This window comes from Trichosurus vulpecula, chromosome 4, assembly GCF_011100635.1.
Source record: "Trichosurus vulpecula isolate mTriVul1 chromosome 4, mTriVul1.pri, whole genome shotgun sequence".
In the NCBI taxonomy this organism is placed as follows: Eukaryota; Metazoa; Chordata; class Mammalia; order Diprotodontia; family Phalangeridae; genus Trichosurus; species Trichosurus vulpecula.
The window spans coordinates 65,110,454-65,182,542 of NC_050576.1; the positions used below are offsets into that span (position 1 = coordinate 65,110,454).

Below are 72,089 nucleotides of genomic sequence, written 5' to 3' on the forward strand. Positions count from 1 at the left end.
TATCAGATTTATGGGAAAAGAAAGAATTCATGACACAAGAGATAGAGAGCATTGTGAAATGCAAAATGGATAATTTTGATGATTTGATTTAAATTGAAAAGTTTTGTATTAAAAAAGCCAATGCAATAACAATTAGGAGGGAAGCAGAAAATTGGGAGAAAATCTTTACAACCAGTGTCTCTGATAAAGGCCTCATCTCTAAAATATACAGGGAACTGAGCCAATTTATAGGAATCCAAGTCACTCACCAATTGAGAAATGCTCAAAGGATATGAACAGGCAGTTTTCAGAGAAAGAAATTAAAGATATCTATAAGCATATGAAAAATGCTCTAAATCACTACTGATTAGAGAAATGCAAATCAAAACAACTGTTAGGTACCACATCTCTCCTGTCAGATTGGCTAACATGTCAAAACAGGAAAATGATAAATGCTGGAGAGGATGTAGGAAAATTGGAACACTGTTACATTGTTGGTGGAGTTGTGAACTGATCCAGCCATTCTGGAGAGCAATTTGGAACTATGCCCAAAGGGCTATAAAAATGTGCATACCCTTTGATGCAGCAATACCATTTCTAGGCTGCATCCCAAAGAGATCACACAAATGGGAAAGGGACCCATATGTACAAAAATATTTATAGCAGCTCTTTTTGTGGTACCAAAAAATTGGAAATCAAGGGGATGCCTGTCAATTGGGGAATGGATGAACAAGTTGTGGTATATGAAGGTAATGCAATACTATTGTGCTATAAGAAATGGAGAAGATACAGACTTCATAATAACCTGCAAAGACCTACATGATATGATGCTCAGTGAGTGGAGCAGAACCAGGAGAACATTGTAAACGACCACAGCTATATTGATTCTGTGATGACTAACTTTGATAGACTTGACTCTTCTGAGCAATACAAGGTTCAAAGACAACTCCAAAGGACTTATGATGGAAAGAGCTTTCTACATCTAGAGAAAGAACTATGGAATCTGAATGCAGATTGAGGCAAACTATTTGCTCTCTTTTTTTCTTTGTTTTTCTCTTTTTTTTCTTTTGGTTTGGTTTCTCCTTTCTCATGATTCATTCCATTGGTCATAATTCTTCTCTACAACTTGACTATTGCGTAAATAAGTTTAATGCGAAGGTATACGTAGAAGATATATTGGATTCCATGCCATGTTGGAGGGAAGGGGCAGGGGAAAGGGAGGAAGAAAATCTAGAACTCAAAAACATGCAGAACTGGTGTTGTAAACTAAAAATAAAAAAATCTTAATTTAATTAAAAAAACAAGTACATCTAGGGTGGACTTTCCACTGTGCCACCCATGGCTGACCCTCAATATAATTGTCCCAGGCAAAAGAACTCCTAATTATAGCTCTGCATATAGTAGTCACTGGTCACGAAAAGTCATATTTTTAAAGGGCTGATCCTGTTCAGAACATCATAGTCTGTGTGCTAAATATGGTAATTTGCTCATTCTTACTACTTGTCTGTTGTTGTTTGTCCTTCATTCTCAGAGAGGACTATGACATCAGGAGGGTGATGCCATACCAAGAGACCTAGATTTCAGTGAGGTAGGGCTGTGCAAAGTCACTAGGCTCACTGTCTCCTCTGGAGTCATCTGGGTCCACCGACAAGGTATAGATCAGGATGACCAAAGATGGCTGTGGATACAGATTACTTGTCTAATTGGAAACAGAAAGACTAAATTTTATTTTCATCATAGAAGCATATGACCTCCACATAAGAAAAGCACTCAAAGGTTTTCTAGTCCAAAACCCCTCTACAATATCCGTAGCAGTTGGTAGTTAATGTAGGTAAGTTTGTTTTAGGTATGATTCCCATTTGAGGAAGAGAGGATGAGGGGAATGGTAGAGAGGAAGGAAGCATTTCTGAAGTGCTTTTATATTAATGTTCTATTCATCAACAAGCATTTATTAAGCACTTGCCATGTGCCAGACACTGTACTAAGTGCTAGGAACACAAGTACAAGCAAAAAAGAAAGACAGTCCCTGCCGTCCAGGAGTTTACATACACTTCTATTTTCTCCCCCTCCCTCTCCTCCCTCCTCCCCAAGACAGCATGCAATCTGATACAGGCTATACACGTATAATCATATTAAACACATTTCCACATTAGACATGTTGTAAAGAAAAATTAGAACCAAAGAGAAAAACTGCAAGAAAGAAGAAACGAAAACAAAATATAAAATATCATGCTTCGCTCTGCATTCAGACTCCATAGCTCTTTCTCTGGTTGTGGATACCATTTTCCATCATGAGTCTTTTGGAATTATCTTAGATCCCTGCATTATTGAGAAGACTCGTTCTATCAAACTTGGTCACTGAACAATGATACTATTGCTATGAACAATAGTCCCAGGTTCTGCTCCCTTCACTCAGCATCAATTCATGCAAGTCTTTCCAAGTTTTTCTGAAGTCCACTGCTCACCATTTCTTATGGAACAATAGTATTCCATTATATTCATTTACTACAACTTGTTCAGCCATTCCCCAGTTGATGTGGCATCCCCTCAATTCCAAATTCTTGGCCACCACAAAAAGAACTGCTATAAATACCTTTGTTCATGTGAGTCCTTTTCCAATTTTTATGATCTCTTTGGGATACAGACCTAGTAGCGGTAGTGCTGGGTTAAAGGGTATGCACCATTTTATAGCCCTTTGGGCATAGTTCCAAATTGCTTTCCAGAATGGTTGCATCAGTCCACAAGGAGTCTACATTCTGATAGAGGGAAATGATACATAAAAGGAACTGAAAAGTGAAGGGTTAGAAGGGAAGGTACCTGTGTGGAGACAAGGTGGTGGAGGTGTCTCCCAGGATGATAAGGCTGCTAGAGCATGATGGAAAAAGAAGTCTAGGGAGTCAAAAGTAAGTTTTTAAGGGATAAGCTTAAGTAGCAGGCCAATTGAGAATAGGCTGAGTTTCAGCTTCAGAGCAAAGGTTTGATTTTGCCTCGGACTGAGAATGTTTGTTTACTCCAAGTAAAAATGTAAACCTCAGTTCTTGAGTTCTGACCCTGTGTTTTCCAGGACAGATGTTAAAGTCCTGGGATTCAAAAGGGCAAACCTACCTCAGGCACTCAAACATTGGTTCTGGGGTTAATGAACTCCTTGCGTTATCCAGTTGGCATTGTTGAAGCTTTAACACAAAGAACAGAAAGGGGGAAGAATGGTTACTAACCTAGAAGGCATAAACAGAAATGGAAATTAGTTTACAAGAAAATGATGCTATCACATAGACATAATTGGCCTGCCAAGAAATTAATATCCTCTATCTTCCTTCCCTTACAAGTACTGACAGCTTTAAAGGCCAGTATTTCCATAGCTGCCAATATGAGAATCCAGAAGGGTTCAAGGGAAAGAGAATTCTGGTGATTGGGTCTGGAAATTCAGGCTCATTATTGCAACTGAGTTATGTAAGAAGGCTGATCAGGTGTGATGTTTTAGGTAACCTCATTTGTCTCAGTGAAAATCTGGAGACAAAGCCTAATTTGGGATTTGTCACTTGAGTGGTACAGACCAAATTGGCCTATGGTCAGCCCTACTTGGTACTGCTTTTCAGGTATTTATGAGCACCAGGCATGGCTCATGGGTCATGAGCTGAATTTCTTACCATGACTATCCTTAGGACATGGTGTTCTGCATCAGATTCATCATCATGCTCAGAAATACCCTCCCACCGAAGATTGTGAAATGGATGATGGAAACAGATGAATCAGTGGTTTGACCAAGAAAACTATGGCCTGGTACCCTAAAACAAGTAGAATTATTTTGCTTTTTTGTAGGACAGAGAGCCCCAAAATGAAATTTTCTTCCTATAACCCTATCCCAGCATGATAACTTCCAGAGGCTTCTGTTCCTTGCAGAGCCCAGGAATTATCAATAGGGCAAGGGCTGTGTGTATGTGTCCACTGCCCATGCTACATCTTCTTGGAGCCACAGGTGAAAGTTGGGTGGCAAATGAACAGCAAAGGTCAATGAGCAGCCCTGAAAAGGGCTCAACAAGCCCTCACACCAGAAGTTCTCATCCTCCCTGAACACCCCAGGAAGACATAGGTAGACAATAAAAGGAGTGAGAGTAACGTGGACAAATGAACCAAGAGCAAAGGACTCTCAGGGCTTTTTTCCCACAGTGTCTTGAGACACACTCATCTGATGCCTTCATAACCACCCCAGTGTAGGGGATCAAGAAAGTTAGTTGAAGAGAGAAAAATGTTCTCAGAAGAGTGAAACTGGCAAAGATGGAGCCTAAGCTCTACTACAGTGTCTACTACTCCATGTCTTCCTGCAGTAGTGTCCCAATTTGCCACTCTCACCCTCTGATGAAAACAAACCTTGTCCAATCCCTGCTGTCTGAGACAACAAATAACAGGCAATAAGGGAAAGGGGAGGAGAGCAAAAGCACTGCATCCTCAGAATGACATATATATGTGCACATATATATGTATACATATACATACACATATATATGTGTATGTATATATATACAGAGAGAGAGAGAGAGAAGGTAAGCACATTTTCAGCAAGGATGCCTTTGAAAAGTCAGCAGCAGGGTAACTGATTTTTAAAAAGCTCACTGAAGAGGAGAAAGAAGCAGACATTTTGGGAGAAAGAAGCCATTTTGATGGACAGATAGTTTGAAAGAAAAGAAACTGAATTAAAATCCCTTGATGAAAATGAAGATATTACAAGAAATTCTGCAGAGCCCCCTGAAATGACAATGGATCAATTATAAGAACTTCAGGATGATTCAAAAGAATAGTCAAAAAATTAACTGAAATATCAAAGAAATTAGGACAGTAATAATAGCTCTTAAGAAAACAATGCTGCCAAGATGGCAGAGTAAGCAAGGATTCACCAGAGTTGTCCTCCAAAGCCCTCCAAATACCTTCTAAAAATGACTCTAAACAAATTCTAGAGCAGCAGAACCCACAAAAAGACAGAATGAAACAAATTTCCAGTCCAAGACAACTGGGAAGGTCAGCAGGAAAGGTGTATTGCATCAGGATGAGAGAGGAGGGCAGTCTGGCACAAGCTGTGCCAGCAGACACTAGGCTCCAGAAAACCCAGAGCAGGCCTCGGAGGCCACTGAATCAGAAGCCGTAGCAGCTACTTTTGGAGTTCTCAACCCATAGACAATAAGGGAGTCAAACAACTGATCAGAAGGAGATTACAGGGGTCTTTTTGCTAGTGCTGAGGAAGGACTCTGTTGCTTTCCCCATACTTGGATCTGGATCTCAGTCCTGGATGGCAGAAGAGGAACACTAGAGCTTGTGGCCACAGTGGAGGGGGAACCCCCCTCATGGATCCAGGATAGAAAAGAGTGCATGTGGTCACTAACAGACCACAGCACAGGCCCAGAGAGATGTAAACACCTCTCCTTAGATCATAACACCTTGGAAGAACTGAAAACATAGAGGTCCTTAGAAGTATCTCTGAAAAGAGCTACACAAAAGCCCTGAAGGTTGGGACAGTGAGCCCTCCAACCTGGAATCAGAGCCCTACTTTAACAAAGAGTTAAAAGTCAAGTAATAGGGTGGGGAAATGAGCAAACAACAGGAAAAAAAATCACTGGCTATAGGAAGTTGCTATGATGACAAGGAAGATCAAAACATACTCAGAAGAAGAAAACAAAGTCAAAGTTCCTATAACCAAAGCCTCCAAAAAAATATTAATATGTCTCAGGACACAGAAAAGCTCAAAAAGGAGTTTGAAAATCAAGTAAGAGAGACAGAGGGAAAATTTGGAAGAGAAATGAGAGTGATACAAGAAAATCATGAAAAATAAGTCAATAGCTTGGTAAAGGAGGCAAAAAAATACTGAAGAAAATAACACCTTAAACAAAACAGACTAGGCCAAATGGTAAAAGAGGTCCAAAAAGCCAATGAGGAGAAGAATACCTTAAAAGGCAGAATTGGCCAAATTGAAAAGGAGGTCCAAAAGCTAACTGAAGAAAATAATACCTTAAAAATTAAAATGGGGCAAATGGAACCTAATGACTTTGTAAGAAATCAAGAAATAATAAAATAAAACCAAAAGAAGGAAAAAATAGAAGATGATGTCAACTATCTCATTGGAAAAACAATTGACCCAGAAAATAGACCCAAGAGAGATAAATCAAAAATTATTGGACTAACTGAAAGTCATGATTAAAAAAGAGCCTAGACATCATCTTTCAAGAAATCATCAGGGAAAACTCCCCTGAAATTCTAGAACCAGAAGGTAAAATAGAAATTGAAAGAATCCACTGATCACCTCCTGAAAGAGATCTCAAAATGAAAATTGCCAGGAATATGATAGACAAATTACAGAAATCTCAGTTCAAGGAGAAAATATTTCAAGCATCCAGAAAGAAATAATTCAAGTATCCTGGAGTCACAGTCAGGATCACACAAGATTTAGCAGCTTCTACTTAAAGGGTCAGAGGGTTTGGAACATGTATTCCAGAGGCAAAGTAGATAGGATTACAACCAAGAATCATCTACACAGCAAAACTAAGTATAATCCTTGGGGGGCAGGGAATGGACATTCAATGAGATAGAGATCTTTCAAGCATTCTTGATGAAAAGACCAGAGCTGTATAGAAAAATTTGACTTTCAAATACAAGACTCAAGAGAAGCATAAAAAGGTAAACAAGAAAGAGAAATCATAAGGGACTTAGAAATGTTAAATTTTTTACATTCCTACATGGGAAGATGATATTTGTAACTCCTAAAACCTTTCTCATTAGTAGTGTAGTTAGAAGGAGTATATATACACAGATTGCACAGGTGTGAATTGAATAGGAAGGGATGATACCTAAAAAATAAAATTAAGGTGTGAGAGAGGAATGTACTGTGAGAAAGAGAAAGAGAGAAGTAGAGTGGGGTAAATTATGACACACAAAAGAAGCAAGAAAAAAAACCTTTACAGTGGAGGAGAAGAAGGGGGAGGTGAGAGGAAGCAAATGAACTGTACTCTTCATCAGAATTGGCTCAAAGAGGGGATAACATGCCTATACAATTGGACATAGAAATCTACCTTCCCCTACAGGAAAATAGAAGGGGAAAGGGATAAGAGAAGGGGGAGAGTGATAGAACAGAGGGCAGATTGGGGGAGGGGGTAGTAAGAAGCAAAATACTTTTGAGGAGGGACAGGGTGAAAGGAGAGAGAGAATAGAATAAATGGGGTGGGGAATAGGATGGAGGGATATACAGTTAGCAATACTAACTGTGAAAAAAATTGAAGCAAGTTTCTCTGATACAGGCCTCATTTCTCAAATACATAGAGAACTGAGTCAATTTTATAAAAATAAGAGCCATTCCCCAATTGATAAATGATCAAAAGATATGACCAATTTTCATATCAAGTTACCAAAGCTATCTATAGCCATATGAAAAAAATATTCTAATTCACTACTGAGTGGAGAAATGCAAATTGAAACAATCGTGAGGTACTACCTCATACCTATTAGGTTGGCTAATAGGACAAATAAGGTAAATGGCAAGTGCTGGAGGGAACGTGGGAAAAAATGAGACATTAATGCATTGTTGGTGGAGTTGTGAACTGATTCAACCATTCTGTAGAGCAATTTGGAGCAATGCCAAAAGGGTTATAAAACCATGCATACCCTTTGACCTAGCAATACTACTAGGTCTTTATCCCAAAAGACATATAAAACAAAAAGGAAAAGGAAAGGTATCTGTATGTACAAAAATATTTATAACAGTTCTATTCTGGAGGCAAAGAATTAGAAACTGAGGGGATGCTCATCAATTGGAGAATGGCTAAACAAGTTGTGGTATGTGATTATGATGGAGTACTATTGTACTATAAGAAATGATGAGCAAGATGCTCTAAGAAAAACCTCAAAGACTTGCACGGACTGATGCAAAGTGAAATGTACTATGTAAAATGTAACAGCAATATTGTAAGATGATCAATTGTATACAACTTAGTTATTCCCAGCAATACAACGATCCAATACAACTCTGAAGGACATATGACAAAAAATGCTATCCATCCCCAGAGAAAGAACTGATTGTGTCTGAATACAGATTTAAGCAGACTTTTTTTCTTTATTTTTCTTGAGGGTTTTTTGTCTGTTTTCTTTCACAGCATGACCATTATGGATATGTTTTGCATGACTATACATGTATAACCTATGTCAAATTGCTTGCCTTCTCAATTAGGGGGAGGGGTGGATAGGGAGGAAGGGAGAGAATTTGAAGCTCAAAGTTTTAAAAATGAATATTAAAATTGTTTTTACATGTACCTGAGGGAAAATAAAATGTTTAATAAATACAATTTTTAAAAAAGAGCAAAAAGAAAACAATGAAGAAGTCTGACAAGAAACTAGTGAATTAAGAATAAAAGACAGGAACATGTTCCATAATAATATATCCTCTTTTAAAATGACAGATTTGGAATCAATTAATCAAATGGGCCATTTAATAAGCCTTCACTATGTGCCAGGTACTATGCTAAGCATTGAGAATACAAAGAAAGGTAAAAGACTGTCTCAGAGGGGTTTTCCTACAGATACAGAACAAAAGGAAAATAATTTTAGGAGGGAAGGCTTAAGTGGGTGAGAGACTTGGGAAGTCTCCCTAACAAAGGTAAAGTCTGGAAAGAAGCCAGGGATGCCCAGAGGCAAAGGGGAGGATGGAGAGAGAGCATTCCAGATTCAGCAGACAATCAGCATAAACAAGAATCAGAATGTGGGTGAAGGAGAAGGGAAAAAGGGCACCTCAAAAAAGAATGAGAACCCCTCACCATCACTGTGAGTCATTTAACAAAGACTGAATGGCCTTCTCATCAGGCATGTTATCTATAGGATTCTAGATCAGCTGTGAGTTGGATTAAATTATGTTTGAGGTCCCAGCCAACTCCAAGACTCTACAAGGATATGGTTCATTGTTCCTATAACTCCTTGTCCCTGTGCCTGTTTGCTATCTCTCTAAGTATCTAAATCTGGGTCCCCAAGCCCATTTCAGCTTTTCTTTTCCCTTTCATTCATTTCAAATCAGCTGCCTCTACATTCCTGAAGTCAAAAAGCCAAGTCAACAAGCACTTATTAAATACCTGCTATATGCCAGGTATTGCAAAATGCACTGGGAATTCCAAAAAAAGCCCCAAACAGTCCCTGTTGTCAAGGAGCTCACAGTCTAACGGCAAGGAGACAAGTGTATCTCTGGATAGTTCTTCAACATTCAACTAAATTCACACACATCTTAGCTAACCCTTAGACTCAGGATCCCCATACTGGCACAAGAAGAAGGAAAGGGAAGATTCAATTATATAGCATCTACTATATGCTGGGGACTGTACTAAGGGCTCTAAAAATGTTATCTCATTTGACCCTCACAACAACCCTGAAAGGTAAGTGCTGTCTTTATTCCAATTCTACAGTTGGAGAAACTGAGGCAAACAGAGAATAAGTGATTTCCTCACTAACATCTATTAAGGTATAGCATTCTATACACTATATCACCCATTTGCTTTTCCTCTGGACATCATCCAGCTTGTCAATATCCTAAAATGTGGGGTCCAAAATACCGTAGATTTGGTCTGAGCAAGACAGAGTCGAAAGGGGCCATTGTCTCTTGTCCTACACATTATATTTCTCTTCATTCATCTGAAGTCCACGTTAGCTTTTATCACATTCTTGATTCATACTGCCTTGCCCTTGCAGTTTACTGAAACAGCATAAAATATTTTTCATACAGCAATTTCTTTTTAATTTTTTACTTAATTTTTTTCAATTAGCAAGCATTTCTTTCCTCTCCCTTCTATCACCCTTCCATTGAGAAAGAACAACAAAGAAAAACAAAGCCTTTGAAACAAATCTGCATAGTCAAGCAAAACAAATTGCCACATGGACCATGTCCCCTAAAACGTACGTCTTGTTCTGTATATTAAGTTCATGACCTCTCTGTCAGGCAGTAAGCAGCATAATTGATCATTAGAGCTCTAGAATCATGGCTGGTTGTTGCTTGATCACATATCTTAAGTCTTTCAAAATTGTGAGCAGAAACAGGAGAATTAATTGTATAATAACATTGTAGACATGAACACCTTTGAAAGACCTACATCTTTTTTCAAATAAAGCACTTTCTGGTCACATCTCTACTATCCATTAGACATGTCTAATATTTGGGTCTGGGGTATTCATTTCCTGCTGAAAGCAGCCTGAGCTGTCAGCTATTCTAGCTGCTTTGCTTACCTAATCCCCCTGAAATACATAGTTGGTTTTTGAAAGCAGAGCCAAGCAGATAGGCACCATTGAAGCTTCCTTTTTTTGGCCAGGAGGTATTTAATTGCTTGAAAATTATATCTTCCCCCTCTTCACTACTCTACATCAAATCCAACAACTTTGCCAATGACATTCTCTGTTCCTCTTAGATTTTAGTAATTAGGAAATAAGTAGGAAGTAGCATATGCCGAAAGACCATGTCTGTACCATGGATTAAGGCTCAGTGTAAGAGGCCCAACAGTCAAGATTCTGACCCGAGCTAGATTGGTATGATTTGATTCTAGCGCAAACACCCTCCCACTTGTTCAGGAGTTGAATTTCTCCTCTTATTGGCTTTGCTTTAGCATCTAGTGCCTGTTATCAGGAATTTTTAGAAATCATTCTAATATATTTTATTGGGTGGTTCTTTAATTGCCTCGTTTGTTTAAATCTTGTCTCCCTGATAAGATTATAAACTCCATTCAGGAAACTACTGAGTAATGAGCATTTTCTGGCTATCTCACAGAACTTAACACCTGTACTGGGCATCTAGAACAATAAATAGGTTTAAAAACACTTGAAAAGCTGTAAGTAGATAGAGGGGCAGCCATGGAGCCAAGAAGACCTGCCTCTGGACACATGCCTGCCTCTCAGTATTCCTCCTAAGCTTATGACTCTCTAAGGACACCTCTCTAAAATTTTCAATTGTAGTTGCCTATAAGCTTCAGTAGAGGGAAATTTCCCTACTGGGAATGTTCCCACTGACAGTTCTCTACAGCGATGAAAACACAGAGCTAGAAAAAGAAAGGGAGGAAGGAAGGAAGGGAGGAAGGAAGGAAGGAAGGAAGGAAGGAAGGAAGGAAGGAAGGAAGGAAGGAAGGAAGGAAGGGAAGGAGGGAGGGAAGAAGGAAGGGAAAAAATTACTTATTAAATCAAACAAAATTGAATTGAGCTGTATAACTCTTTAAAGTTCCTTGTAATTCTAAGTACTTTGATCTTATGAATTCACCCTGGTGCAGGCATCCATCACTTCCCACCTGAATTGTTGCCATAGCCTTCTGATGGCCTCGTTGGCTCAAGTCTCTCCACACTTCAATCAATTTTTGACTCAGCTACCAAAGTGATCTTTCCAAGGTAGATGTCCAACTAGATCATCTCCCTCCCTCATTCAGTAAACTCCAGTGCCTCCATGTTACCTCCAAGATCAAATATAAAATCTTCTGTTTGGCTTTTAAAACTCTTTATAACCTGTCCTAGACCCTCCCTTTCTACTTTTTAAATCTTCTTATGCTTTACCCTCTTCCTCTCAATCTATCCAGCAACATTGGCCTTGTTTCTGTTCTTTACACATAACTCTCCATCTCCCAGTTCTACCATGTCTACCATACTGTCTCCCATGCCTGAAATGTTCTCCCTCTTCATCTCTATCTCCTAGTTTCCTTCAAGAATCAGCTAAAATCTCATTTTCTGCAAGAGGTCTTTCCCAGCTCCCCACACCCAGTGACTCCCCAAGGTCCCACAGGTATTGAATTAGCATGTCTTTTATACTAGTGCTTCATGAAGGAGTCCCTTTATCAGTTTTAGTCACTCTGGCAGTAGATTCTTCCTTACGAGATTTTTCCCATTTACGTTATATACATATAGATAGAGATATTATAGCTTATGTGTTGTGTCTGCCACTTGAATGTAAGCTGCTTGAAGATAGGGATCATGTTTTGCCTGTCTTTCTATAACCCAGAACTTAGTACAGTGCCTGGCACATAGAATACACTTAATACATGCTCATTAATTGATGGAAATAAAATTGGATCTTTTTCTGTACAGGCAATTTAACTCTGATAATGGGGTATAAACACTGTCTCTGAAGTCAGAGAACCCAATCTCAAACCGTAACTCTGATGGGTATTACCTGTGTGTGCTTGTGTGACCATGTGACAAATGAGAACATTTTCTAATGTATAAAATGAGAAGGTGCAACTAAATGGCCTAAAAATCCTTTCCAGCTCTCATGACCTCTATACTCAATGACATGATAAAATATGACCATTTACTATACTAGTGAGACTGAATAAAGCTAGCAAAACAACTCCCTCGAAGCAGTAATGTAAAGGCTGTGCCAACTCATTATCTGTATAACCATTAGCAATAATAACAGAAATAAAAATAGCTTACACTTATATACAGGTTTCCATTTATAAAGCATTTTCTATCTGATCACTTCTCTCAGCTTCAATTTCCTCTCTGTGTTGTCATTCAGTGGTTTCATTCATGTCTGACTCTTCATGACCCCATTTTGGGGATTTTCTTGGCAAAGATACAAAATAATCGTTTGCCATTTCCTCCTCCAGCTCTTTTTATAGATGAAGAACTGAGGCAAACAAGGTTAAGTGACTTGCCCAGGATCACATAGATAATAAGTGTCTGAGGCCAGATATGAATTCATCACCGAGACCAGAATTGAACTCAGGAAGATGAGTCTTCCCGATTCTAAACCCAGTGCACTATCCATTGCACCACCTAACTGCCTTCCTCTCTGTACTCATCTGTTATAAAAATCACTAGGTTAGAATAGATGGCCTCTAAGGTCCCTTTCAGCTTTAGTATTCTAGGATTCCTCTAAAACTTCTTTGAAAAATGACAAATCTTAAAGTCAAAATGATGGTGAGATCATACAACTACCCCCCAGTAACTGGCATGGCAAAAAAAGCTCCAGATTTGGTATAAGTGAACCACAGTACAAATCCCTGCTCTGATGCCTACTACCTATGTAGGGATATGATGAGATTTTTCACTGGTCCAAACACAGCACCAAAGAAATGAATATTTACTGATAACAAGTATGCAGAATGAAAACAAGTTTGGGGGTAAAAACATGGAGAACAAAGATTTTGCCTTTAGCTTATTGTTTATTCTAATTCAAATTCATTTTGATGATTAGCACAGTGCCTGGCACCTTTATAAATGCTAGTTGGTAGACTGATGCTAAAACAGACAAGATCTTGGATAAGTAAGACTATTAGCTAGGTATCTATAACAGAGATCTTTGATCTTTGTGCTGACACAGGGGTCTAAGAAAAGACTAAATATTAGCCTGCCTGGCTCTTATTAGCTGGGGGTGGTAGCTATGATTAAAGAGTTTTCACTCTGCCTTTATATGGTAGAGGTTCTAGCTATTAAATCACGGGAGATTAGAACTGAGATGCTCCGCAAGGAGCCATAATAAAATAGTCCAGAAGATAGTAGTATAGAATAAAGCCCCTGACTGTGATGTCCAACAGTCAACAGCAACCAGCAAAACAACACATCCAGCAGAGATACAACAAGGCCAGTGGAGCAATGTTCAGTTGAGACTATTTGCCCAGAAATACACCAGCACTTCAACAAAAGTCCCCAACAGAGATGCCACGTCCAATAGAGAATAGGCCCAGAATGAGCAATGGGGCATCTCTGGTTCTGTACCACCTGAGGTATGTGAATTGACAAGGATTTCCATTATATATGCTCATGTATTATTATCCCTTTTCATGGCCACTCTCTTCACATATATGTACATTTGCAGAAAAGGGTGCCCTGCATTAAGGGGAAGAATATTTTATTATAATTTCTTTTATTTTACTACTTCATTAATTAAGTTCATTTTATTACACTATTTCATTAAAATTCAGAAAAATTATTATAGCATTTCATTTGCTTTGCTTCAAACTAGTTGTGTCCTCTGACTAAAGAGAAAAACGTTAAACACTGGAGCAGGCTCATAAGTTATGGTTTTGAGTGAATGAAGACACCCAGATTTCTGTGAGGCTAGAGTGAGGATTTTGGGGACCAGGCCCAATGCTCTAAGTGCCTTAGTTTAAGTCACTTCATATCTCAGGACCTTTTTCTTACCTGTAAAATGAAAACAGGTTGTACTAACCAACTTCAAAGGACCCTTCCAGGTCTAAATCTATAATCCTATATTCAAGCCCTGTGGAAATGGGAACACATTGTAATCAGAGATTGTTCCTCTGAAATCTTACTCTTGGAACACATTAATCAGCAAGTTAATATTTAAACCAACAACTCCTCTGAGGGCAATGTCTCTCTCGTTGAGTCTAAAATGTTACATGTGCTTCCTCATGGCCTGAAACAAGGACATTCAAATAGTGAGATTTAGAGACCAAGGCCAAATCCTTCTAGGCTGACGTTTTGTTCTCTCTTGGCTCCATGTAAATAACTTGCCTCACAGTATCTGGACGATCCATTTCCCATATCGATAAGCAGGAAATAAAGCCTGTCCACCTGACTGGGGCAAAGCTATCTGGGGAATAAGAGCAGGAAGTATAAAAAGTAAGTACTCCCCTTGGTTCTCAGGAGCCTTCAGGTGGGCCCATTGGCAGTGGGAGGGAAGAGGAGCTGTCCCTATTTAGTAGCTGAGTTTCCCGCAGCAGAATTATGTTGAAAGAACTTTCTCCCTGCCTGGTAACCCAGGTGGAAAATAATAACACAAAACAATGCAAAAAACCTTTAAATGCTCTAATCTCAACTTCGTATAAGGGATTTTAAAGGGCCTATTTTGGAATGATAGTCAATTATCTTCTGGCTACAGTAATAATGACCCAGCTGGAGAGATCATTAAGTTATGGGATGAAAGTGCCACAATTTAGATTTCCTGTGCAGAGAAAATAGAGAATATTTTGTAAAAGTGGCTCAGGGCCTGTTTTGTTCTGTTCTGGTTTTTTTTTCGTTTCAGTTATGTTTTTGGTTTATTTTCCTGAGAGTCTCCAATCAGCACATGTAACATGGCCTGGGATAGTGGCTTGAGACTTTGTCCTCCACACTTTTGATACTTGGTTGAGCTACCAGGACACCCTTTGGCATCTAACAAAATTTTACAAATAGACAGTACTATTTTCATTTTATGCTAGCACTTGAGGTCTCAATCTTGTGTCCCACGGTCAAGATTTATTATCTTCATGGAAGCATCAAAAGTCTTCTCCTCCTCCTAAGCCTTCTGGTAGCCAAGATCACTCTCAGCCCCCTTTCCTTTTCTCTTATATTTTCTCTCTAGCATAGAAACTAGGATTTTGCTACAGGCTAGGTCACATTAGAAGCCACTTATTACTATTGCTATGTAGTGACTAGGACAAAGAATCATTACTCCTGACTCCTTTCATTTTGCTAGGAAAAATTTGGCTTTGAATCTTGGCTCTGCCACTTAGATTCTTCTAAATTTATCTAAGCCTCAGTTTCCTCATCTATGAAACGGGAATAATGATACTTGCAATGACAGACAACATGGTGTAGTGGATGGAAAGCCCAGTCTAAAAGTCAAGAAGACTTGAGTCCAAGTCTGCCTTTAAGATATACTGACTATGTAACTCTGGGTAAATCACTTAACTGCTCAATGACCTGCACGATGTTCCACAAGTAAAAATTGTGGAATAATTTGTATCTGCATTGATAGAGTTTCTCAAAGTGTGTTAACTATACCAACTAAATCATAGGGTCCAGACCAAAAAAACCTTTTTTTTTAATTCTTGCAATATCTACTTCAGTGGGTCACTGTAACAAAAGGGTTTTGCAAACCATTAAAACACTATATGAATGGAATATATTATTGTGAGCTGGGAAGAATGTCTGTATTTTTTATCATTTTTATTTAACATTTTAGTTTTCAACACTGATTCCCACAAGATTTTGAGTTACAAATTTTCTCCCCATTTCTACCCTCCCCCCCACTTCAAGATGGCATATATTCTGATTGCCTCATTCCCCAGGCAGCCCTGCCTTTTATCACCCCACTCCCGCCAGCTCCTTTCCCCTTACTTTCTTGTAGGGCAGGATAGATTTCTATGCCCCATTCCCTATATATCTTATTTCCCAGTTGTATGCAAAAATAACTTTTTTTTGAGCATCTGCTTTTAAAACTTTGAGTTCCAAATTCTCTCCCCTCTTCCCTCCCCACCCACCCTCCCTAGGAAGGTAAGCAATTCAACATAGGTCACACGTGTATCATTATGTAAAACACTTCCACAATACTCATGTTGTGAAAAGCTAACTGTATTTCCTTCCATCCTATCTCATCTCCCTTTGTTCAATTTTCTCCCTTCACCCTATCCCTTTTCAAAAGTGTTTGCTTTTGATTACCTCCTCCCCCTATCTGCCTTCCCTTCTAACATCCCCTTTTTTATCCCCTTCCCTGTACTTTCCTGAGGAGTAAGATACCCAATTGAGTGTGTATGTTATTCCCTCCTCAAGTCAAATCTGATGAGAGCAAGACTCACTCATTCCCCCTCACCTGCCCCCTCTTCCCTTCCAACAAGACTGCTTTTTCTTGCCACTTTTAAGTGAGATAATTTACCCCATTCTATCTCTTCCTTTCTCCCTCTCTCAATATATTCCTATCTCACCCCTTCATTTTATTTTATTTTTTAGATATCATTCCTTCATATTCAACTCATCCAGTGCCCTCTGTCTATACATACATATATTCCCTTCAACTAGTCTAATACTGAGAAAGGTCTCATGAATTACACATATCATCTTTCCATGTAGGAATGTAAACAAAACAGTTCAACTTTAGTAAATGCCTTATGAATTCTCTTTCTTGTTTACCTTTTCATGCTTTTCTTGATTCTTGTATTTGAAAGTCAAATTTTCTATTCAGCTCTGGTCTTTCCACTGAGAAATCTTGAAAGTCCTCTATTTTATTGAAAATCCATATTTTGTCATGGAGCATTATACTCAGTTTTGCTGGGTAGGTGATTCTTGGTTTTAATCCTAGCTTCTTTGACCTCCGGAATATCATATTCTAAGCCCTTCAATCCCTTAACGTAGAAGCTGCTAGATCTTGTGCTATCCTGATTGTGTTTCCTAATATTCAAATTGTTTCTTTCTAGCTGCTTGCAGTATTTTCTCCTTGATCTGGGAGCTCTGGAATTGGGCGACAATATTCCTAGGAGTTTTCTTTTTGGGATCTTTTTCAAGAAGTGATTCGTGGATTCTTTCAATTTCTATTTTACCTTCTATTTCTAGAGTATCTGGGCAGTTTTCCTTGATAGTTTCTTGAAAGATGATGTCTAGGCTCTTTTTTTATCATGGCCTTCAGGTAGTCCAAAAACTTTTAAATTATCTCTCCCGGATCTATTCTCCAGGTCAGTGGTTTTTCCAATGAGATATTTCACATTGTCTTCCATTTTTTCATTCCTTTGGTTCTATTTTATAATATCTTGATTTCTCAAAATGTTATCACCTTCTACTTGCTCCAATATAATTTTTAAGTTGGTATTTTCTTCAGTGGTCTTTTGGACCTCCTTTTCCATTTGGCTAATTCTGCCTTTCAAGGCATTCTTCTCCTCAATGGCTTTTTGGAGCTCTTTTGACATTGGGGTTAGCCTATTCTTTAAGGCGTTATTTTCTTCAGTATTTTGGGTCTCCTTTAGCAACTCATTGACTTGTTTTTCATGGTTTCCTTTCATCACTCTCATTTCTTGTCCCAATTTTTCCTCTACTTCTCTTACTTGCTTTTCCAAATCCTTTTTGAGCTCTTCCATGGCCTGAGACCAATTCATATTTTTCTTGGAGGCTTTTGATGTAGGTTCTTTGACTTTGTTGACATCTTTTGGCTGTATGTTTGATCTTCTTTGTCACCAGAAAAGGAATCTAGAGTTTGAGTTTGAGTTCATTTTTGCTGCCTGGCCATGTTCCCAGCCAACTACTCTACCCTTGAGCTTTTTGTCAGGGTATGACTGCTTGTCGAGTAGAGAGTGTTTTGTCCCAAGCTTTAGGGTCCAAGCACTGCTGTTTTCAGAGCTACTTCTACTCCACTGTCACCGCGGGCTGTGTCATAGCAGTGTTCCTCCTCCCCCAAGAACTGCCAACCAGGATCACAATCCAGATCCAAGCAGGGCACAGCAAGAGAAACTGCCTCTGTGCCCACAAACATTCCTTGCACTCCTGCTCTGATCCGCTGCTAGATTCCTCCCACCATGTCAGCCAGGGACTCGGGAAACAGCTGATGCTGGAGCTCTGGAACCAGCCTTAGGAGCTCCCTACTGCCGCTACCACTGCATCACCTCCACCACCCCCAGGGATGGGGCTGCACCACTCTAAACTTGATCCCACAGTTTCCCACTAACCTCCTCTTTGGCGTTTGTGGGTTGAGAAGTCTGGTAACTGCCAGAGCTCAATGATTCATGGCCCTAAGGCCTGTTCTGGCTGGCTGACTCCTCATCTGGTCTGTCCTGGTATGGCCCATGCTGGGCTGCACTCTGCTCCCAGCACCTTGTGATAGACCCTTCCCAGAGACCATCCAGGCTCTCCTGGGTTGGAGACCTGTTTCCCTCTGCTATTTCATGGGTTCCATGGCTCTAGAATTTGTTCAGAGCCATTTTTACATGCATTTGGAGGGATTTGGGGGACAGCTTAAGCAAGTCCCCGCTTTCCAGATACCATCTTGGCTCTACCCCCTCCCAGGATATCTGTCTTAACATAGGCTGGAAAATCCCAGGCTTTACCACCTTCATTTGACAGACTTCATGTCTCTTTTCTCAGGTTCTCATTGATGCAGAGACACTTACATGTATGCATAAGCATTTCTTCAATGCTGCTAATTACATTCTCATAGATTCTCCTGGAGAGCTCTCTTTTCCTATAGGGAGATAACTGTGATCCCAGATTGGTGCCATTTCAATGTGAACCTTCAGTAAAAGCTCTGTCACCATAGCTCCTCAGGGACTAGAATCACTCTGTGGAGCTCACCACTAGTACCCAGTTCTGCAAGACCTCTCCAATCAGCTCCACAGTAAGAGAGAGCTGCTTCTGCCTGGCCCACTCTCCTCATGCACCTACAACTTGAGACTCACTTAGTCACTCAGAAAACAAGATGAGCACCAGAATTCTACCCCCAACTGTATTCCATCTCATTCAGCAAACATTAAGGAAATGCCTGGTATAATACTGTTCTGAATCTTTATTTTAACTCATATTTTACTCCCCAGTACTACTCTTCATGTACAATAGCTGATCAATGAACCAACCAAACACATAACAAGCATTTATTATTTATAATATCACTGGGGATATAAAGACAGAATGAAACAATCCCTCCTCTCAGACAGTTAACATTCTATTAGGAGAGACAACACATATGTGCACTAGCATATACGAAATATATTCAAAAAAATATCAGGTAATTTTTTTAGGAGAAGGTACCAGCAGTGGGAGAAATCAGGAAAGTCTTGAGAGAGTAAGAGTGCTAATAACCAGAGACAAAAACCAATGATCTCACTCCAATGAAGTATAGAGAGTAACGAAAATCTGCAGCGTTTTTGTCGCACTGAACATATGACTGCTTCCTGTGCTCTCTCACCACCATCACCCCCATTTCAATCTGTTGCCAAGTCCTCCTGATCCTACCTATCATAACAGCTTGCTGGTTGTTTTAAGTTCCTCAAGTCTCTCTCCATTGCAGTCTTTCTTCTACTCAGCTGCCTAAGTGATCTTGCCAAATAAAGCACAGGTCTGACCATGTTATCTCGCCCCATTCAATAAAATCCAATGGCTCCCCATTACTTCCAGAATCAAATACAAAAGCCTCTGTTTGGCTTTTGGAGCCCTTCATAACTTGGTCCCTTCCTTACCTTTCCAGTCTCCTTCTACTTTTACTCCCTTCCATACATTCTTCCATCCAGCAGCACTGGCTTCTTGTCTTCTTGCACAGGAGACTCCGTCTCCCAAGTCTGTGTATTCTTACTGTCTGTCCCCCATGGGAATAATGTGCTTCCCCCCTCACCTCTGCTCTTAGCTTCACTGCCTTCCATTAAGTCTCAGCTAGAATCTCACCTTCCACAAGAAGCATTTCTCAGCCCCTCCTTAATGCTAATGCCAATAATCCAATCTCAGAAAAGGAAAGAGAACTAGTTGCAAAACAACTATCATTTGGAGGAGAGAAGTATTCCTGGTCCTGATTGACTCACAGGAGAATTCTCTCAAACTTTTAAAGAACAACATGCTCCAATACCACATAAATTATTTAAAAATTAAGAAAAAAAGCACTTTATCAGATTACTTTTATGAGATAATCATAGTCCTAATGTTAATAATGCCATTCCTCTGAGTTTATCTCTGATTTGTAACATATATATGTGTATATACATAAATATATATTGTCCTTACATAGTTATTTACATGTTGTTTCCCCTCTCCACCCCACTAGACTGTCAGCCCTGTGAGGGCAGGGATTGTTTTAGCCTTTCTTTGTATCTCAGCACTTACCATAATGCCTGGCACATGGGAAGCACTTAATAAATGTTTCTTAACTGACTTTCTAGACAGAAAAGCACAAAATACAGATCATAAGCAGGATAAACTAAAGCTTCTAATACAAGAAGACGAATTTAACTTCATAGATGTCACTGTGCCAGGATGGTATGAGATCCATGAATGGAATATAGCTCAGAAAGGTTAGACCTTATTTGAAATAAACAGGAAAGGTTGAGGGGGAGGGAGAGAGGCAGGGAAGTAGCCTTACATATTTTTCAAAATATTTTTCACCTATAAAATGAGGTGTTCTCCCTCTTTAATCTCTCTTGAAATTTGGAACTCCTTCAAGGCTGTAAATACCTAGAATAACCTTCCTGATTCTCTCATCTATAATCTCCTCCCCAATATATAATATATATACATATATATATATATATATTATATATTTGTGTATATATTGGTGCATGCTATCTCCCCTTTCCCCAATACAACATAAGCTTGAGGATAAGGATAATTGCATTTTATCTTGTATCCTCAGAATCTATAACAGTGCCTAGCACATAGTAATAATTGTTTATTGAATTAAATTGAACAAACTGTCTCTAAGGGCCCTTCTAAATATAAATCTATGATCAGAAATGTAATCATATAAGAAAATACAGGACCTAGAAGGGAGAAATGTGGCAGAGAGCATTGGGGATAAAGACAATAGTGGCAGAAATAGAAGCAATAGCATAATGAACAGTCCATTGGACAAAAATAGTGGGAGGCATGCATTTTATTGTATATGCATACCTCACCAGGTACAGAAGTGTTTTATCAAAAGGTACATTAACAGGCAATAGCTCACATATACTTATTTTTTAAAGCAGAAAGGAAACCTATGGTGCCTTCTCCTTTGTGATTCTTCCCTTCTCAATTTTCCTCTCTCCCTCTCTCTATTATTCCACCATCCCATTTTCTTCTTAATTTAAAAGGAGAATTTGAAAAATTAACCAGAATAAAAGTTTTCCCCAGCCCCAAATACTTTGAATAATCCTAGATATACTGCTGCAAAAGGAAGCTGATCCTATCAGATCTGTCTCTATTGGTCTGGGAAGTTGTTTATCCTAAATTAGGAATTGACTTGAGATACTCTACTTCACTCATTTTCTTATTTATTAGTTATATCTGCTGGGTGATTCATAGGGTCATGAATTTAGACATGGGAGGGATCTTAGAAACCATCTGGTCTTATTGCCCCAAAGTCCCACAGCTCACAACTGGCAAAGCAAGTTTCAGAACTGAGTGTTCTGAACCTGAATCTAGCCTTCTTTTGACTGTACCATTCTGGTTCCTGGCTCACCTATGTGACTTACCATGCCGGTGCCATCCAACAATGACAGTCCTGGATCCCTAGGGATGTGCCCATGTGATCAGTCTGTCTATCCATAGAGTATCATCAGTTCCCTGGCCCTCCCACCAATGAAAACAACACAGATTCCCGAAATAATAAAGTAAGTGGAGACAGCACTGAGCTCTTGAAGTAGGATTGGCATTTGCACAGAGGTGCAAGGGCTACATCACAGCAGGCAGGGGCTTTGGGGATGGCAGTAGTCAAGTGAGAAGGGAAGCATGAAGGAGAAAGAACAATGTGATTTTTGAAAGGGCTATGTAATGATTCTGGAAGAAACAGGAGCTGTCATTCTGGTTCTGCAAACAACCAGTCTTGTGACTTTGGATTTGACTCTTTGGGCTTCAGTCCTCACCTAGCAAATGAGATGTTGCACTAGATGCTCTATTCCAGATCTGTTCCATTTTCATCTACTGATGAATCCAAGAGGGTGAGGGGAGAGTAGAATGATCCCAGGTTTCAAGATGACACATACTTTCACATACAGTTTGTACTTTTCCCCAAAGCTATTATCTTCCAGAACTGCCCTAACATTGGCACTGCTCCAGATAAGAAGTATAAAAGGTAAAAGCACAGGATTAAACCAGTGTCCATGGCATGGTTTTTCAGACCCATACAAAGAGAGCAGTTGTAGATGATCCAAATTAATTAAATCTTTTGATCTCCATAAAACTTTTTCCTGCTTTGCTGAAAAAGCCAAGGTTGGGGTGGAGCATTTCTATTTATGAAAAGAATCAATTCTAGGGGAAGTCCCAGCAGAAGGAACAACTGAAGAAATTCTTCTTGATCCTTCCCTGACACAAGAGACCATGGTCAAGCAAGTTGCAATTATTGGAGCTGGTGTGAGTGGCCTCACCTCCATCAAATGCTGCTTGGAAGAGGGGCTGGAGCCCACCTGTTTCGAAAGGAGTGCTGACATCGGAGGGCTATGGCAATTCACAGTAAGTTATATTTCCTTAACTCTTCTACTGCGTATGCTGACCAGAAACTACCTGGCAAGGTGACCTTGGTCACTTGACCTCTCTGGCCCTCAGTTTCCCAATCTATAACATGAGGAGGTACAGTCAGATAATTTCAATTGTATATTCCATGTCTGTCTACGAAATTGTTCTGTAACATTTGAGATTGACCCAGTGGAAGATTTCTCTTGGTACTAGGACAGAATAATCATAGCTAGCATTTATGTAGTGCTCTAAGGTTTACAAAGCACTTTGGTTGTCTTAATCTCATTGGATCCTCACAACAACCCTGTGGAGGCAGATGCTATTATTATCCCCATTTCACAGAGAAGAGGTGGAGGGAGATCAAGTGACTTACCCAGGAGTTCTATGTTTCATCCTCTCACACAGGTTTCCCTTTTTATTCTACCTTGATCTATGATTCTGTGAATAAGGGGAACTCCCAATGTGGAAGCTCCTTCTGCTGCAGGTCAGTTCTGTGATTTAGAGAGTGTTGCCTAAGTCACTGAGATGTTAATTTACCTGCCCAGGATCACACAGGCAAGCATATGTCAGATGTGAGACTCAAACCCATTCCTTCCTTCCTGACTCTGGGGCCCTTCCCTATGCTTTCTTTCTCTCTCATAGTTGCAGGTAGGTAAATTCCACTGAAGATGGTATTTCTTCCCATTTCACTTTGAATACTAACTTGTTGAGAGTTTTAATTCCTGAAGGATAATAACAATTTCCTCTTTGTGATGTTTTTTATAGGAATATGTTGAAGAAGGCAGGGCCAGCATTTATAAATCTCTTGTTACTAACAGCAGCAAAGAGATGTCCTGTTTCTCAGACTTTCCTTTCCCAGAGGATTTTCCAAACTTTGTGCCACACTCCCAATTTTTGGAATATCTCAAGATGTATGCAAACAAGTTCAACCTCCTGAAATGTATCCAATTCAAGGTATGTCACTAGGAGTTGTTTAGTTGGCAAAAAGGTACTTTATAAATATCTTCTTTCATTACTTCCTATCTAAGACCCAAGTTCTCTGCTTGAGATTGAGAAACTAGCAAAGATGAGTGTATTTGGCAGGATTCCATCATCCCCTGGAGGCTTTTCAATCAATGTGTCAAGGGAAATATGTATTCATGCTATATAACCCACATGTAGAAACCTGTCTATGTATGGCCTTTATGTGAATGGCCACAGGGTCTAATCCAGAAAGAGGAATGGTTTCTAACACAGTTCCATACCCACAATTCCTGGGTCCCTATTTTCGTTGCTTAGATATCATGACTCCTTGAAGGGGGTGGGGAGGAATGCTATGTGCATACTCTGGATTCTTTGTTTCAGACCATTGTCTGCAATGTGAAAAAATGTCCAGATTTCTCCACCTCTGGCCAGTGGGAGGTAACCACTGAACATGAAGGGAAGCAAGAGTCAGCCATTTTTGATGCTGTCATGGTCTGCACTGGTTATCTGACTAACCCGTTTTTGCCACTAGATACTTTACCAGGTATGGTATTGTCTTCCAAGTCTCTGTATTTTTTTTAAAAGAATTACATTCTTATTGATATGTCTTGGTTTCATATTTTTTGGAAAAAATCACTGTGGTATACAATGTGGGTATACCCCCAAAGCACTGACACAGGCCCTCTTTTCTTCTTATTTTCTGTTGCTTGGTGACCTTATCAACTTTCAGGGGTTTAATTAGCATCTCTATTCAGATGACTCATAGATGTATATATCCAGCCCTAGACTTTCTTTCTCCTGGGTTCCAGTCCTACATCATGAATTGCCTATTGGATATTTTAAAATGGATTACTGTAGGCATTTCTAATTCAATATGTCCAAAATAGAGCTCATCGTATCAGCCACCTTTCTTCATACTTCTTTCAATCACCCAAGTTCACAATCTGTCTCATCCTCAGTACCCCACTCTCCGTCACTCTACATATCCAAGCAGCTACCAGATCTTTTCATTCCTCAACATCTCTTGCATCTCCACCTTCTTCTCCACTCATCAAGTCATCATCCTATTTCAGATCCTCATCACCTTTCCCTTAGCCCGGGGGTGGGCAACCTGAGGCCTCAAGGCCACATGTGGACTTCTAAGTCCTCAAGTGCAGCCCTTTGACTGAATCCAAACTTCACAGAACAAATCCCCTTAATAAAAGGATTTGTTCTGTAAAACTTGGACTCAGTCAAAAGGCTGCAGCCAAGGACAAAGAAGGCCACATGTAGCCTCAAGGCTACAGGTTCCCCACCCCTGCCCTAACCAACTACAAAAGCCTCCTGATGCATCTCCCTTCTTTAAGTCTCTCCTCTCCAACCATCCTCCACCTCACTGCCATAGTGATATTCCCAAAGCATAGGTCGGGCCATATGACTTCTCTATGCAATAAATTCCAGTGGCTTCCTGTTCCCACTGTGATAAAATCTCTTGTCATTTACAGTCCTTCACCACATGACACCAATCAGCTTTTCCACCCTTACTCTACATCACTCCTTTTCACACATTCTACGGTCCAGCTAAACTGGTTTTCCTGCTCTGTCTCACACAAGACTGATTTCACTGACATGTGGCTGAAACCTTCCATACATATTCTCTCCCCCATCAGAACATAAGCTTCTTGGGAGGAAGGACCATCTTACTTTCAGATTTGTATCCCCAGTGCTTCCTTTTCACATAGGAAGCATTTAAAAGGTGTTTTATGCATACATTCAAGACACTCCATCTCTCATCTCTGCATCTTTGCACAGGCTATGTCCCATCCCTAAAAAACCTCCACCTACAGCTCTGCCTCTTAAAATCTCCAGTTTCTTTCAAAGTTTGACTCAAGTGGCACATTCTATATGAGGCCTTTCCTGATTTCTTCCAGCTGCTAGTGTCATCTCCCCCCAGATTACCTGATATTTATTTTTAGAAACCTTGTATATCCCTACATATGTACATGTTATCTCCCCTGAAAGAACAGAAGTTCCTTGAAAGGAGGGGCTGTTTCATTTTTATCTGTATTCTCTGAATCTATCACACCACCGAGGCATATAATAGGTGATTAATATACTTATTGATTGACTTATCACTATTATTTCTTGATAAACCCCTCCCCCCAAGAATCCTCCTTTGTCAATCAGTCAATAAATATTTACAAGTGACTACTATGTGCCAGACACTGTACTAAGTGCCAAGGATATGAATATGAAAAAAAGTCAGTCCCTGCCCTCAGGGAATTTACAATCTAAAGGGGGATGACAACACACAAAAGGGAGCTGAAAAGGGGGAAGATGAAGGGCACAGAAGGTACCTGTTATATGAGCATGATGGAGAAGTCAAAGAAGTCTCACAGTTTCCTAGGGCATGGTAGAAAAGTCAGAGAAATGTTAAAAAGAAAAACGGTTATGTGAAACAGACCATGTCCAGGCAGGAAATACATTTCACCATCAGTCATCTGGGACCAAGACTGGTCATTACATTCATCTGAATTCTGATATCTTCCAATGCTATTTTCCTTTGTATTATTGTGGTCATTCTGTATAGTCACCACTCATACCTGCTTTTTTTGCTTTGAATAAGTTCATTCATTCAAAAAGCATTTTCTAGGTGCCTACTATCATGTTTTGATGCAATAGTATTCCATTACATTCAAATAGCACTATTGGTTCAGCCATCCTTACTATGTTGGGCACCTCCTTTTTTGCTTTTTAATATCACAAAAATATTTTTATGAATATTTCCCTAATTCATGGAAATGTTACAAATATTTCTACGAATATATATATATATATTTCTATAGCAGTGTCTGGAACATAATATGTGTTTGCTTCATTCTTTAATCTTAGGAAAATTAGTCGATTCACAAAACGTACAAGTTTGAAGGTATAAGCACCTACTTAGGTGTTTGTGTGTTGATGGTATAATGTGCATATGTATACTTCTAAAAGTCACTTTTATCAAAGTAGTTTGCAAACCTTAAAGCACTATATAAATGTTTGAATTTATATCTTTATTATGCCATTCTTTCTGGGTATCCTCTCATTCACTAATTCATGTTATCCCTATGCAAGGTAGATAGGGTAGCTATCATTATCCTAATTATATGGGGAAATGAGTCCCAAAGTCATATGTTGGTCGCTTTGGTAAACTGGAATTTGGACTTGGTAGAAGTAGGGCTGTCGTGTAGGAGAGAGCACTGAATGTGGAGTAGGAGGACTTGGGTTTGAATTCAGATCTTCTAGTCACTATCTATATGAGCTTGGACAAGTCATTTCTTCTCACTGGGCCTTGGTTGTCTCATCTGTAAAATGTGATTGGACTAATTATCAATCAAGGAACAATCCACCTCTACATTCTAGGATCTAATCCTACATACTAAAGGATTAATATAGGGGCTTTATTTCAAATCCCCATATAACTGTGAGTTTGCCAAATAACAATAGGTCCTTGGTAAAGCCACAAGGCATGTTACACAAACTCTTTCTTTTTAGGATTCAGGGTTTTTTTTTTAAGTTTTGAGTTCCAAATTCTATCCCTCCCCTGTCCCTCCCTGAGATGATAAGCAAGCAGATGTAGGTTATACATATGCAATCAAGTAAAATATTTCCATATTAGTCATTTTGTACAAGAAGACTTGAATAAAAGAAAAAGAATGAAAGAAAGTGAAAACTAGCATGCTTCAGTCTGTATTCAGTCAGTATCAGTTCTTCCTTCTAGAGGCAGACAATATGCTTCATCATTAGTCCTTTGGGGTTTTCTTGGATCATTGTATTGCTGAGAATAGCTAAGTCATTCACAGTTCTTAATCGAACAATATTGCTGTTACTGTGTACAGTGTTCCCCTGGTTCTCTTCATTTCATTTTGCATCAGTTCATGTAAGTCTTTCCAGGTTTTTCTGAAATCATCTTGCTTGTCACTTTTATACCACAATGATATTCCATTACAATCATATACCACAGCTTGTTTAGCCATTCCTCAACTGATTGGCATCCCTTCAGTTTCCAATTCTTAGCCACCACAGAAACGACTGACAAGCTCTTTCCAGACCTTCTCTCAGTATCTGGCTGGCTGGTCACATTTTCTGAGAAGGGTTGGTTTCCCACATAGCAGAAATATATCTGATTGTGTAACAACAGCTTCAGAAATTATTTTCCAGCAACTATTCCTTTTTTGTTTGGTGCTTCACGACTCACTGATCTTCGGTGTTAAATGAACCAAGCTAAGCCATCCATATCACCAGCTGATTTCAGCCAGAAGGCAAGACACCAGAAAGATAAGCACCCCATGTCACTGGGCCAATTGAAACTAAATAATAATCTCTTATTATCCCAAAGGTGATACAGGATGAATGGCCTGATACAGAAAGCCAATAGGTTTAGATTGAGTTTCAGGCAGTCTCCAAATCAATACTGGAATCAACGACTCAGTCTCTATGAGTAAATGCCATACCAATAAATTTATTGTCTATGATCCATTTTCTTGCCAATTATGAATAGTAACAACTGACCTCTGTTAATGTTTAACAATTACTGTCACAATCTGGGTCCAAGGGGTTAGGCATTTTCTCTTTCTCCATTAAAGAGACTCTCACTCTGAAGCCAGGTAGACATGGTCCAAATTGAGTTGTAGGGGAACATGATTACCTAAAAAGGACAAGTTCTTTTTCTCTCAATCTTTAACTCTTTATATCCTTATCCTGGGACTTTAGGTGGGAACATTGCTTATTGAAGTTTAAGTTTGGCTAGTTTAGTCTAGTTTTTGCTCAAAGTGAGAGGAGGAAAGTACTACAGTGTACTCACTGTGCATTCTAAATCAGGTATAGGACAGTTATTTATTTCGTTCACAAAAAGAAATGCTAAATACAAAGATTCTGAAGCAAGAATTAATAAGAACTTTTAAAAATGATTCAGTAACTTATATCTATCATTATATTCTCCTAAGAGTTTGAAACTTAAATGGAAAAATACAAAGCAACTCATAGAACTTATGAATAGGTATTTTCCATTTCTTCTCAGCTCTGTATCCCTCCTCCATGTCTTCTACCAATCCAGACCATGGCTTAGGCTCATTGTCCTTTCTATGGCTGTCTTCTCCTCCAAGAAGCACTGCAGTGGATATTGTGTCTACCTGGCACCATATGGCATCATATCCTCTAATCATATCCATCACTGCCTGACAGTCTGGAGATCTGACCTCTGAAAAACAAAAAAGCTGCCTCTAATGCTAGAGATGTCTATCTCAAGATCACTGCTCAATCATGTGTGCTTATTGAAAGAATACAAAGCAGAAGAGGCAGTCAGAGGTCTGGGATCCCATCTTAGACTTGCTAAGCCAACCTATGCTTTAGCTATCACATGCTCATAGTGCACTTTTTCTGCTGGGGTTGAGAGAAAGGGCAAATTAACACTCTCAAACCTTTCACGTAAAGCCTAGAGAGAGAGAACTATTTGTACTGGTGAAAGAAAAGAAGAGAGCAAGCGGGAAGATGTCTCTCCTTATTAAATTAATGTAGCCCCCCTGCCCTGACACCATCATGCAGCTAAGGAACCAATGAGAGGACAGCTCCATTATCCCAAAACACTCAAGTCCTACAGTGCTGAGCCAGCACATGTAGTCATCCAGAAACAGGCAGGGCATCACCATGAGGCAGCTGCCTATCTCTGTGTATATGCTGTGTGGATATACTTATAACACTTATTGGTTTGCAAAGTGATTAAAGGTATTAATCTCATTCAATCCTCAGATCTTCCCTTTCCAGTAGGGACAACGCCATTATTATATCTGACTTATAGATGCAGAAACCAAAATTAAGAGAGATTGAGTGACTTGTCTGTGATCATACAACTTGAGAGAGTCATGAGTGGAATCTGAACCTAGGTCGGTTCTGACAGTAAATCCACTGTATTTTCCATTCTGCCATTATGTCTTTCACAAGCAGTGAAAGTGCAGGACCATATCAACTGAGACCTTTGCAAGTGTTTCATCTCTCCTACCAAATTATACATTCTTTCCAGGAGATAAAATGTCTTTTAAATCTTAATTGCTCACTAAACCAACACCACTACCCCTAGTGCCTAGAACTATGCAAAAAGAAGATATTAATTTATTTGTTGAATGAAAAAAAATAGTTTATATTTCAAATTCATTTTTCTGTGATAAATACATTCAATTTCAGTTTGGCTTAACTGTTTGGGTTGAGGCATGGAAGAAAGAGGCATGACATACATTACAAGTGGACTTCATTTAACATGGTAAATGTGCTTCTGAAAAGTTGTGTGCAAATCAAAATTTTACAAAATATTCAGTTTTTTCTATAACATCACAAAATACTTTATACTTCATTACTTCAGATGATCTGTGACCTCAGCCATAAACCTACTACTTTCACAGACACTTCAACCCCATTTCTGACAGAGAGAGAGAGGGAGATACAGAGAGGGGAGGGGGAGGAAAGGGAGAGAGAGATCGTAGTGTATTATTCTCATTATAAGTTGGAAATTGAAGGGATGTCCATCAATTGGAGAATGGCTCACAAGTTGTGGTATATGAATGTAATGGAATACTATTGAGCCATAAGAAATGATGAGAGAGAGAGAGAGAGAGAGAGAGAGAGAGAGAGAGAGAGAGAGAGATCAAAAAAATTACCCTAAAAGTAGCTTAGGGAGGCAGTGTAATATAGGGGGAAATGTACTGATAAATAGAAGGTAGAAAAAGGAAATTCAAAAGGAGACACAGACTAGTAGGGCAGTGTGGGAACTACTGTGTTAATTTTAGGGTAAACCAAACCAATAATAACAATAAATAGCTAACATTATTATAGCATCCACTATGTGCCAGGTGCTGTGCTAAGGGCTTTATAAATATCATTTCATACAAGCTTCATAACAACCAAGGGAGGTAATAGGCACTATTATTGTCCCCATTTTACAACTGAAAAACTGAAATTAAGTGACTTGCCCCAAGTCACAAAGCTAGAAAATGTTTGAAGCCAGATTTGACCTCAGGTCTTCCTGACTCCAGGCTCAGCACTCTATTCACTAAACCAACTAGCCATATGTAGTAGAGATTCATGGTTTCATAAACAATCCTTTTTTCTCCTCTTCTTTGGTTAAGGAAATGTGTGTATGTGTTGATTTTTGTCAATTTTATGATAAAAATATTTCCTCCGTTAGAAGGAAAACTCCTAGAGAACACAGACTGTCTTTTTTGTTGTTTGTACTTATACTCCAAGTATTAGCACAGTCCCTGGCACAAAGCAAGCACTTACTGAGCGCTGTATCTACCTCTCTATCTATCTACCTATCTATCTGTCTATTTATCTATCCATTTGCCCATCTACTATCTATCCATCCATCTATCTATCTAATCTAAAAAAGGAAGTACATTGGCTCTGGGGTCAGAGGTCCTGAGTTCAATGCCCATGTCTGACATTTTTGTACATCCTGAGGCATCATTTGGCCTCCCTGGACCTCAGTTTCCTCCTTAAAATGAGAGCTGGACTAGATGCCCTCTGATGTCTTCTAGCTCTAAGTCTTCTTCTTAGCAAGCATCCTATGACATGATAGTACAAACATGAGACCACAATCCCTTTGTGCCTTGACAGTTTCACGAGTTAGAAATGAAAAAAAAAAAAAGATGATTTAGTTTTTTAAGCCTCTCTCTTCCAAATAGGGATTTCAGGGTATAATCAATACCCTCTCCTTCCCAGTAACTAGTTGTCAGTATCTTTAAGCACTGAACAATGGAATACTTGGCTGCATGAATCCCATTGATTAAACTGGGACAATTTACTCAGTAAGAGGGAAAGAGATCACCATGTAATGATTACCTACAAGTGCAAGGGATTTTCAGGGAGATTTTAGCTCAAGGCAAACATTCTATAAATTGAACATAACACTCAGTGCCTTGTTCAAATGTGGGTCCCCAGAAAGTCATCTCTACTGATCCCTCTGTTCACTGTATGTCCTTGCCGTCCACCTAATGTTGTGCAGACTCTTCTTTGTAGCTCATTGCTGGGGTCCATGAGCTGCTCTCTGCTGCCATCTTCTGGTCATCAGATCTTCCACTTCCAGGTTACCTATACTACTCTCTCAACTGGGATGCCTCAGAAGGCTAAAATCCTTTTAACCCTCATAGCTTAGTGGCATGATAATGTAACCTAGACCAAAAGGCAGCAAAAAAAGATAGCAGAAAACTTCAATCTAGGAATAAGAGGTTTTTGTTTTTCCTTTTTACTGATATCTCCAGATGTCACCCAAAATCCTTGACCCAAAAAGATTATTTGATTTGGTATTAGAAAATTTCTCTTAGTCAAAATGGGTACATGATTTAGACATAAAGGGTGACACCATAAGCAAATTAGGTGAGTAGGGAATCGTTTATCTGTCAGATCTATGGAGAATGGAAGAATTTATGACCACACAAGAGAGAGAACATTATGAAATACAAAATGGATAATTTTGATTATATTAAATTAAAAAGGGTTTGCACAAACAAAGCCAATACAACCAAGATTAGAAGGGAAGCAAAAAGCTGTGGAACAATTTTTACAGCCAGTGTCTCTAATAAAGGCCTCATTTCTAAAATGTGAAGAGAAGTGAGTCAAATTTATAAGAATACAAGTTATTCCCCAACTGATAAATGGTCAAAGGATATGAACAGGCAGTTTACAGATGAAGAAATTAAAGCTATCTATAGTCATATGAAAAAATGCTCTAAATCACTATTGATTAGAGAAATTCAGATTAAAACAACTCTAAGCTACTACCTCACACCTATCAGATTGGCTAATATGACCAAAAAAAAAAAAACAGTTAATATTGGAGGTGAAGTGGGAAAATTAGAACACTAATGCATTGCTGGTGGAGTTGTGAACTGATCAAACCATTCAGAAGAGCAATTTGGAACTATGCCCCAACCGCTATAAAACTGTGCATACCCTTTGATTCAACAATACCACTGCTAGATCTGTATACCAAAGAGATCATTAAAAATGGAAAGGACAACTCCACCAGCAGTGTAACAGTGTTCCAATTTTCCCACATCCTCTCCAGCATTTATCATTTTCCTGTTTTGTCATTTTAGCCAATCTGATAGGAGAGATGTGGTATCTAAGAGTTGTTTTGATTTGCATTTCTCTAATCAGTAGTGATTTAGAGCATTTTTTCATATACTTATAGATATCTTTAATTTCTTTCTCGGAAAACTGCCTGTTTATATCCTTTGACCATTTCTCGATTGGGGAATGACTTGGATTCCTATAAATTGGCTCAGTTCCCTGTATATTTTAGAGATGAGGCCTTTATCAGAGACACTGGTTGTAAAGATTTCCTCCCAATTTTCTGCTTCCCTCCTAATCTTTGTTGCATTGGCTCTTTTATGCAAAAACTTTTCAACTTAACATAATCAAAATTATCCATTTTGCATTTTATAATGCTCTCTATCTCTTGTTGTGTCATGAATTCTTTTCTTTTCCATAAATCTAATAGGTAAGCTAGTCCTTGCTCTCCCAAATTGCTTATAGTATCAGCATTTATTCCTAAATCATGAACCCATTTTGACCTTATTTTGGTATGTGGTGTAAGATATTGGTCTATACCCAGTTTCTGCCCTACCATTTTCCAATTTTCCCAGCAGTTTTTGTGAAATAGTGAATTCTTAGCCCAGAAGCTGGCCTCTTTGGGCTTATCGAAGAGTAGATTGCTATAGTCATTGACTACTGCGTCTTGTGTATCTATCCTATTCCACTGATCCGCGACTCTGTTTCTTAGCCAGTACCAGGTAGTTTTGATGACTGTTGCTTTATAGTACAGTTTAATATCTGGTATGGCTAGGCCACCTTCCCTAGCATTTCTTTTCATTAATTCCCTGGATATTCTAGACCTCTTGTTCTTCCAGATGAATTTTGTTATTATTTTATCCAGCTTTGAAAAATAATTTTTGGTAGTTTGATGGTTATGGCACTGAATAAAAAAATAATTTAGGTAAAATTGTCATTTTTACTATACTAGCTCAGCCTAACCATGAGCAACTGACATTTTTTCCACTTATTTAGATATGACTTTATTTGTGTGAAAATTTTTTCAGAATTATGTTCATATAGGCCCTGGGTTTCTCTCGGCAGATAGACTCCCAAATATTTTATAGTGTCTGGAATAACTTTAAATGGAATTTCTTTTTCTATCTCTTGCTGTTGGGCTTTGTTAGTAATGTATAGGAATGCCAAGGATTTATGTGGGTTTATGTTATATCCTGAAATGTTGCTAAAGTTATTTATTATTTCAAGTAGTTTTTACTTGATTATCTAGGATTCTCTAAGTAAATCATCATATCATCTAATTCCTTCAATTTCTTTTTCTTCTTTTATTGCTACAGCTAACATTTCTAGTACTAAATTGAATAATAGGGGTGATAATGGACATCCTTGTTTCACCCCTGATCTTATTGGGAATGCATCTAGCTTAACCCCATTACAAGTAATGCTTGTTGATGGTTTTAAGTAGATGTTATTTATAATTTTAAGGAAGGCTCTATTTATTCCTATGCTTTCTAGTGTTTTTAATAGGAATGGGTGGTGTATTTTGTCAAAGGCTTTTTCTACATCTATTGAGAGATCATATGGTTTCTGCTGGTTTTGTTGTTGATATGATCAATTATGCTGATAGTTTTCCTAATATGGAACCAGCCTTGCATTCCTGGAATAAATCCTACCTGGTCGTAGTGTATTATTCTCATTATAAGTTGGAAATTGAAGGGATGTCCATCAATTGGAGAATGGCTCAACAAGTTGTGGTATATGAATGTAATGGAATACTATTGAGCCATAAGAAATGATGAGCAGGCTGATTTCAGAATAACCTGGAAAGGCTTACATGAACTGATGCTGAGTGAAGTGAGCAGAAAAACATTGTACAAGTAACAACTTTGATAGACTTAGCTCTTCTCAGCAACACAATGTTGTAAAACAGTTTCAAAGGACTTATGATGGAAAATGATATCCATGTCCACAGAAAGAACTATGGAGTCTGAATGCAGATTGAAACATACTACTTTTCTCTTTTTTGCTTTCTCACAATTTTTCCCTTTTGTTCTGATTCTTCTTTCACAATATGACTAATGTGGAGAGATGTTTAATATGATTATATGTGTATAGCCTATATGAGATTGCATGCCATCTTGGCTAGGGGGAAGGGGAGGGAAAAAGAAAAAAATTTAGAATGAAAAATCTTACAGAAATGAATGTTGAAAACTATCCTTACATTCAGTTGGAAAAAAAATACTATTAAATGGAGAGAGGGAAGAAAATTCCTTTTAACACCAGTCAAATTCTCAGTCTGCATCACCTCAACCCATTTTCACACAACACCTTCACAGAGGATGTAGGTGGATATGGAGCAATGAGTTTCCATGAGTTCCCCTTCCCCAAAAAGCTCATGGTTGCCCTGAAAATAAACCCAGGATCAAGAACAAAAGTAGGTCCAATGGCTTCTGTCTTAGTTCCTTTATTATAAATTCCTGCCTTTATTGTACCTTCCTACCAACAGCAAAATTGCTGGTCTTTGTTTAGCCTTTCTGCCAACAACAACCCTCTCTGATGTCCTTTCATGAGTCTGTAATACAGTAAGTTTAAAGACACAGACATGCAGCATTCCTGCAAATAGGATGGAATTCAGTTATCTGTCTTTGGCTCAGTTGGCTTACCTTGACATGAAGTCAAATACAATTCCCAGATCCAGATTAAGAGAGAAGAGAATAAGAGAGAATACAAAAGAGGAGGACTGAAGGGGCAGCTAGGTAACTCAATGGATACAGTGTGGGGACTGGAGTCAGGAAGATCTGAGTTCAAATCTAGCCTCAGATACTAGCTCTGTGTCTCTGAGCAAGTCGCTTAATCCCTATTTGTTTCAGTTTCCTCATCTATAAAATAGGGATAATATTAGCACCTTACCCCATCCAGGATTGTTGTGAGGATCCAGTGAGATGACATTTGTAAAGTGCTAGCATGGCAACTGAGCAGCTAGGTGGCACAGTGAGTAGATAGAGTGCCAGGCCTGGAGTCAGGAAGACCTGAAATCTAATCCAGCCTCAGACACCTACTGCTAGCAAGTCACTTAACCCAGTTTCCTCATCTGTAAAATGAGCTAGAGGAGGAAATGGCAAACCACTGCAGTATCTTCACCAAGAAGAACTCAAATGAATATGCTCATGAAGAGTCAGACACAACTGAACCACAGCAACAACTACTGTGGCAACTGGCACATAGTAGGTGCTTCATAAATCTTAGCTATTATTTTTGAAGGAAAGATCTGATGATTATGGCTTCTCCAAAATAAGGAGATACAGAGCTGCCACCTGTCTACCAGGAAGGGCCCAAAGAGTTCTCCCAACTACACATCTTTAATCACCACTCACTACCTCAGTCTACCCAAGGAATATTTCATTATCTTCCTTCTGGCTAGAAACTGTCTAGCCTGCTCCTTAATACTTCCTAGAGATTGGAAGCAACATGGTATCTTCCTCATTCTAAACACTACCAGACCTAAGAGTCAGTGGTGGTAGTATCTATTTATATAAGTCAGTCTTGAATAGAAGAAATATAACCCTATTAATGACACAAAGTCACCTCTTCAATCCAGTCATGTAACTCATTGGGCCCTTTTCACTGTGACCTATTTTTCTGGCTTGAACATAGAGACAGAAAAATCTATTATGACTCCACCATCCAAATAGCTGAAAAGTAACAAATAAGGCATCAGTTGATCAATACAATACCTCCAAGCATAGCTGAGCAGGCGGTTTCAAAATATTTGGAGATCAACCTTTTAGTGATGAGTTTCTCTGAACCTACCTTGGGTGTTCATCTGGTGAGAGCTCATCTCCAAAGCACATGCTTTAAGCCTTTTCAACCTGGCAGGATTTCCTAGAGCTCACACTCCACCGCCATGCCCTTCAAGATCCTAGAGTCACCTCTTTGTTATGATGAGACATCAGAGGAGGGAAATCACAAAATAAGCACCTTCACTTCTCTGCCCCATAACCTTTTAGTCAGATTGTTAATGATGTAGTAAACAATGCTTAAGGGTATTAGGTGGCAAAGTCTTCCTGACTTCAAATCTGACCTCAGACACTGACTGTGTGACCCCGTGACTTAACCCTGTTTGCCTCAGTTTTCTCAACTATAAAATGAGCTAGAGAAGGAAATGGCAAACCAATCCACTATCGTCACCAAGAAAATCCCAAATGAAAAGTTGGACACAACTGAACAACAAACAATGCTTCATTAATCACAAATAAGAAAGAACAATAGATTTCAGGAGAGAAGAGATTTTCATTCCTCCTCTACTTATTACCTTTATGACCTTGGACAAGACTTTTGGAATATGGTTTCCTCATCTGAAAAATACACTCAATGATGGATATGGACTAGATGGACTACGGACGCTTCTAGCTCTTAATCCTACATGGTGCTTTAAGGCCAGAAAGCACTTCTTTATACTAAAACTCTATGAGGGAGACAATCGTGCAAACATTATTATCACCATTTCACAGATGAGGAGACAAAGACCCAAAAATATTAAGTGGTTTGACCAGGGTTGTACAAATAGTATCTGAGCCAGGATTCAAACCAGTCTGACTGCAAACACCATATCACTACACTACATGGACTTAATGAACTAGTGACTCGTGATTGAATAATTTTATGTTGCTAATTATTTCACAGTATCATAGAATTTCAGAGTTGGGAAAGACTATGGTGGCCATGTAGCCCAATGCATTCCCAAAGAAGGATCTCTACCATCTCCAGAGATAGCTGATTCCCCTTTCGGATAGCTCTAATTGTTAGGAAGTTTTACAACAAGATAGTTTCCTCTTTACAATTTCTAGTCAGTAGTCTTCATCCTCACCCTGACGAAACAGACCAAATCTAATCCCTCTTCTGTATGGTGGCTCTTTTAAGTGATATCATAATATGATAAGGAAAGCATAATATCACCCCAAACTGATGTTATTGACTGAATGACAGGTTTTATTCACAGAGCTTGTCAAGTCTCTCATTCCCTCTCTTTTGTTCGTCCCTGTAGGTATCAACACCTTTAAAGGCCAGTACTTTCACAGCCGGGAGTACAAGCATCCAGATCTGTTCAAGGAAAAGAGAGTCCTTGTGGTTGGCATGGGGAACTCTGGCACAGACATTGCTGTGGAGGCCAGTCACATGGCTAAAAAGGTATAGACCTTGAGATTACTAACTGTAACTAAAATGCTGTATAAAATGTGCTGATATGCTGAATGTCCTTTTAGAAATGTTGCTGTGCTTCTTTATTGGCCAATTTCACTATAAATTCTGAATTTATTATTTCTCTAGAGAGGAAGGAAGGAAGGAAGGAAGGTAGGAAGGAACGAAGGAAGGAACAAAGGAAGGAATGAAGGAAGGAAAGGAAGAAAGGAAAAGAAGGAGGAAAGGAAGGAAGGAAAAAGGGAAAGGAAGGAAGGAAAAAGGGAAAGAAAAGAAAGAAAGAAAGAAAGAAAGAAAGAAAGAAAGAAAGAAAGAAAGAAAGAAAGAGAAAACTTGGAGTCACAACAACCAAGATTGAAAGCCTGCCTCTGAGAATTACTAGCTGTGTGAGCCCCAAGCAAGATCTTTAACCTCTTTCAGACCTGAATTTTCTCATTTGTAAAACAGGAACAATAATAGCCCCCATTCGCTGAGTTGTTCTGAGGATCAAATGAGATCATGTTTGTCAAGTCTTTGCAAAAAATCAAAGTGCTATATTATGATCTGTTATTTGGACCCTATGAGAATCAATTTGCTCATTTGTGAAATGGACATAATACCTACAGAAATGTTGTGAAGATCAAACAAGATAATGTCTGTAAAGGGCTTTGCAAATTGTAAAGCACAACATAAACCATGAAGTTATTTAAGTTGGTTTTTTTTAGCAAAGTGGAGGTGAAGGGGGAAGGAAAGAAGATTTGGGAACTGGCAGAGCATTTAGTGCCTCTAACTCGATAATTACAGCTGATGTTTTTATGGTACTTTAAGGTTTACAAAGTGCTTTGAATAATAATGATAATGATAATAATAACTGGCATTTAAATAATGCTTCAAGGTTTGCAAATAACTTTACAAATATTAACTCTTGTGATCTTCCCAGCAACCCTATGAAGGAAATGCCAAACTATTTGTCTGTTTGCTTTTAGGTCTTGCTCAGCACCACTAGAGGTTCATGGGTGATAAATCGGGTTTTTGATCATGGGTATCCTTGGGACATGGTGTTCACTTCTCGATTTCAAAATGCATTAAGAAGTTCCCTCCCAACTTCAGTTGTAAACTGGTTAATTGGCAAAAAGGCAAATAGCTGGTTCGATCATACAAACTATGGTTTGGTTCCAGAAAACAGGTAATTTCTTGACTTCTGTGTTCTTGGAAAGATGGGACCCCAGATTTCTCAGTAACTTTTGCAAAGCTGGAGTGCTGTTGCTGCTACATGCTGCTATGTGTTTATTTTGTTGAAATATATGGAAAGACAGAGTACAGAACCACATCCAAGATTCAATTTGATCAAGGGACAGATGTGTGGGCTATTGTTCCATTGGTAAGGAGAAATTACAGCCTATAGTTTCCATTTGCAGTCTTCTTAATGACCACAAAATACACCCTCAACAAGACAATCTCAACTCAATTCAGCAAATATATAATAAGGACCTAATAGGTAAAAGGTACTTTGGAAAGAAAAAGAGCTGTGACATTCTGTAGTTTAAAAATAGAGGCTCAGATAGGGAAGGTAGATTGCCTAAGGTCATACAACTAATGAATGCATGAATCAGGGCTTGATGGTGACTCCAAACACAGAGCAATGAGTGCCAGAATCAGTAGCTTCTACTTTGTTCTGTGGGCAATAGGAGCCACTAATGGATTTTGAGGAGTTACACAACTGAAATTGTATATTAGCAGGATTCCAGGGACAGCCATATGAAGGATAATTATATTGACTGGAAAGCTGTTTAGAAGGTTAAAACAATATGTGGTGGAGTGAAGAGACAGTTGGACATGGGAGTCAGGAAACCTGGGTTGGATTCCAGGCCCCGATGCTTAATTAGATGTGTGACCCTAGACAAGTTACGTAATCTCTCTGTTCCTCAGCTTCTCCATCTGTAAAGGGGAGATAATGATACTTCAGTAGATGCTTCACAAGGATATTGTAAGGAATTGCTTTGTAAACTTTAAAGCCCTATATAAATGGGAACTATCATTAATGTGTTAGAAGAGAGAAGAGGCTGAACTAGAGTAGTAGTGACCTAAGTGGAAAGGAGGGGGTGAAAGTGAGAGATGTTGCTGAAGTATTACTGGGATGGGAGAGGTAGAGAGAAGAGCCAAAGATAACTCCAAGGTTACAAGCCTGAGTGACTGAGGAGATGGTACTGCCATTAACACAAATGCAGAAGTTAAAGGGAGGGGTAGATTTGGGGAGAAAGTTGATGAGTTACATTTTGGACATTGTGAGGTGCTGTGGACGTGAAGGTAGCAATATCCCACAAGAATTGGATACGTAAAACTGGAACTCTGGAAAAGTTTGGAAGGGAGTTACAGATTTGTTTTATATAAGCAAAGGGGTGATAATTGAAGTCTTGAACAATGTCTCCCAACTAGCTTTCCAAATTTTTTTTCACATTACTCCCTATCATGATTTATCCTAACTGGATTTCCAATGTGAATTCCGTAGACCTTCCCAACTACATACCTTTGTATAGTTTGTCAATTCAATTCTTTGAATACATGTATTCCTTAACTATAACTCTTAGACCCTTAGCTTCTCTCAAGGCTCTTTTCAAGTGCCATGTGCTATATGAGCTTCTTCTGAGCAGCCCAGTTTTTAGCACTTGCTCCTTCTTGAAATTATTTTGCATTTCCTTACCATATCTGTGTACATCTTATCTCCTCTAATCCCCAAAGTTGAACGTAAACTCCTACGACACCAGAAGAAAAGTGCTGTGGGATTATCTCCAGTTATTCTCACAAGATAGAGCTAATCAGGAATCACTGAAATTTTGGAAAAAAAACACAGAGGTGCTGAAGGGGAGGCAGAAACCTGAACATCCACCTCTTAGGTGTCCTCAATCTGTTTGAATGTTGGTCACACAGTAGCCTGTAAAGAGAAGCCATTATCAGAAATTAAAAACCCTTTCCTTCACAACTTCTTCTCTCAAGCCTGACACCTCATATTCATTGAGAGGGGAGAATTCCAGAATCAAAACTAGAATCAGAGGGAGGTCAGAGGAAAAATGAGGCATATTATTCATTGGTGAACTTCTCCTTTCTCTAATTTTATTTAGGACTTTCCTAAGAGAGCCTGTACTGAATGATGAGCTCCCAGGACGCATACTTACTGGGAAGGTGTTGATCAAACCTAGGGTGGAGAAAGTGAAGGAAAATTCCGTGGTGTTTAAGAATACTCCAGAAGAAGAGCCTATTGATATAATTGTCTTGGCCACAGGATATACTTTTGCTTTTCCTTTCCTTGATGAGTCTATAGTGAAAGTGGAAAACAATCAGGCCTCTCTGTATAAATATGTATTCCCTGCAAATCTGGAAAAAACAACATTGGCTGTCATTGGGCTCATCAAGCCTTTGGGATCCTTGGCGTGCACATCAGAAGTACAAGCCCGATGGGCCACAAGAGTCCTAAAGGGTATGTAGGTGGAAAATGTGAGTGGGCAAAGAGGCAAAAAGGGAAGACAGTTGGGGGTAGGGTGGTTCTCAAACTCAAAGTTGAAATGATGGCTGATTGATTTTAGAAACTATAAATCTTCATAACTCACTAGTTCCCATTTAAAACAGACAGAAACTCTAAAAGCTGGATTTATATTAGTATTGACTGAGTCACAAGGTAATGATGACTTAACATTGTATCTCTGAATGTCCATCAGCCATTTTAGTGAAATAAATAGGCCTAATTAAGACACAAAAATTGTGATCATAGTGAAAATATTTTAGTCAAACTGGTTGCTTTGTACAGTAATATGAGAGTTAGGTCGATTTATAATCATTTATTAAGATGTTGATGTCACAGTGGAAGATGTTGCTAATGTAGTACCCACAGAGATCTCTCTCCTTGATACTCACTATCATTTTTCTCAATGACTTGGATGAAGGCATGGATAGCATACTCAAATGTGCCAATGAGACAAAAGTGAGAAGTCACTGACAGCACACTGCATTGTGAACGAAACCAAAAACATCTTGACAGGGTAGAACGTTGGGACGCATCTAACAAGTAAACATTTAATTAAGTGAAATTTAAAGTCCTACAACTGGGTTGAAAAATCAACTTCACAAGTGAAAGATGGAGAAAATGTTAACTTTAAGCAACTTAGGTAGAGGGACAAAGATTTGTAAGACTTCATGCTACAAACTTAATATGAGTCAACAATGTGATAAGGCAGCCAAAGAAAAAGTGCCTGTGATTCCAGCTTGCATTAAAGGAAGCATGACTTTCAGAACAAGAGTGTGGTTGTCTAACTGTACTCTGCCATGGTCAGGCCATATCTAACATGTTCTCATTATTTCTGGGCATCATATTTTACTAAGAATACTGATAAACTGAAGAGCATTACAAGCAGGATGATGAGAATGGTGTAGGACCTTGAGACCCTGCCATATCAGTGTCTTAAAGGCACTGGGGAAGTATATCCTAGCAAAAAAAGAGGTGTAAAATACACATGGTAACAATATTTACACTTACAAGAATATATGTATCTTACTTGGCCTCAGAAGACTTTACTAAGAATAGTGGGTGAAAATTACAAGGAGACATATTTATGCTTGATTGCAGGAAAAAATTCTAACAATTAGGACTATCCACAAATGGAATGAGCTGCCTTGGAAAGTAATGAGTTTCCTCTTACTGGAGGATGACCATTATTCCAATATACTGCAGAGATTTTTATTTAGGTGTAGTTTGGATTGACAGGCTTAGGAGGTGTTTCCCAACTCTGATATTTGATGATAAAGGCCAAAGAACTGGTCAGTTGACTTAAATTTCACTTTTCTGCTGGTTACTTTGATACCATACAGACAAAGACATAGTAAGCCTAAGTCACAAGGACTCCCTTGTGACTTATGAATGACAAGTTGCCTTTGTGGAAGGTTTGAATGGCCAGGAACCTGAACCATTGGTTTTATCATTCTCTTGGGCACAAGAAAAACAGTGGCCAACCTCACCAATTATATATCATGGCACTTCATATGGTTTGCCCAGAGTTCTAATAGACATCTAAAGGAAATCTTTAATTTTATTTTGTAGGCTTGAATAAACTACCACCAGCACAGACCATGAGAGAAGACATTAACACAAGGAAAGCAAATAAACCCACTGGGTAGGCTGTGTCCCTTAATTACTTGTATATATTATTTTAATTTACAACTAGAATTTTTAAAACTTTTCAGTATTCACAGTAAAGCTTTCCCCAAAGGGTCATTGACTAGTGTCTTAACCAGATATGACAAAAAGCAGTGAATTTCAAACAGAAGAGAGCATCAAGAACTCTGGAAGAGTTCCAGAGCAACCTTTATTAGGAGTTGCAGGTGAAAGAGTAAATGAGAGTACCCACTACATCATGACAATGATGACACTAGATCATGACTATCTACCATGTCAAAGAACTAAGGACTTCAGAATAGAGATAAAGACTTTTCCTGTGATTTAATTGACATAAACAACTCCAAGGTTAGGAAATTCCTTCAACCAAAGCAGGTCAGCACCTTCTGTGAAATATATGGTTTAGAGAAATGTGTAGAGAAGAGAAAGGTTAAGTGATTTTCCCAGGACCACATAACCAGTCAGAGGCAGAACGCTTAACCTAGGCCATCCTGAATTTAAAGACAGTTCTTGGAATATTCAATATACCATTTTGAGTCCCATGGACTTTGAATTTTAGAATACATGACAATAGGAGGGATGTCAAGAAAGATAACACCATGGTTTGATCTGGGGCCAGATAAATACAGTGTATTCTCACCAATCTGTGCAGCATGGTCCCAGGGTGGCTTTTCCTTAGCTGAATGGCCAATCTCTTCCAGGGCATGATTTCTGGAGCTTTGGTTGGGAGATTAGAGCAGGAAGAATATTGAGAAGAAAGCTAGGATGAAGCATGGTTGGCTCTGGGGCTGGCTAGATAGAATTTGACTCTTACCAATTAGAACAGCCCAGCCCTAGGGTGGTAGCTCCAAAGTAGTGTTTTTAAAAGGACTGCACTTTATTGTTAGGAATAGGAGAAGAATTTTGAGAATAGAAGATACATTAGTACCTGTTAGAATGAAAGAGAAGTCACAGATTCTGAATTTTAGGAGGAGAATTTCAGTTTTACCCATAAAAAGATGACCTTTCTTTTTTCTTCTCTTCTTCACAAAGGTTTGGTTTACACTTCAGCCTGGTTTTGCAAACAAATCGTGTCATATACATAGATGAGCTCTTGTCCTTCATCAATGCAAAACCCAATTTGTTATCTATGTTCCTGGTGGACCCACTACTGGCTTTTAAGGTTTTCTTCGGGCCACTTACCTCATACCAGTACCGTCTGACTGGCCCAGGGAAGTGGGATGGAGCCAGGGATGCCATTCTGACCCAATGGGACCGGACAATCAAGCCAACAAAAACTCGAGTCATACAAGAGACTCCAGATACTTTTTCCTACCTACTCAAAGTCTTTAGCTTTTGGGCTCTACTTGTGGCTGTATTTCTTATTTTCAAATAGCTGAAGGCTTTGGTTCCTTAGAAGAAATGTCTAGGGTGGTATTCTAGATCCTCCATCAGAGCAGAGCCTTCACTATTCTTCCCACCTGGAATCCACATGCACTCTAGAGACTCTATGAAAGCCCTATTGGCCAATAGTCTCTAGGGTGTACTTTTCCCACCCTTGTCCCTCTCCAGCTGTATACTGACCTCCATATTCTCCCAACCTATGGGGAGGAACATTTTTTGTAAACTTTCAAACACTGTGTAAATGTGAGCTATGATCATGGTAATTGTTTTCATCTTTATTATCTGCATCTAATGCCAGTGGAATAAAAGTTTTTTCTGATTTTAGTAGCTCTAGAGGACTTACCAATCTGAGTATCTACACTTCCTTCTCCTTTGTGAAGATTTATTAATTCAATTTATGTACTTTAGGCAGCCAAAACTTTACAAATACTAGGTCTGTGTAGAGGTTATATGCTATGCTTTTCATTGAAGAACAATGAAAGAAGCAGTGAATATTTTCAAGGGTTTTTTTAATCTCTTTATTGTTGGGAAGAGAAAGAAGGGATATTAAGAAAGAGGGTAATTAGGGGTGAGAAAGGGGAGGTAATGTCTATTCAGGACCAATGTGAAGAGTAGGTAGATTAAATAAATATCTAAATGGCACACATACACACACACACACACACACACACACACACACATCAGTGAAGTTTTTCAACCTGTATTAATCTGCTGTGAGCCCCAGCTCAACCAATATGAAATCATTTGGCCTGATAATTTGGGAGTAATTCAATCCTTCCAAGTGTTTTCAAATGAATTCAATGACCCAGGAAGCCAACAGCCCTACCTCACTCTCATAAGCCTATGTACACAATGTCACTTTCTATCATATGAACACTGCTTCTGAGAGCTTCATCTTGTGATAATACTATGAGGAATTAGGGGGAATTTCTATTCAGATTCATGACTCCAAACAACATTTAGGCTCAGGACTTATAGAAGAAAAATGCAATTCTCCATCTCTCTTATGTACTGGATTTCTATAACAACCTTTCAACACAAAGTTCAAGCTATCCTTCCCGTAAGAGATATCATGGACATCACTTATTACTGTGCCAGAGAGTGAGTGGCAAAGAGAAATGCTCAAAAGGGGAAATCAGGGAAAGAGAAAAAGAAGACAGATTAGAGAAGCAAAAGTAATTGTGGTGTCAGAGAATAGAAATTATATAAATTGGATCTAGTATCAGCTAGGTCTGCACAAAGTTCACCTTGGTCATTGTACTAGGAAGATCATAAGTTTAGACCTGGAAGAAAACTGAGGTTTGGAATCCAACCTCCTCACTTTACAGATGAAGAAACTGAGGCAAAGTGAAACGCCCAAGGTATTAAGTGAGATAGATAGGATGTGACCCTGGGTTCTCTAAATCCCAAGCCACTGCTCTTCCCATTGTGTCATGTTGTGTTAGAGATCGTTTAATTATCAACAAGAAAGACCTTTTCATGGGACACTTCATCATTACATTTTGCTGGGTTTGTGGTTAGCATTTGCTAAATGACCATTCTAAAGATAATTACAGTTTATACACAAATATTTGTTGCAGAGAATGAGGAAATCGAGAAATACTATCCAGAACTCATTATGATCCTCTAAATCAAGTGAGCAAATACCTTTGCAGGAAACACAGATCTTCTTTCCAGTCCTAACTACCCTCCATAGATGCCATTGTGGAAACTTGATGAGTCAGAAGTAGCTGTCTCACATATAACAAAAGACGACCCATAGGACCAGAGAAGGGCAAATGGGACATTTTCAAATAATGGAAGTGAGTGAAGTTTGCACACTTTAGGCCAGTAAGATTGACTTGATTCCCGAAAAAAATTTCAAACATATTAGTAGAGTAATGCTGCATAAATATTTAGAAAGGGAAGCAATAATCACTAAGAACCAGCATACCTTGACCAAAAATAGATGTTCCTAGACTAACTTCATTTCCTATTCTGATACTAGATTGGTAAAACAGGGGAATGTTCTAGACATAGTAAAACTATCTTTTAGTAAAATTGACTGGGCTTAAAACAGAAAAACACCAATGACTACCAGAGTGTGAGACACATTAATATCCCAATTAGATAGTTTTTTAAAAGGGAATGATTTAATATTGTACAGTTAGATACTTATTTAAAAGGAATGGCTTAATGTTATACTTTAGGTAGTTGTTTAAAAGAATGATTTAACATTATACATTTAAATTATTGATATAATTTTTTCAGTCCTCTTTCTACTACACCAGAAATGTAAAACATTCCACCATGCAGGCAGCATTATTCTCTAACACTCCTGAGTGTGGCTGAACCAGATTAAAATGTAATTGGGAAATAGCAAAATAAACCAAAGTACAATAGAACATAGATAATGTTAATAGGTAACTCAATGTGCCACCAGAAGATATCCTTACTTATGGATTAGTGGTCCCATTTTTATTTGAGTTTGATATCACTGCACTCCACCATACCTACTATACTTTTGAGGAGAGTAGGGGGCCATCAAACCAACAAAAAGAAGGTATCACAGCTCCAAAAAATTTGGGAGTAACTTATTTAAATGTTTGTCTGAATCACATATATTTTTTTGCAGAGGCAGAATAGGACAGCAAAGATAACAGAATCTGTTCGTAACAATAGGAAGATTGAGATTTTTAAAGAATTCAGAAATTCAGCTCTCCCTAGTGGTCTACTTTAGAAGTCAGCTGCTGACCATGTTTTACCCTAGACCACTTTCTGGGACTTAGACATCATGAAGCAAGCTGAGCGGACAGATGGAAGATGGCTAAATTTCCTTCACTTTCTTTCACAAGTCTCTAAACCAGATTTAACAATTTTGGAAGTAGCTTGTCTCTCCTTCACACAATTAAAGAAATATAATAAGATAAAGGCAGTGTGGATATGCTTTAACTACTTTAACTGAAAAGAATGTTTCATTGTTTATTTTCTCTGACATAGCTAAACAGTGCCAAGTTTTAGTGTATAATTTTAATCAAGAACAGATTATTTGGCCTCTCAATTCTTTAAAAAAAAAAAGGATAACTCAGGGACTGGGGCCAATTATCTCCCTTTGGCCAATAAAATAAGCCTACCAGGCCAGTTTCCTTTGAGATGGATGTTTGATTATGCTTTGATTATGGCTTGTTTTCCTGCTATCTGTTCTCCTGAGAGAGGCAATGGTGATAATAATGAAAGTTTTCACCTATTCGGAGATTGAGACAATGGCAAGAGCAAAGGAGAGGGAGTAAAAGGTGTAAATATGATGGAAGTTGCTGAGAAAATGCTCCTCTGAAAAGAATATCTGGACAAGATCATAGAATCCATTAAGTGACTTCAATTCCAGAGTCACTGAGGTTCAGGGAATGGCTTGGCACCAGCAGAGATGGGGAGGAGAAGTAGAGCAATATTCAAGCCGAGGGTGCAGGAAAAGAGGGGAAATGGCAGACTTCAGTGATCAGCCTGTACTGCATTAAATTGGAGCAAAGCCAATGCCACTACAACCACAGGCACCAAGATCCATCATGGCAGACACTGGGAAAAGCTGTGTAAAGATTAGGCAGTGAATGCTATATGGATTCCAAAAGACAAATAAGAAATCATGGTCATTTAAACAGCTTATTTAGCCAACCAGGTAAATTCTACTAAATGTCATAATTATTATCATCATATTTAGTGGAGCAGGCAAGGATGGGGTGAGGTATCAACATTTGTATAAAAGTCACATTCGATGATTACGGTTCATCTGGGGAGGCAGTGTGGTAAAGTGAAAATGGTATAATATGGGTTTAGAATCTGTAAGGTCCAGAATTCTCCTATCTGCAGAACCTTGTACCTCCCGCATAACCATGGGGTGAGTTTGATACCAAAGGAAGAGACCAAGAGGCTCCAGATTGATTATAGGAGTTTAATCAATCATTATGATTAATCTGGGGTAGCTACCAGATGATTCAGTGGGTCTCTGCAAAGACCCCCAAAAATCCCCATGGTAATTATAGAAATCAGACAAGGGGAAGAGGAACCATAGGGTGCTTCATTCTGGATTGATGGATATTTTGGGTTTTTCTGCTTAATGTTTTTTTAGTTTATACTCAATATTGAACACAGTTACCAGACATCCAAGCATTTACCCAGTTTACCCAGCACTGTTGGGTAAATGCCCAGATACTCACGGTTGGATACTGGTCATGTACTGGTCATATAATGGTCACAGTATCTAAGTTATGACTCAGTATCGGACTTATGATTTTTAATAGGTCACCATGTCGAGGCTTCCACCAGAGTTTAAGGTTATAGCTTTCACTGCTTGCTATGTATTATGGCTTTCACCAATCTGGATCCCACAGAATCAAAGGATCTGGGATCTGGATCCCAGTTCTGCCACTCTGTGTTTGACTGGGCAAAACCCATTAATCACACTGGACTTCAGTTTCTTAACTTGTCAAATGTGGAGTGAACTAGGAGACTCTCAGGTCCCTTTCACCTCTAACTCTGTCATCCTATGATCTAGCTATAGAAAGGGAACAAGCATATTAAGTACCTACTATGTGAAAGGCACTGTGCTAAATATCTAGGTGCTATTATCATCCTCCTTTTGCAGTTGAGGAGACTGACAGCTAAGATGTTTCTGAGATTGGATCTGAACTCAGGTCTCACTGATTCGAGGCCCAGTGTTCTATTCACTATAGCTATCCCTATAGTATTTGAGAGTTGGCAAGGACCTTTAAGAAAACCTATCCCAAACTCTACAGCTCTGGAAACTGTGGCCCACAGAAATGAAGTCACTTTCCCAAGGTGACCACATCTCCATGGTTCCCCTTCTCCTCTGACCTACTTTCACACATGACCACAACTCTCTTCCTCCTTCCTGAGGTCAGGAAGGGGACAATCAGCCACACTGTGGGAATGTGAACCAAACTCTCTGTACAACAGTTTGCTCCCTCTCCCAATGTGAATAATTACACCCAACAAAGATTTTAAGGACATTAAAAATCCTCAGTCACATGCTATAAGGGTGTCATCCATACTCCATGGGAGTGTCCTTTTCCCAGCATAAGTACATCCAGGGGGAACTGTCCACTGTGCCACCCATGGCTGACCTCTATGAAATTGATTCAGGCAAAAGAACTCCTAATTATAGCTCTGCATATACTAATCATTGCTCAAGAAAGACATATTTTTAAAGGGCTAATCCTGTTCAGAACATCATTGTCTATGTGCTGAATGTGGTAACATTCATTCTTACTACTTGTCTGTTGATGTTTGTCCTTCGTTCTCAAAGAATACCATAACATCAGGAAGGTGATGCCATGACTTGTTAGTGAACTGGATTTCAGTGAGGCAGGGCTGTGCAAAGTCACCAGCCTCACTGTCTCCTCTGAAGCCATCTGGATTCAGTGGCAAGATATAGATCAGAATAACTGGAGATGGCCCCGGATGCAGACTGCTTGTTTAATTGAAAACAGAAAGGCTAAATTTTGTTTTCATAATAGAAGCATATGACCTCCACAAAGGAAAATCACTTAAAGGTTTTCTAGTCCAACCTAGACTCAGAAAATTAACCCCTTTATAACACCCCCAGCAGCTGGTAGGCGATGTGGGTCTATTTGTTTTAGGTATGATTTCCCATTTGTGGAAGAGAGGAGAAGGGAGATGGTACTGAGGAAGGCAGCATGTCCGAAGTGCTTTTACAGTTAATGTTTTATTAATCAACAAGCATTTATTAAGCACTTGCCACATGCCAGACACTGTGCTAAGTGCTAGGAACACAAGTACAAGCAAAAGAGAAAAATAGTCCCTGCCTTCCAGGAGTTTACATTCTAATGGAAGGAAATGACACATAAAAGGAAATTTAAAAGTGAGGGATTGAAAGGGAAGGTACCTATGTGGAACCACAGAGCTGGAGGTATCTTCCAGGATGAGAAGGCTGCTAGAAGATGATGGAAAGCAAAATCTAGGGATTCAGGGGCAGAACCGGAAGAGTGAAGCAGTGACCATGGCTGGCCTGGGCACTTCCTTAAGATGGAAATTCCAAGAACCCACTGATCAGAAGAAGGAATTGTAAGGGCGTAGAGGTCTTCTAGGGCAATCAGACCTTTTCTATTCAATAATTTCCTATCAGTTATTTGATTGAAAATATGCTTATTATATTTGTGGATGGAATAAAACTAGGTGGAATGGTTAAGTGGGTAAGAGAAGCAAAGAAACTATAGATTTGGAGGGACTTCATCTAGTCTGACCTCTTCCCCTCACTAGAACCCCCTCTACAATGTTCCAAACAAATGCTCATCCGGCTGCTTTTTTAAAAAGGAACTCAACGGGAAATTCCAAATTGTTCCATTCTGCTTTTGGAGAGCACTAATTGTTTGGTATTTTTCTGACTTTAAAGTTCAATTTGCTTCTTTGTAACTTCTACCCACTTCTTAGTTCACCCTATCAAAGCCCCATCAGCATTCTGTAGATAGATAGATAGATAGATAGATAGATAGATAGATAGATAGATAGATAGATGATGGATAGATAGATAGGCAAGGAGAGAGAGAGAGAGAGAGAGAGAGAGAGAGAGAGAGAGAGAGAGAGAGAGGCACAGGTAGATAGGTAGATAAGTAGGTAGGTATGTGGGTGGGTAGGTAGAGTATTTATTAAGCACTTACTGTGTGCAGGGTACTGTTCTGGTGTTAGAGATACAAATACAAACAAGCAGGACAGTTTCTGCCTTCAAGGAACTTACGTTCCAATGATGGGTGGCTTGAAATCAGAGGAACTGACATTACCCAATCAGGAGGCATGGTGAGGAGATTGCCAGGAACTGTTATAGAGGCCTGGACCTCCAGTAAGATAAAACAGAAACTCACCTATCAGAGCCAAGAGACAGAGTCCAAAGTTCTGGTGAAAATCAGGGGGAGATGGTGGTCCAAGTAAAGGAAACATGGCAAGGAGACAGTTAGGAAGTGGTATATGTTTCTCTAGGTTCAGATTCTCAACTAATTGTGGACAATCCTAACTCACATTATCTTCCCCTACACACACACACAGGATAACAATTTATGTAGTTCAGTCTACTCCATTATGTCTCTGCTCCCACAATTCCTTAGAATTCCCTCTATCATATCTGTAGGGGTGGTTAGAGTGATGCCAGTAGGTTACTGGATACTTGCCCAGTTGATTGCTGATACTTCCCCAGAAATCCTGCCTACTAGCATGTTTGCCTTTGGAATTCATCAGCTATATTTTATTAAGATCATTTTACTATGATGGGAGGCTTCCATGAACAATATCTCTCATCTCTCCCAATCCAGACAAAGCCACAGGAATGTTTACTAAGCCCAGCTCAATGTGGAAAAAATACAAGATATATGGGACTATGGGCTAGCTACGTGGTGCAGTAGATAGAGCACTAGGCCTGAGTTCAGGAAGACCTAAGTTCAAATCCAATCTCAGACATTTAGTAGCTAGGTGACCTGGGCAAATCATTTAACCTCTATTTGTTTTAGTTTCCTCATATGTAAAATAAGCTGGAGAAGGAAATGGCAAAATGTTCTAGCATCTTTGCTAATAAAATCCCAAATGGGGTCACAAACAGTCTGACATGACTGTAAAACAACTCAACAATGGGGTTGTCTCCTAAGGAAAAGATGGATGCAAAAAAATGCATCCTTAGGGGACAGAGGTATAATTCCTTTGAGAGCTCAGGGAAGAGTTACATCAGGATTTCAAAATTATGATTTGACAAAGAAATTTCATTCCATTTCTTTTTTGTTGTTTGTCCTTCATTCTCAAAGAGGACCATGACATCAGGGAAGTGATGCTATGACATGCAACTGAATTGGATTTAAGTGAGGGAGGGCTGTGCAAAGACACCAGCTTCATGTTCTCCTCTGGAGCCTTCTGGGTTCAGTGGTAATATATAGATCAGTAGGGCTGGAGGTGGCCCTTCATCCATTCCATTTCTAGTGATCAGACAAACCCTAGGAGTTCTAATGCTCCCAGGATCCAAAATTATATTTAATCCTAAGAAAAGACAAATGTTGAGTGCTGCCAGGCTGCAGAGAACACAAAAAGACTCCAAGGCAAACAATGATGAAATGCCAATCTTGTGTAGCATTGATAATATATATTTAAGGTCTGAACACATAGTATTAACAGTAGTCTAAAAACTGGTTCAAATTCCAAAGCAAAGATAAGAAATCATTATTGGTTGGAGATAATTTAACAATTCAGTTGAATTCCTTGTTATCACAAATGCCATTTTTATGTCTTGTGGAACAGTCAGGATTAAGATAAAATATTGTCATCATGAAAGCTGAATCTTGTGATAACAAGCTCTTGTTTTACTGAATAAAGAAGTCCTCCTTACTTCTCCCTTGACCCAGGAGACCATGGCAAAACAGGTTACAATCACTGGAGCTGGAGTGAGTGGCCTGTCATCAAATGCTGCTGAGAAAAGGGGCTGAACTTAGCTCTTCTCAGCAATGCAAGGATCTAAGATAACTCCAAAAGACTCATGATGGAAAATGATATCCACATCCAGAAAAAAGAACTATGAAGTCTGAATGCAGATCGAATCATACCATTTGCTCTCTTTTTTTGTTTTGTTTCTTCTTTCTCATGGTTCCTCCCATTGGTTCTAATCCTTCACAACATAACTAATGTGAAAGTATGTTCAATATGAATGTATACATAGAGCCTATATCAAATTGCATGCTTTCTTGAGGAGGGGGGAAAGAAGAGAGGGGGAGAAAATTTAGAACTCAAAATCTTATGGAAGTGAATATTGAAAACTAAAATTAATGAAATAATTAATTTTTAAAAAGAACACTACAAGTTAAAAGAAAAGGGCCTGGAGCTCACCTGCTTCTAGAAAAGTAATGACATTGAGGGACTGTGGGATTTTACTGTGACTATATGACCTTCTCCCCACAAATGTTAAGCATTATAGCCAAAGGAGCTATTGAGATCTCAACAATGTATTGACAGAAGTTTCATGTCCAGAAGGAGAAAGGTGATAGATCCACTATTTTATGCCCCAGACAGACCAAATATGAAGTACTAAGGCTGATTTTGACATGATATTAGAGAAAACATTGACTAAGATGATGAAGGACATGGAGCCATGAAAGAAATAAGATGATCCAAAGAACCTGGAAAAGGTTTTATAGCAAACATTCAAATCTTCAAGTCTTCAAAACTTTGAAGATTGGTATGTGGAAAAGAGATTTGCCTTGTTCTGTTTGGCATCTGAACTAAAGCAATGGGATGAATCTATTTAAAAGTTGGATGCACATAGACCTAGCCTATCAAGTTTTTGTACTGATTAACTGAAAAACTATTTAAAGCTGAGGGGTCAGGGTCAGTGGTCAGAACCCATGGGCAAAAAGCATCAGTTACATGTTAGGGAAGCCAAGCTACAGGGGACCAGATCAGAGTTCTGAGTTCAGAGACCAGCCAGGTCATAGACCAAGATTCCTGTAAACAAAAAAAGTCAGTAAAGTACAAAGTCAGGCAGTCAGTCAATCAGCACAGCAGGATCTGGACAAGACAGCCCAGAGCCAGCCAGCATCTGAAGCAAGGTTGAGATAAGTAATTTAGAGACGTAGCAAAGAGGCAACTGCCCACTGTCAATGGAAGGGTCAAGCAAAATCCCCACTTTGATGTTATAACCCCAGTACCTTAGGGACACAGAGAAAGGCATGATGGGAGTTAAAGTTTTACAGGCCAGACACCTTCAATTAGTGCCAAGAACAAAGTAAGGTCCATCTTAAAAGTACAGGTTGCTGTTCTCTCTACCATAAGCCTGAGCTGTGTAACTCTGGGGGAAAATCCCTGTCTGAGAGATTACTGAATTGTTCTCTAAGAGGCTAAGACATTCAATGAAATGTTTAAATGCCCCATGCCCCTCTGCTTCTATCTCTACCTCCAGAAGATAGGCATTTACTCCTAAATATGTATTCTTTCATTCTGTTTACAATTTTTCACTTAATCTATGTCTTTGAAAACTTTTCTCCTTGACATAAAACCTATAATGTTTTATAACTGTTCTGTGATACATGCAGCTAATTATGTACAAGGGAAGGGCAAATAGCTGAAACACACAAAGTTTAACTAAGACAGAGGGCTGCACCTCAGTCTACAACAGTTAGAGAATTCTTTAACTTGGGGGCTCTGAGCTATCTATATTTGTCAAGTCAAGAAACATTTATTAAGTGGTTACTATATGCTAGGCATTGTGCTAAGTGCTGGGGATACAAATGGAAGCAAAAATAAAAGATGGTCCCTGCCCTCAAGGAGCTTATATTCTAATGGGAGAAAACATATAAAAGAAAGCTGAAAAGTAGGGGGTTGTGGGAAGGTATGCATGGTAGCAAAGTCTGAAGAGAGACAAAGCTGGGTGGCCTGAGCCCTTACTCAACATGGAGGTTCTGGGAGGAATTCACCAATGGGAGAAAGGGGTAGCAAGGGCAAAGGGATGTTCTGGGGTGAGAAGACCACAGGGAATGGGAGAACTCCCAAAGTGACAAGGTAGCTGAGGAATAGTGGTGGACAATCAGAAGCAAAGTCAGGACAGCAATTTCTGAGAGAACATAATGTTTTAAGTATTAATTTTTTTAAATAAACTTCCCAAAAGACAGAATTAAACTGGATCTGGATTTTCCCCCTTAGGTTTTCTTAAGCCATTATTTAACCAGAATTAGATAGCCCAGACATAGATATTTCAGAGAATTCAAGACTCCAAAGTGAAGAGGGTGAAATAGGAGTGGAGACCAGGGGAAGGTCATTTCCATTGGACTATCCAGTAGGAAAAGAAAGGTGTAGTCTGAAAAGAATCTCTTTTCTTAACCTGGTGGGAAGAGAGGAAAACCCTCACAAAGCTAAACCTTTCCTCCCAGTGACACCTATTGATTACGGAAGCATATCCTAGAAGCAATTTATATTTCAGAAAGGGGCTGAATTACAACATGGATCCTCAATAATTTTTGTGTCACGGACCTCTTTGACAATCTGATATAGCTTATGGTCTCCTCAAAATAACGATTTTAAATAAATAAGATACATAGATGTCTTTAGCCAGAGGGACTAGGCAAAAAAGTTCTTTGTTGAAATGTATTTTGTTCCTTCTTCATGTGCAGAAACTATATGATCCACAATACACAAAGCAATGGCAGACTGATTTTGAATAATTTTTGTGTTGGAGGGGGAGGGGAAGGGGAAGGCTGTGTGGAGGAAGAAGTAGGAATAAAGAAATATAGATCCAATACAAATATAGGGAATATCAAAAGTTTTAGGGCAGATTTAAGTGAAACCTTTAATATCTATTTCAACAGATTAAAGCTATTAAAACTTTAATAGTTTAAAACTGCCCTAAGACTTCTGGGACACCCTATATGGTAGTATTTCTCTTAAGCTTACAGCAGTGTCCTTGAACCACTTATTTTAAAAAGTAGGAACTTAGTTAATATTTGCTGGATTAAATTTAATTGAATTAAAAGAAATGAAATCACTTTTTTCTGCATCTGTTCTAATCAAGGCTCTCTGAGACCAAGGTTCAGGAATATGTACATTTTCAATAAGGTGGGTTAAAAGGCATTACAAGACATGGAGCTTGAAATGACCCATTATTGGACTGAATATGGTGAATAAAGGTGTTACTGTTTTCGTTGTACCATGCTGTCTCCATATATGTAAGAAATATAGGTCTTGTCCTTAAGCAATTTCCAATCTATAGAATACTGTAAACTCAGTCATATAGCATCATTAGAGCGAACCACAATCTAGGTAAGGAAACTTTCTAAATAATCAAGTGTGATCTTCAAGCCCTTTAATGAACCACAGCTACACATACTTCAGGAGGAGACATTTCCTCATGAATATTCTGATGCCTGAAACACTTGGATTATTTTGAGTGTTAAATGCATAAAGTTCATGCTTTCACTGTCCAAAAAAGGAGATGGATGATGATTTCAAAATATCGGTCCCTCTAGGGTTCCTGACGGGATCTTCAACCTTCCTAACTACAGTGTTGCCCATGAAATGTCTATCACCAGTACACTGGGCAGAATGATTTCCCATCCTCTGTGGTGCAGATGCTCTGATGTGCTTGGTCAGTGACACACAGTGTGGAACATGGGCCTTGGCTTGTGGTATCTAAATAGAAGACCGATTCTTGCTGCCAATTACTCCCCATGGAAGAACATTCTTCTTCATCTATGAACTCTGTCTTATTCCAAGAGAAATATCTATCTGCTGTCCCCACTGCTCTTTGTCATTCCCTGTTTTTTTTTTAATTTTCTCCCGTGAATCAACCAGTTTCGAGGACAGATCCTACACAGTCAGGAGTACAGGAGACCAGAAAATTTGCAGTGCAAACAGGTCCTTGCAATTGGTCTTAAGAACAGCAGAGGCAATGTTGCAGTGGAGTTCAGTCGCGTAGCATCTCAGGTACACCAAACTCTTTAGGAGCCCTCTGACTCTTTGCTTTTACTCACAACTCTATGCTTTGAGATTGTTAGACATGATTATATTACAGAATCACAGAACCTGAAAATTGTAAAGGGCCTCAGGGACTATCTGGAGCAAGCATATACATGACCAACAAGTTATTGTCCAGCCTCTATTTGAAGGCATCTTGTGAGAGGAATCCATTGCCACCTAAAGCAGCCCAATCTACTTTTCAACAGCTCTAATAGGCAGGAAGTTTTTCCTTCTATCAAGCCAAAATCCTTGTCTTTGCAACTTTCCCCCATCGCTCCTATATCTCTAATCTCCAGACCAAGTCCAACAAGTTTAATCTCTCTTACATATGATCATCCATCAAATCTTTGAGGACAGCTATCATGTCCACCTCTAAAGCTTCTCTTCTCCATGCTAAATATTTCTACTTCCTTCAACCATTCTCTTAAGGCATGTTCTGCCATATTTTTACCATCTCTGTTGCCCTCTTCTGGTCTGCTTTAGCTTTTCTCTGTCCTTAAAACATGGCACCCAGAACTTAATGCAGCCCTCCTAATGAGGACAAAGGATAACATAGTTATTTCCTCTCTCATTCTGGACTCTGCGTTTCCCTAAAAGTAACCTAGGAGAATATTGGCTCTTTTTCTTGCCATATCATATTGAATCATATGATCTTGCCCCCAGAACTTTTTCACGGCAACTATTGTCTAGTCAAGTCTCCTCCATCTGGGATTGGTGAAGTTGATTTCAGGGCCTTAACTGTCACATGTTACACTTAACCCTATTTAATATCATTCTTTCTAGATTGATGGGATCTTTTGTTTTCTGAAGTGTGTCTATTGTGTTATCTAGCCCTCTGAGCTTCATATCAACTTCATATTTGATATCCATTTCTTCTATTCTTTTATCCATGTTGTTAACAAAGAAATGTTTAATGGTACAGGACCAAGGACAGATCTCTGGGGTGCTGCACTAGAAACATCACTCCCAAGCTGAAATTGGCATGCTAATGGCTTCTCTTTGGGTCAAGGCATCCTACAAATTCCATATACATGTTACTGAACTATCATCTAACCACTCTCTCCATCTCTTTTGACACGTGCAGAATTCTAGTCATGATGGGTTCCAAGAGTATTTAAAGGTAAGGAGACTCTTAGAACTTCAAAACTCCAAAAAAATGTCCTAATTCAATCTTAAAATTGTCACTTCCATGACCACCTGAATCCAAACAGGTTTTTCTCTAATGAATTAGAACTTTCTTAGGAATGTAGGGAATATACAGAAATGCAATGTTTCTTTTTTTCTTTCATCCTACATGTATAACTGATATCATATTGCTTGCCTTCTTAATGGGGAGGGAAGGAGCAGGAAGGAGGGAGAGAATATGGAACTTATTTTTTTAAATGAATACTAAAAATTAATTAATTTAGAAGTCCTGCAAGTTGAGGCAGTGTGGCATAGAAAATATAGGACTGGATTTGGAATCAGAGGGCCTAGTTTCAAGTCCAGGCTTTCCCACTTACTACCTGTATGACCTTGGGCAAGGACCCAAAAGATGGTGAAATAGCTGTGCCTAGGCAGGGCAAAGCCAAAGGAGGAGATCTATAGAATTGCAAATAGGTCGTCCACTCTGGGCATGTGGCAAAAGACTCATCAAGTCATCTAGTAATTGGTTCCCTCCAACATTTCCCTCAGTATAGCTGGCACTCTTGCTTTGGTCCTCTAGGCCAGCAAGGGAAGGGAGATTTTGCCTCCCATCTTCCTGACGCCTGCCACCATGCTATTTTATGTGGTCATACAAATGATTAGAAGTCTTGTGGCAGAAAAGATTTCAACCCATTCTCACACTTTAAATGCATAAGAAGTCAGGCTTTCTGGCCTGGATCAGAATGTGAGTGCCTAGTGGGACATTTTTGGTAAGAAGAACTGATGCTGTGGGATGAATCTAATGCCAGAGTAAGACATCCAAAGCCCAATGCAACAAACTCCAGAAAAGGTGTTGGACTTCAGTTTTCAAAAAGAGGATGAACAAAATAATCACTAAGGTCCCTTCCAGCTCTATCTTCTGTAAGAGGTCTTTTCTGGTCCCTTCTGGCACTTAAGCCTTCCCTTCTGAGGTTATTTTCCATCTGCTGTGTATGTATCTTGTATTTACTCATTTATTGAACTGTTGTCTCCCCCATTAGAATGTGAATTCTGAGAGCAGAAGCTGGTTTTGTGTTTTTGCCTTTCTTTGTGCCTCTAGCATTTAGCATAGGGCTTGGCTCCAATAAAATTAAATGCTTGTTTGATTGATCTAAGGAAAAGCTTTTTTCTTGTGGTCACTTTTTCTGAGCCAAAATGAGTATTGGTGTGATACATGGAACCACTCACATGGGTCTGAACCTGACAGGGATGTGGAGTTCGGGCAATAGTACATATTCAAATTTTTCAGGCTGACTCACAATTGCCAGGGCTCCTTTTTGATCCATAGTCAGCTCTTTTCTCTGCTGCCATAGGTTTGTACCTGCTTCCTAACTGGATTGTTTTTTGTGTGCGTGTATCTTCTAGGTGGTACAGTGGATAGAGTTCAGAGCCTGGAGTAGGACTCCTCTTCCTGAGTTCAAATATGGTCTCAGACACTTATTGACTGTTTGACTGCAGGCAAGTCATTTACCTATGCTTGCCTCAGTTTCCTCATGCATAAATGAGCTGGAGAAAGAAATGGCAAACTGCTCCAGTATCTTTGCCAATCATGATCCCCAGTGGGGTCATGAAGAGTCAGACACAACTCAACTGCAACAACATGTCCACATGGACTTTATGTTTTTGCTCTGTGCTGGATACAGTGTTTTCTACTGGGCAAACAGCTTCATTACTAAATGTCACGCTCAAAGGATTCTTATCCTGACACCCCACTATCATCACTGCCCTCTAGAAGCTGAGGAGTTACATTCCACACAGTTGCTCCCTACCTCAAGCAGATGAATTGTTCAACTTTTTCTGGTGCTTGGTAATTTAGCTTTTTTAACTTATTCATTTTTTACAAACATTTATTATCTCTTTTGTCAATTCTCTCTCTCTCTCTCTCTCTCTCTCTCTCTCACTCACACACACACACACACACACACACACACATCAATGAGTAATTGAGGAATAAATAGGAAAAAGAAAGCCCTCATAACAAATATTTGCAGTCTAGAAAACTCATTCCCACACTGGCCGTGTTCAAAAATGTACGTCATACTCTGCAGTTTAAGCCCATCACCTTTCTGGCATAAGGTGGATAGCATGCTTTATCACTGGTTCCCTTGAATTATGGTTTTGCATTACATCGATCACCATTTTAAAGTCTTTCAAAACTGTTTTTCTTTATGAAGTTTTTGTAAATGTATAAGTTGTTCTCCTAATTCTGCCCACTTCACTCTTTATCAGTTCATAGAGGTCTTAACATTTCTTATGGCACAATAATATTCCATTATATTCATATAATATCATTTGTTCCATCATTCCCCAAAAGGTAGAACTCCCTTGGTTTCTAGTTTTGGGGTACTATAAAAGGACTGCTATAAATATTTTTAAATATATGGATATTTCTCTCACTCTCTCACTCTCTCTCTCTCTCTCTCTCTCTCTCTCTCTCTCTCTCTCTCACTTTTGGGTATAGGCCTAGAAGTGATATTGCTAGGTTAAAGGATATGAACAGCTTAGTGACTTTGGGAACACAGTTCCAAATCTGGGCTTAATTTTTAAAAATTTCCGGGGACACAGAAAATTTCTTCCTAAACAATGACCAATTGTCCTTCCAGTTCAATTGGTGGACTCCTTCACACTTCATAAATGAACGACAGATCACAGCTACACCTTTGCACTTTGTTAGCATATTAATAGCTGAGTTTTGCTGTTTTGTCATTTTTCAATAGTATCTGACCCCATTTGGAGTTTTCTTGGCAAAGATACTGGAATGGTTTACCATTTCTTCCTCCAGCTCATTTTACAGATGAGGAAACTGAGGAAACAAGGTTAAGTGATTTGCCCAGGGTCACACAGCTACTAAGTATCTGAGGCCAGATTTGAACTCAGGAGAATATGTCTTCCTGACTCCAGGCCCAGCACTCTATCTATTATGCCACCAATACCTGGTTACCTCTATTATATGAGTCTTACTTATTGTGCCTGTGAATGAATGAATGAAGTGGGGGAAAACTTGGATTAAGTCCTTAGTCTTTGCAAATCAATGTGTTTAATGCTGAGGTTACAAAGAGAAAAATCAAACCATCACTGCTGTCCAGGAGCTCATAATCTAATGGGAGAGACAAAACATATGGAAGGTGTCAGAGGAAAAGGTCCCATGGTTCTTAGGGTGCGGCTGCAAAGCAGATGTTAATGACTTCTTTAATGTCACTTCCACTAATAAAATCACATCTGTTTCTGATGTTGAACTAGTCAACAGTGTCACAGATCTTGGTGCCATGAATTTCCTCTTCTGGGTCTTAATAAATACATATAACTGTAGCACCTGCAGGAATAGCTGCCAGTCTATACCACCACAGGAGTTGCTTTCCTGGGTTATGGCTGTGAGCACTGAGCTGGCAGCATTGCTATTCTCAACACTCTTAGGTCTGCAGTCCTAGCCTGTCACCTATCTTATTTCATTAGATCGTCATAACTCTGTGAGAAAAGTGCTATGATTATCTCTTATAAGCTGTCAGAAAAATACCCCCTAAGAACTGGAAAAACACTATTCTAGAAGCCTTAAGAAAGAAAACAGCTAAACCTTATTAATAATATGGGAGGTCTGAAATATTCAATATTTTAAATGCTGTTTTATTACCTTCAGACACATCATTACCTTCAGATAATCCGCTGCAAAGCCTACCAAATGCTGTCTTTTAGAGATTCCCCTTTTTAAGGAATTGGCAAAGTCCCTTCTTAATTAGCCTACCAAAACACCAATGGAAATAGTGTTTCTGAATTATGGTTGCACTGTGGACTAACAAATTTCTACCCACCTTGAAAAGATTTATCCCTTTAAGTTACAAACATGTTCTTTGAAAATTTAGTAAGCTTTACGTGATTGGCAAATGATAATTTAAATTTCTATAGTTCTTTTTGTGCTTTTTTTTCTTTGAGGTTTACAACAACACCCCTGTAAGATAGGTAAACTAGCTATTATCATTATCATTATCAATATTATTATTATTAATTATTTTGTTGTTTTGTTGTTACCACTATTGCCAGCTCCATTTAACAGAAAACATTTAAGCCAGGGGTGGGGAACCTGATGCCTTGAGACTACCTGTGGCCTTCTAGATCCTTGAGTGTAGCCTTATGACTGAGTCCAAGTTTTACAGAACAAATAGATCAGGACAAGAGGCAAGTGGCTAGGACTGGGAGTCAGGATAAGAAATTGGTGGATGCCAAGGGTTGTAGGGAGGATCTGGGAGAAAGGGAAACAGACAGCTGTGAACTGAGGTGGCCATGTGATCATCAGAATCAAATGTGTCAAAGTAAATCCAAGGAAATGAGGCAGGTGCAAAAGTCAATATTCAGTGATCTAGATCAGGGAAAAGCATAATCTGAGGAATAAAAGCAATGGTCAGTCTGGGGAGATTCAGACCAAGCCGAAAGGTGCAGGCAGAAATGAAGTCTGAGTACACGCATAGGGTTCAAAGCAAATTTGAGGGAATGGACAAAACAGATGAGAATCTGCCAAGAGAAGGTATCAGATGGGAATCTGGATGGGAAGATACCAGGGGCAGTAGATCAGGATGTGATCAAATTAAGCATGTCCTCAGAGCAATATCCAGCAAGATCCAAGAACAAAGCCCTTTTCTAGAGTCTGCTTTCAAGCACTCTCTTTGGTGCCAGTGAATACATAAACGCTTCTCTTTGAATGCTTTTCCCTAGAGCTACAAACCCCTAAGGTGTTTGTGAGGCATGGTTATAGGGTAAAGAGAGGGCTAGCTAGATCTTCATATTTATAACAGGAAGATTCTCAGAACCACATACAATGAAGAAAGATTTCACTTCTTGAAAATAACTGTGTCACTCTTATTCTCCCATCAATTTTCACTAAATTCTAAGTCTTGGTATATAAGAGATAGCAGATGGTTAGTGTAAGTGCTGCCTTGGTATACAGAAAAATAATAAAATAATCAGAGGAAGGCCTCCTCTACTCTGGAAGGACCTTCTATAAAAGAGAGAATCTTTAGAAGACATGGTCTAAACCAGGGAACAGCAAACTATGTCCCGTGGGACAAACCCAACCTACATGCCTGTTTTTGGACTGCTAACTAAGAATGATTTTTTTACATTTTTAAATAAAATTTTATCATATTTTAAAGTATGAAAATAATCATTGGTCATGAATGGTACAAAAACAGGTCACAGGAACTGGCTGTAGGGCAGTAGTTTACTGATCCTTGATCTAGACTATTAGCCTGGAATCAGGTAAAAGACACATATTCTGTTTTTTGTCATAGGGCTTTTTAAGGTACATCTAACAAACAAGCTGATGACGGATGCAACCAAGAATGAGCAGCCTGTTAAAAGGTATGAATGACATCCCACCAACCACAGTGAAAACTGAGTATGAAATTCCATTAAAAAAATGGTTAAATAACAAAGTCATTTACCTCCACCTTGAGAAGTCTGAAGGGGAATTGAATAATTAAATATGATTTTTTTCTTTTTACTCTCCACCCAGGGGGCATCATTAAAGATCCCACCCAGAAGAAAATTAGCTATATTGCCTACCTGGATGAACTTGCTATATACATATAAGCAAAGCTCACCATCTTATTTCTGTTCCTCAAGGATCCTAAACTGGGAAAGGAAGTTTTCCTTGGTCCCTCTACCTCTTACTAATACCAGCTTCTAGGACCTGGGAAATGGGATAGAGCCAGAAATGCCATTGGGACTCAGTGGAATGGAACATTCAAGACTTTATAAACTGGAGTCATGGCTGATTCTTCTGAGTCTGCCTCGGTGTCTCATTGGCTAAAGGTTTGGGGGACCCCAGAACTATCTGTTGCTGTTCCGTCTGTTTGTAAATTCTTACTTCATTTGAGATTGACTGGAGTTGAAGAGCTGGGGGAATGATCGGCTATGAATGAAGTAGCTCTTTTCAGCAATACAATGATCCAAGACCATCCCAAAGAATTTATGAGGAAAAATGCTACCCGTCTACAGTGCAACAACTGATGGAGTCTGACTACAAATCGAAACATCCTTTTTTTTTTACTTTCTTTATTTTTCTTGCATTTTTTGTCTGTGTGTTTGGTTGAGGTTTTTTTTTGCAACATGACTAATATGGAAATATTTTTTGCATGACTGCACATATATGACCTAAATCAAATTGCTTGCCTTCTCAATGAGGGGGAAGGAAAAGAAGGGAGAGAATTTGGAATTTAATTTATAAAACAAATCTTAAAAGTTGTTTTTACACAAAATTGGGAAAAAATAAAATGTTTCTTAAAAAGTAGTCTTAAGGGTAAGGGGGCCAATTTTTTTTTACCAAACTTAAAATTATACCATAAAGCAGAACTCACCAATACTATTTGAAACTGTTTTAAAAATATTTTATCAATGGAGTAGGCTCACTAGGTAAGCAAGGTATTTATCCAGGGCTATATAACTAGTAGATGTCTGAGTTAGGATTTAAACTCAGATCTTCCTGGCCCCAATAGCTCTCTTTTATCTACTATGCCACCTAGCTGGTCTCTGTCAATGAATCACAATCTACCTTGCTTGACTATGCATGTATTATACAAGAGTTTGGTTTTTCTTTTTTCCAGGTTTTTGGAGAGGGAGTGGGACAGAGAAAAAACAAATGCTTAATAATTGGGAAAATTTTTTAACTCTATTTCCATCTTTATCTACCATTACTCTCTTAAATTAATCCTCTACTCCAGTCAGACATCATATCAATACACACTAATTAGATTCCTAACCGCTGAATCATTTTCCCCTAAGCAGATCTTACTACAGAGTGTCATCATAAATATCTGTTTTTAAATTTTCTAGTAGCATTAAGTTGAATTACTTCCTTCTTTTAATGACACTTTTTTATAGCAAGTATAAGTCAGGATCCAGTAGCAGGGATCATCCAGTCCAGCTCTTTCATTTTACAGATGAGAAAGTCAAGGACCAGAAAAATTAACTACCTTCATCAAAATTCAGCCCAAAAGTTGGGTCATATCTTGAAGATAGCATTACTAATTCCCCATCCCATAGCTTTTTTCCACTCTACCTTGCTTCGAGCAGTAGATATCAAAGCAACAGTGATAGAGTTTGATGATAAATTCCAAAATGATCAGAAGTCATATATATGATTGAGTATCATTTGTTTTCAGAGGTAAAAATGTAGTGAAAAATGGACTGAATCCCTGCATGTCATGCCACAGAATCAAAGAATCACAGAATTTGAGAGGTGGAAGGGATCGCAAAGCCCATCTGCTCCAATCTGTGCTTGAACAAGAACCCCCTCTAAACATACATAAGAAAGTGGTCATCTAGCCTTGGCTAGAAAACGTGTAGCCAGAGAAAATCATCAAATCCTGAGGATGACCATTCCACTTTTGGATAGCTCAGATTGTTAATCAAGTTTCTTCTTACTGCAAACCTAAACTTTCAACTTACTTTCAACTTCTACCCATTGCTTCTAAGTCTGCCCTATTGGGCCAAACAAAATAATTCTAATCCTTCTTCCCTATGCTATCCCTTCAATACCTATGACAGTTATTCTTTCTCTCTGAGTCTTCTCTTCTCCAGACTAAGCATTCCTTTAACTGCTCTATATAAGAACTTGATGCTCTTTAATTGCCTAGTTGCCTTCCTCTGGAAGCTTCCAGGCTTATCAATGTTTGCCCCAAAAAGGTGGCACCAGGGACTGAACAGAAAATTTTGGAAATGGCCTGATCCACCTGGAAACTATGCCACCCTTCCAACATTGCCTACAATTTCACTAACTTTCTTGGCTACCTTCATATTGCTGATTCACATTGAGCTATAGCAGTCCTCTAAAACCCCAAGATCTTTTTCAGATAATTTGATATCTAGTCATGCCTTCACCCATTTTGTATTGGTGAAGTTGAATTTTTGAACCCACATACAAAACTTTCCATTTAATATTTCATCTTACTCTATTTGACCTAATGTCCTAGCCTATTAAAATATTTTTGAATCCTGACTTTGAATCCATTATTTTAGGATTAACTATGCATCATCTGCAAATCTGGTAAGCATACTGTATTTACCCAAGTTACTGATAAGAAATGTTAAATAGCATGAGGTGATAGACATCATCAATCCCCAGACCACTCCACTAAAGATCTCTTTCTAAGTTCGACCCAAGTCTTTGGGTCTGACCATTCAACTACTTCTTTAATAAACACAATTGTACTATTATAAATTCTCTATAATATCTGCCTCTTTATGTGCATACTCTATGTCCACTCTTCTTAACTGATATAATATGGGTTTTGTGTGACAATACACTCCAGCTTTATAGAAGTAATGTTTTGAAGCTACCATTCAATGGCATTTCAGTAAATGTCTCTGCTTTGTTCTAATTCAATCCTGAATGGGGTGGATAATTGTGAAGACTTCACAGGGTATGTCTAAGGGAGTAGGAGAGGTTTGGGATTTGGCCTTGTGATTTTAGAAGGTCAGGGCCTGGAGCTGTGGGCATGCCCTTCCCCCTCTCTCTCTCAGATGTTAGAAGATAGTGAACTTCCCATGAGCTATTTCTTCTCTGCTCCAGGAAGGTCTCTCCTCCCTCCCACTCCATTTCTTCTCCTAGACTTTCAGGCGCCACCCCGGCAGTTGAGTTCTGATAGGGAAAACTTGAATGGACCAGATCAACCTTGGTCTTCTGCCTAGTTTTTGGGCCTAGACTGTAAGCCCACCTCCCAGCCAATGGTGAAAAGGGATAGAGGTGGGTGGGAATCTTTTCATTAAAGAGTATAAATTAAGGCAGGTTCCCTTTTACCTCACCTCCTCCATTATGGAGGTGTGCCCAAATCTTGCAAGGTTTGTAAAATAAATTTACTTTGTTTCTCCTAAAGATGTGTCTCCTATTATTTAAAAATCCTGTCCCAAACAATCCTCTGGCTTTCTAGATTTCCTCCATAAACAGACAGAAAATCACCATGAAATGAATGTAGAGTGGCAAAAATGGAAGGGTAAAGCAATTGTCCTCCTTAAATAACTTTAGAGGACCTCAGAAAAGGCAGGGTCTCCAGGGACTGAGGTTTGGCATGAGTAAAGTGTAGATACCTACAGACCCACTCCACTGAATCAAGAAACAGTAGATCCTCAAGGGAGTTCCACTAGGACTAGGCCTCGAGAAGTTTCACCTCAGCTTTGACTTCACTCACAGCCTCAGGAAATTTCACAACATTGAGATGCTGTGACAATCAGAGAGAGAGAGAGAGAGACTGACAGAGTTTATTGTACCACATCCAAAGGTCTCATTATAAAAGAGAATTTCATGACTCAGGAAATAGTATCATCTGTCCCTCACACAAATGAGGAAGTACGATCAAAAGGCTATGTGGAAATTCTTCTCGTAAACCGGTTTCACCTGCAAGAACTTTTCCTTCTGTTGGCTTTCCGGTTACAACTAAGAAGTGCCTTGATTTTTAATATTTTATTTTAACTAAGAATAAGTGCTTGGCTCCTGGATTTTTAAGAAAAGTGATAACACACAGTTGCAGCCAATAATCTACTTTGTGCTAACAAGGTAAGCTTATTGAGGCAGTTTCCCTTGCTATAGGTAAATGTTTACATTGTTTGATTATGTAGCAGTTTACTTTCCCCATATCTGGTCTCCTAGGAATGCAAACAGCAGTTGTGATAACGGTTCCTCAGTTTTAACTTCTTCTGCACATCAAGGTTATGGCAGGAAACAGAGAAGAGTAAGAAGTGAAAATATGATAGGAAATCATCATGAAAATATTCATCTAGAAAGAATTTCTGGGTGAAATCACAGAATCAGAGTTTCTGTGATTCTGAAGTCACTCTGGGGTCCTTTCTCCATGGAGTTTGTATGGTGGTTCCACTTGGGGTCAGAGTCTCTGCTGAGCTTAGTTGGGCTCTGAGGGTATGCTACTCTCTATGACTCAACTCTCAAAGGCTATTTTCCCTGAATCCATGACAGGCTTTCTTCTCTAATGCCAGGGGCCACACTCCTTGAAGTTGTTGTCTTGCTGCCTTTGTATTTGCAGTTGCCTGGGAAGAGTGTGTCCCTGTTCCCTGTGTTCCCTACCCATGTGCCTCAATGTCATTGTGCCCACTTTTCATGTGGAGGTTGAGGACCTCAGGCTACTAGTGCAGATGAGCTCAACCTTTTTAAGCCCTCAGGAGAGCTACCTTCAATTAGCAAATAACATTGTCTCAATTCCAAGAAAGCTCCCTCGAAGTAGCTCAAGAGATGACTTAGAGTTAACAAGTCTTTGCACTCCATTAACATACCATTACCTCATTACTTCTATTATCTGCTTCCCATTTTTCTTTTATTATGAGGATAAAGGATTTCCACTCACATTGCCATAAGATCTCCTTTCTTTTCTTCAGCAAAGAAGTCTTACTTAACCCTGACTTAGGAAACCATGACCAAAAAAGTTGCAATTATTGGAGCTGGTGTGAGTGGCCTGACCTCCATCAAATGCTGTTTGGAAGAGGGACTGGAGCCCACCTGTTTCGAGAGAAGTGATGACATTGGGGGTCTGTGGAAATTTACCGTGAGTATATGATCTCCCTGCTGCTCCTCCCTGTAATTTCAGAGTTAATACCTCTCTGATAGTGTAGGGTTAAGTCCACCCCGAACTCTATAAACGAATGATCCTTGTCTGTTCTTGTCTTGTACAAACAAGTCTGACCCCTAATTCTGCCACTCACTAGCTAAGAGACCTTGGAGAAGGGGCTTGATATTTCCAGGGCTCAATTTCCTTACCTTAAAATGAAGGCACTGGACTATGTAATCTCTAAGGCATATGAATCAACAAGTGGATGGATGTGTGACATGTTAAAAAAAACCAAAAAAGTAAGGAAATCTCATAAAATAATAAAAGAAGTATAATATCCAAAAGGAGGGAGGTAATAGTTAATATTTAATAGTAGTTAATCTGTAATATGCCAGTTAATCCCTAGAGTTAATTTTCACTGGACAGGCCAACTGGAATATTATCTCCAAACTTTCATCCAATAGATAGCCTGGTCATCAGACTTTCCTTGGACCAGTGCTTCATCAAACATGAGATGTGGCATTGAGTTGACTGGGATCTACTTAGAGACAGAGTAGCAGTAACAGTAATAATAATTATGTATTAATACTAATAATAGCTAAAATTTATGTAGAGCTTTGGGTAACTAGGTGATTCATTAGATAGAATGCTGGGCCTGGAGTCAGGAAGACTCCTCTTCCTGAGTTCTAATCTGCCCTTAGATATTTCCTAGCTGTGTGACCCTGGGTAAGTCACTTAACCCTGTTTGCTTTAGTTCTTCATCTGTAAAATGAGTTGGAGAGTAAGTAGAGCACCAGCCCTGGAGTCAGGAGGATCTGAGTTCAAATTTGACCTCAGACACTTGACACACTTACTAGGTGTGTGACCTTGGGCAAGTCACTTAACCCCAATAGCCCTGCCTTCCCCCCTGCAAAAAAAAATTTTTTAATTTTTAAAAAATTATCTGGAGAAAGAAGTTGCAAACCAATCCAATATCTTCGCCAAGAAAATCCCTGATGGGGTCACGAAGAGTAGGACATGACTGAAACTGATGTGGTTTAGGGTTTCCAGGAACCTCAAAATGTCAGGGTACAGGGCAAGTCTGCCTGGAAAGAATTCAAACACTCAAGCCTTCTTTCAGTCAAAGTAGCAAGGTTTATTGTAACATCAATAGAAGCAGAAAGGGTTACTAGTGAATCTGCTCCTTGCTGGGGGTGAGATTGATACTTATATATGGAAAAAAGACAGTGAAGAGATCTGGATGGGATTAAGGAGTGATAAATAGCCTGCAGTGGCCCAGGTGGGACAGTGAAAGGAGTTAAGTGGTCTGGGGTGGGTCAAGAGGACTGTGAAAGGCCTATTAAGTAGTCTGCCGTGTACAAGAGCCACTGTGAAAAGACTGTTGAGTATCTACGTGGGCTGGGCTGTGTCAGGTGCCCTGAGTGAGATGCCAGTGATCTGGGCTGCTGAAATACATGGCAATATTTAGGGTTCAGGTCTCATCACCCCATCAAAACAACTGAACAACAGCATATAGCTAGAATTTATGTAGTGCTTTAAGATTTGCAGAGTGGCTTTCAAATATTACTTTATTTGATCTTCATAGCTCTGGGAGGTAGGTACTACTATTATTCCCCATTTTACAGATGAAGAAACTGAGGCAGACAGTGATTAAATAACTTGCCCAGAGCCATATAACTAGTCAGTTTCTGAGACAAGATTTGAACTCAGGGCTTCCTGACTCCACGTCTAATGTTCTATACTACATCATCTTACGTAATACAAATCTAGATAGTGTTACAAAGCTTGTGAAGAATTTGGCTTATAACAACTCTATGATATAAGAAGAAACCCACACAAATAGGGAGTGAACACCCCTTCCTGGAAACCTTTCCCTGCTTCCTGGAGGCAACACTGAATTCTGCTCCCTCTCCTCTCTAAAAGTTGACTCTCCTGCTCCTTCAGGAAACCTCTGGACATGGAAAGACCCAAGTTTACAAATCTGTGGTGACCAACGTGTCCAAGGAGATGAGCTGTTACAGTGACTTCCCCTTCGAAGAAGATTATCCCAACTACATGAACCAAGCAAAGATGATGGAATATCTTTACTCCTATGCTAAACACTTTGACCTTCTGAAATACATTCACTTCAAGGTAAGAAACCTTAGATGCTTGAGAACTGGAGGAGCAGATGTTACTCCAGTCAGCAGGGCAACCAGCTCATGGAAAGAAGACTGGGTAAGCTCCTGCCTGAATTTCTCTCCATATGACTAAGAGGCAAGATGGACAAAAGGGAGGGCTGTCCTCTCAGATCTCCAGTAGGATTCACACTTACACTGAATAATTCCTGACCTCCCCTTATTAATTTTTTCTTTTCACCCAGGAATCAAGAGTAGATTTCAAATGAGGGCACTTTCTAACACATCCTCTCTTTCTTGATTTTTTAAAATTTGTTTGGCTTGGTAGTGTAGAGGCACTGAATTGAGAGTCAGAGGATGTGGTTTCGATTTCCAACTTGTCTACCTTCTCCCCCTGTGACTTTGTGCAAGTCACTTGACCACTCTAGATCTCAGTTTCCTTAGCTATGAAATGAGAGGCTTGGATGAAATGTCCTCTAACCTTCCTTAAAGCTCAAAATCAATGATCCTATGTATAAATCTTTTCAATAGATGTAAGATATCTTTGGTAGTAAGGAAGAAGAGATGCTTGTGCTAGGGAAATTGCAAAAGATCTCTCCCTTTTCTACTGTAGTCTTTTTGAGTACCCTTCAGACTTCCAGACAGAATAAACGCTAGGATATGGGAGAATTAAAATCAGTGCTACTGGAATCAGGTAAATTGAGTGACCTTGGACATTTATTTACCTCACTCACTAAGTCATCAGGGTGTGCTAATGAGTAGGGAGGGATTTGTCTTCATTTCTTTTCCTCCAGTACAATGTTCATAGGAGATGGCAGAACAGCTAAAACGCTGAAGATGAGGCAGCTAGATGGCTCAGTGGATACTTAACCCGGATTGCCTCCAAAAAAGAAAAAATAAATAAATACTTAAGACTTCTTTACAAAAGCATACTTGTAAGAAAGGGTGTGCTGGTAAACATTTAACAATTGACTCTCCCTCCAAAAAAACAGACACATGATACATTTTTACGTTTAATATGCATTATAGATATTTTCTCCATGACTTTCTTAAGTCTAGATAATCGACAAAACAATGTCAAGCCCTAATTTGTAGCACCTGCCAATTTCTAAGGTGTAAAAATTAACATCGAAAATTTAACAATCTGGAGCAGCAGTGCAACCTGCCTCCAGCACTGCCCTAACAGTAAATCCTGCAATTTTTTTTTTTTACTGAATCCTTTAA

General features: G+C 39.1%; 2 protein-coding genes across 2 annotated transcripts in view; both read left to right on the forward strand.

Moving 5' to 3' along the window:
* Positions 1-14,417: 14,417 nt before the first annotated feature.
* Positions 14,418-44,896, forward strand: LOC118847465 (dimethylaniline monooxygenase [N-oxide-forming] 1-like). The gene is made up of 9 exons (XM_036755948.1): positions 14,418-14,553; positions 22,607-22,803; positions 23,572-23,760; positions 24,151-24,313; positions 37,877-38,019; positions 38,994-39,193; positions 41,127-41,482; positions 43,097-43,169; positions 44,204-44,896. Exons 2-9 carry the CDS (start codon positions 22,672-22,674, stop codon positions 44,544-44,546), a joined length of 1,599 nt encoding a protein of 532 aa, XP_036611843.1. The 5' UTR covers positions 14,418-14,553; positions 22,607-22,671; the 3' UTR covers positions 44,547-44,896.
* Positions 44,897-67,583: 22,687 nt separating this feature from the next.
* LOC118847467 (dimethylaniline monooxygenase [N-oxide-forming] 4-like) overlaps positions 67,584-72,089 on the forward strand; it is a 20,321-nt gene continuing 15,815 nt past the window's right edge. The window contains exons 1-3 of the mRNA XM_036755950.1: positions 67,584-67,745; positions 68,579-68,745; positions 70,693-70,881. Of these exons, the coding sequence (XP_036611845.1) occupies positions 68,614-68,745; positions 70,693-70,881 (321 nt within the window). The 5' untranslated portion in view covers positions 67,584-67,745; positions 68,579-68,613. The remainder of the gene's footprint in view (positions 67,746-68,578; positions 68,746-70,692; positions 70,882-72,089) is intronic.

Coding starts and splice junctions, on each gene's coding strand:
- LOC118847465 (XM_036755948.1), top strand. CDS start 22,672: ATGGTCAAGCAAGTTGCAATTATTGGAGCTGGTGTGAGTGGCCTCACC. Junction 23,761..24,150: donor TGAAATGTATCCAATTCAAG/GTATGTCACTAG, acceptor TCTTTGTTTCAG/ACCATTGTCTGCAATGTGAA. Junction 41,483..43,096: donor GGCCACAAGAGTCCTAAAGG/GTATGTAGGTGG, acceptor TTTATTTTGTAG/GCTTGAATAAACTACCACCA.